Genomic DNA, 50,949 nt, shown 5'->3' on the forward strand with positions numbered 1-50,949 from the left:
TGGTTACCTTTGCTGGCCATCAGTTTGGTCATTGCTACCGAGAGGGGAACATGGTGGCGGATTCGCTCACAACGTTTGGGGTGGAGTGTGGCTTTCGTTCTATTTTCACTTCAGCGTCTCAGTTGCCCCTGCGCTCCAGGGGGCTCTTATCTTTGGACGTGCAGAATTTCTATAGTTTTCGTTTTTCTCTTAGGATGTAGGGATCTGGTTGGTTCCTTGGCGTTGTGCTCTGGTTTTGATGAATAAAAAGGTTTGTTTTCTTTAAAATATATATATATATATATATTTATTTATTTATTGATAAAAATGTACATTAAATGTGGGCATGGTAGTAGATTGGTAAACTAACTACCCTCTTGCAAAGGGAACAAGTTCATAATCTAGGACGATCACAAAAAAAAAAAAAAAGACCTTATCTTATAGAATAGAGGGAATAACTATTTATTGCTTTAGTATTATAATAACTCCCTGCGTTCCACTTTAATAGTTATACTTTCTATTTTTATCCGTTTTAAATTGTAATCCACTTTCTAACTGATGAATATAATTAACTTTTAACTTCTTTAGAATACCTTTATATAATGTACTTTGTTATCAGTGAGTCTAATCTATCTTATTCAATAATTACTCTAATTCATGCCTTAAATAGTACAACTTTCATTAATATTATTGTTGTAATTAATATAAAAATATAATGATTGATCATACTCCTAATATTAACGTAAGGACATTAATAAAGTTACTCTTTCAATAATTGTTTTAGTATTATAACTATTTTGCAATCTTTGTAGATATTATTGAAAATGAACAGCACGTATTATAAATCATTTACTGCTTTAGTGTCTGGATTTGCCTCGAATTCGTTTCTATGCGGTGTAAAAATGTCCATTACCTGGGAATGCAACTTGGCCGACAGTTGGCAAAAGTTCCCTCCCCAGGGTAGGGACCTGAGGTTGCAACAAGAAAAGAACAAGTCTGGTCCCAGAGTGAATGGAAGATACAATCATGAAGATAAAATATTTCTTGATACATTTTCAATATTTTTTAATTATATATATATATATATTTTATATATTAAATCAGGCAAGTTGCCCAACTGGAGCCAGCAGGGATACCTCCTTGGAATAATGATAAAATATGATAGAAGCAAACACCAGAATATGTCTTTCATGTTGCATCCGTCTCGCTAGTATAGGCTAACTTCTAGTTTTCTATATAGACTAAAAATTGTAAGCTAACTTATAATTAGTGCAATCATTTTTGCTTACTAATTTCCTCATATTTCCTTTGGCTAATACTAGTTTTGGTGTTGTATTGAATCTATTGATTACTCCCCTACCGCCTAAAGTCTCCACCAGTAGAAGAAGAAGCTGCAACAAGGAAAGAAGAAAGAGTCTCGCCCACAATATTTGACTAAGTTTAGTCAAGGTACAAATCCGAAGGGGTAAAATATGCTGAGGAGTGTTATTTTGATGGTAAATTATTTCAGATAATATTTCACTTGTATTATAAACATATCTTTTAATTTATTTTTTTATATTTTTAATCATCTTTTTATTTCATATATATCAAATCACAAAAATTATTATAATTATTATTTTAAATAATATTTCAAATAATACTCTATAATCATAAAACTTTCTTATTATTTGAAAACCCCTATAGAACCTCATTGTGTTTTGGACTAATTTAAAAAATATTTTATCTTCGTTTTTCAATCACTTTCTTGATACATTTTTCAATCATTTTTTGATTTTACATATATTAAATCATAATAGTGTACAGTATATGTTTTATAAAAAAAATTCAAAAAAGTTAGACCAACACCTGGCAATCAACCAATGGGTTTATGCAGTCAGGAAGAAATAATCGTGCAAGGAAAAAGAAGAACAGAAAATGCACCTCTTTAGATTCTCGTTAGTCTCCCAAATTTTGGACATATGAAAAATTTTGGCTGTAGACTTTTTTTTTTTTGTGGGATTTGTTAAAGAAGGACATTCCAAAATATTCGTTTTAAACTGATCCAAAATGATTGAATTTCTGAAACGTTTGATCGATTTAGTGAAGTAAATAGATTCCGAAAGGTAGGAACTAGGATCTGTCAGGTGAGTTTTGTGTGGATTTTTAACAAATGTTACCTTAATATGTCTAGAGTTTTAGGTGCCCTCAAACTTCTAATTGAGTTGGCATTGGCAAGGATAATGATGGTATTGATGAAAAAATAGTTCAAGATATTAATATAATATGAGCAGTTTTGACTGTAGTGTTTGCATTCTGGTAAAAATTATTTACAGTTTTTGTAGGTATCGAAAATGAACAGCAAGTATTACGAAACATTTACTGCTTTAGCATCTAGACTTGGAAACGCACTTCGGCCGAAAGTAGACAAAAGCTGACTCCTTTAGGCCCCAGGAAAGGGCCCCTATTGTATCCACAAGGCCAGGAAAATTAGGAGTCTTGCCGACAACATTTGACCATTTTCATATCATGAGAAAGTTGTAAACCTTGAACTAATGTTTTATTCAAGATACAAATTTGATCTCAGAGTGAATAGAAGATACAATAATGGAGATATCCTGCAGCAGTAGCCGTAGTTGCTTCGAGCTCGCTCTAGACTATCTTCGCTGCTTGCATGATACCACCAAAGGGTGCGGGTATCGTATCTCGAAGCTGGAGATGGGGGTGAGACTATTACAAAGCTTTGATCTGTATCTGACAAAGTGTAGGAGGCGGAGGAGGAACCATGAAACCTGTTTGGACCAAGATGAGGAGGAGAAGGATGTTACGTCTTCCAGAATTCAAGATCTGATTATCAGGAGAATGCAAAATCTTGAATTTGCTTGCAGCGGATCGCCTGATTCGACTCGCATTGCAAGTGAGCTCACCATGTTTCTGAAAGCAATCAAGTTGTTTTTCGAAACAGATATCAACGAATCATGCATCAACTATCTGCTGGACTGTTATTGGCTGCGAGATCCAGAGCTAGTTATTGATTTCATCGATTCTGTTTCCGAGAATCTGAAGGAAATTAACAATTTCAATTTCAAACGCCTTGACGAGCAGCTAATGTTCTTGAAGAGTTTCATTCGCTTTGCTATGCTTCGCGGTGTCGAGGGTCAGCAATTGATAGATCTCTTGATTCATACTGAAGTGGCGTCTATCAACGCATTACGCCTGGCTTCTATATGGTTGTCTGAGGGTATCAGATATAATGATCCTGAAGCAAAAGTTCAAATTTCACGGCTAATAAGTGAGAAGATTAATCCCACTGAGCCCCAAGTCCTAGAAACTTACATCCATGTCTTGACTGCTTCAAAGTTATCAATATCATCAGACACTTCAGCTCTGGAGAAGAGTAAGCAAACAGTAGCTGACTTTATGGATCGTCTCGTTCAGAATACTGCGGAGCTACTACAACCTTGTACCAGTACTCCAGTCCCGATTATGAATCAAATGCTCAAAATTGTTCAGGGGCTAAGATTCCTGACAATCCTTCTTGGTGATCAGGAGAAGTTCAAAGAGCTATGGCATGAAATGAAGAATATTATTGGAGTTGTGGCCTGTGATGCAGCGGTTGTAATTTTCTCTCTTTCTGTGAATCAAATCGAAGAAGGCTTGGCCAAGGAAACCGATCTTGCTCTTTTTCATTTGCTCAAAGTGCTCAAGCTTATCAGGGCAGAATTTACACAGGTCTATCCACTAACATCAGTATCGGGATTTGGTTTTCCTAGGACCAATGAATTGGGCTCTATTGATTTTTTCCTAACAAATCTGAAGGAACTGGCAAGGCATGATGAAATTAATGATTCAATCGCTTCCCCAGTGGATAAAATCCAGACAATCCAGAAAGATTTTGAATTTTTAAGATCTTTCTTGGAGAAAATCAAGGAGCAGCGCAATCAGAACGAAAAACTTCAAGTTTTCTGGAGTCATGTTATGGAGATTGCATATAAAGCAGAGTTTGTGATTGACTCGACACTTGTTGGTGATAGACGTGAATATTGTTTGGATGATGTTGCCAGAGACATCAATGTTCTGAAGATTGAGGCTCAAGAGATCTATGATAGCATAAGCTATGTTGGTGAAACCACCAAGGGAGTTACCAAGACTTTCACTCGCGTGCCGTCACAAGTTACTGTCGCCACGTACAATGAAGATCTGGTGCCTCTCGACGACGAGGTGAAAACTATCACTGATAGTCTTACAAGAGGAGGATCAAGGCAGTTGGATGTTGTTTCCATCGTGGGTATGCCTGGGATTGGTAAGACCACATTAGCCAATATAGTTTACAATTCTCCATCAGTAATGTTGCATTTCAATCTTCGTGCTTGGTGCACTGTTTCTCAAGCATATGGTATGCACAACATGTTAGTTCAGCTATTGGGTAGTATTGATTCTGAGAAACTTGAACAATATGAAAAGATGGATGAAAATGATTTGGCTGTAAAGCTAAAACAAGTTTTGTTGAGAAATAAGTATCTCTTGGTTTTGGATGATTTGTGGGACACTAAGGCTTGGTATTTGTTGGAGAGATCATTGCTCAATGATGCCAATGGAAGCAGGATTCTCATCACGAGCAGATTGCAGAATTTGTCTCTGCAATTCGAACCTCATAGCAGGGTTCACCATCTCCGCCGGCTTACCGACGAAGAGAGTTGGAATTTGCTGCAAAAAAAGCTATTTGGCAAAGAAGGTTGTCCTCCAAGACTAAGTGGAGTTGCATCTCAAATAGCAAAATCTTGTAGGGGCTTACCTCTCACAATTGTCCTTGTTGCTGGAATTCTTGCTAGTACTGCAAAGGACTGCTGGGAAGAAGTTGCAAAGAGTCTAACTTCCAGTATTGTCCTTGATGAAGAATACTGCATGAAGACGCTTGAGTTGAGTTACAATCATTTACCGGATGATTTGAAGCCATGCCTTCTTTACTTTGGTGCATTTCAAGAAGATAAAAATGTTCCTGTCCGAAAGTTGTTATGGCTCTGGATCTCTGAAGGCTTCATGCGGAAGACTGAAGAAAAGAGCTTAAAGGATGTGGCAGATGACTATTTGAAGGATCTGGTTGATAGAAGTTTAGTCATGGTTTCCGAACAAAGAACTATGGGTGGTGCCAAAGCCTGCCGACTTCACGATTTGGTACATGAGTTTTGTGTGAAAAAAGCCAAAGAAGAAAACTTTCTACATGTTTTGCATAGTCAGAATGGTCCTTTTGTTCTTACTAGCCCAAGCAACCTCCACCGAGTTTGTAATCCAATGAATGGGGAGTTAATGCTAGAATTTTCCAATGTACGCAGTTTGTTATTGTTTAAGGGGGATGATTTGGGGTTTTGGTTACCTGAACTTCTAAGAGTGTTGGATTTGGGGGAATTGGAGTTTGTTGCACATTTTCCAATGGAAGTATTTTCGCTTGCTCACTTGAGATACTTGGCTCTTCGTACTAGAAAAGTAAATTTCATCCCAGCTGCAATAGCTAACCTCTCAAGGTTACAAACTTTTCTGCTACGAGGAAACAAAGCTGATTGTTTGTTACCCAATACTATCTGGAACATTAAGACATTGAGGCATCTATGGACTCCAGATTCCACTTTGGGTTTTATTTTTCCTGTTGAAAATCTTGAAGTATCCCCAGGTTTAGATCATTTAGACAGTTTAAGCCTTGCCATTGATCCCTCCTCTCAAAGCTTGCAAAAGATACTGACAAAGTTACCAAACATCCGCAGGCTAAGATGTACGATGACGGAATCAAGAGAAGAACCTACGGGAACTGGCGATGGGATTTTCGTGTTTGACTGTTTGAGTCAACTAGAATCACTTACTCTGTGTTTCTGTCATGGATATAGATTTAAATTCCCATTGAATTTGAAGAAGTTGACACTCCTAGCGACTGATCCGCCATGGAGTGAAATCTCAACAATTGGAAAGTTGCCCAAGCTTGAAGTGCTTAAATTACTCTCTTATTATTACAGCTCCCCTGGCGAAGAATGGGAAATGAAAGAAGAGGAGTTCCCTAAGCTCCGAGTCTTGAAATTGTCACACTTGCGGGACTTTCGCAGGTGGACTGCATCTTCTGATAATTTTCCCCGTCTTGAGAAATTGGTTGTGCACGATTGTGAGAATTTGGAAGAGGTGCCTTCCTGTTTAGGGGAATGTCTGACTCTTGAAATGATTGAGGTGAAACGATGTCGCCAGTCTGTTGTAAGTTCAGTGAAGCAAATTCAACAAGAACAGATAGATATGGGAAATGAAGTGCTAAAGATCTTAATCGAAAAGTGTGTTGATACTTGATGCACGGAATTCCGGAAAAGAAGAAGAAGCCTTTTTTTTTTTTTTTTTTTTTTGCATTTACCTTTTCTAAAGCTAACATCTTTACTAATCAAAGTATATTTTTAGGCAAAACGACTTTGTACATTCCAACTTATCTTTTTTCTTTCATGATTTTTTTCAACCATGTTTTGGTGAAAATAATTACATTTTTATATTCCATTTTATGTTTTGGTGAATATTACGGAAGCAACTTTTAGAAGATTACATAAAATAGGGACACTCACTAGTGTGATTATTGTTGTTTCTCAGATATAATTGTCTATGTTGATATTTGAAAAAGGGTAAAAAGAACGAGTGATATTAAAGAAAAAAACAGGCGCAACTTTTTCAAAATTCATATAAAGTGCAAATTCCAATACGCTGATTGAATACCGGTCGACATAATGCAAAGAAGAAATAAAAAAAAATCACTTTACATCCTGAATGCATCATTACCACTTAAAGTTCAGTAGAACCATGAGCATCTTGGCATCCATGTGCATGAACTTTACTTGTGATGAGGCTTTCACATCTGATATTAACTTTGGCAACTTGATCTTCTTTGTGCACTTCCTTTGCTGGAGGGGGTTTCTGGAGAATTAAGCAATTACGGAAATAGGGAGAATCAATAAAACCAATGTAATGGGGATGAAAACTACAACTTAATGCTTGAATCTAATCCCTACTGACTGTTTTTAGGTCTAGTTATACAGATTGATAAAACCATATAATGCAATCAAAATTTTTGGATTAAAGAAAAAATAAAGATAGAAAAGATGAAAAATGGTATTGATTAATTTTTTTAATTTGTCGATGTGTCTTGATTGCTAAACTGAAAGCATTATATGGACAGAAATTGGAAACGAATGGAATTTTAAGGGGGAACGGGTCACTTGGTTAGTAAGATATATTAAGGATAGTAATTAATACAAATTCAATAACTTAAAAAGAGTTAACTACTTGGTTGGTCTAGTAGTCTGGGGAGAACTTTTAAAATCTCTTCAAAAAAATAAAAAGAAATCGAAGTAGTTGTGGTTGTAATCACAGAAAACAAATTGATCCACTAGAGGGCGGGATTGGTTGGGTGGTACAGGGGAAAGTAATGTAAGTCATAGATCTTGAGTTCGAGACCTCTCACTTACCAAAAAAAAAAAAAAAAAAACCACTGATGATATATTCAATTAAAACTATCTTAACAACTTCTAATTGATTGGTTAGCATGATATTCTTAAAAAGCCAACCTTGAATTACGACTATAATTTAAGGTTAATATAGTAAATTCACAATAAAGGTTAAAAAAGTCATTTTACACAAACTCCTACACTACACTACTGTTATACAAGGTGCAAATGAAAACTAAAGAAACAGGCAATGAGGCAAACGTTAGAAGTTAGAACGTGACAACTCGAGGGACCAAATTAGCAATTGTACTTTAACCCCTAAGAAATTAACCCAGAGCGAGAATGTGACATAGTAAAACCATATTTTTACTGTTAACTTTACCATTTACCTTTTTGTTCATATGTTTACATAAACCCTAAACCTTAAACCTCTCTTCTCAAACTCCATTGCCTAATTTCGGGTAAGTTGCCTTTCTATATCTTGATTTACTTACCTTTTATGCAGATTTGTGGCTCACCTTCGTCAATTTTTTTTCTTTTGTCTTTTTGGGGTATTTTTTTAGGCAAAAATTTAAAATCTTATTGTGGGTATAATAGAATTGGAGGGAGAAAAGTTGAATTTTTTTGCTAAAATTGATGACAAAAGTTGGTTTGTCTAGGATTTGCCTTTAGCTGAACAAAACATTAGCTTTGCTTATGGTGGGAAATCTATCGATTTTGTTGGCTCTTTTCTTGGGATGTGCTTTTTTCGATTTTAGGGTTCTTAAGTCTTGGGAAAAATAAAGATGCAAGTTCATTTATTTTCTCGTTAGTTTTATTGTATTTCGTGAGGCTTTAAATTTTTGTATTGACCCACTATTTATCTTTGAAAAAGAAAACATATTTTAATTATGTGTAACTTTTAATATTCAATCAAACAGTACATGAATTATATTTTTATGATTTGTATGAATCATATTATTTATGGGTACTCATCGACGACGATGATGAGTTTTTATGTATTAATCCTAAAGTAGTAATTCTATTGTTATTGCAAGAATTGGATAAAATATTGTACTTAGTGTTATTATTTTTTTAAGTTCATAACTTTGCCAATTACCTTTAATAGATTGCATGCTCTATTATTTAACTTTATCGTTAATAATTCTTTTAAAAACAATTAATGCACAAAATTTGCTCCCCAACCCAAGTCCAAACAAACTCCGCTACGGATAAGAATCGTACAAATGTTATATCTTTAATGGGTCGAGTTTGGGCCATAAAATAAGATTCTTCCCTTGTATTGGCTGTAGGCCCGTCAAAGCCCAACTAGGACCAAATTAATGGTAAATGAGCCGGGCTAGGCCACAATAAACGGCACCTGACGGACTTAGGATTACATGTGGTAAGGTGAAATTATAAATGGTAGTTGAGTAAAGATATCATGAAACGATTTACAACCTTAATTTTTTTTATTTTTAATTTTTACGGAACAAGAAAAGAAAGGTCATTTTCAATCGAGAATAAGTGAAGTATCACTGTTGATACTCTTAAAAAAAAGAAAAAAAAGAGTCATCTTCAATCAAAGCAATAATAATTACTTCTATCTTGTGCACAATATTATGAAATTGATTATCAAAGAAAAGGGAAGGGATAAGGAAAAATAGAGGTGCTGCAACAGAAATTTGGCATGTTATTTCTTGTATTCTCATATTTTTTTAGTCAAGTATATAAGTACATTATTGAATGGGAAAAAAAAGTTGACATAACAGAAATTTGGTAGGTTGTTTCTTGTTATTCTCATATTGTTTTAGTCAAGTATATAAGTACATTATTAGAAGAAAGGACAAATTGGGCAAGATGTTCGGAAAACTTTAGAGTTTTTTTTTTTTTAAATTGTTGGCAATCCCGTTACAGGGTTGGGATGCAAATCCATTATTTTATTAATAGCAAAATAATTTTACAAAGCTCGAGGGGTGCCAAATCTGACCTCAGAATAACAAATAAAATAATAAATAAGAAGTACTACTCTCTTACAATTTGTGAGCATACATGTGGATCTACCCTTCAGTCTAAATGTAGGGATGACCTAATAATAGAAGCAAGTTGTTGTATAAAATTGAATTGAACATCTGATTGAAGGAAGCTGTTATAAATGATAAACTTTAGAGGCTTGAAGTTGGATTACTAATTCAAGTATTTAAGTACGTTATTGAAAGAAGGTACATTGCGAACGTAATTCAAATGCTACTATGGCATTGCTATTCAAATAGTCCCAAAAAAAAAAAAGATAATTGCTTAGATGTTGGTATTAACAAAATTATTTTTAGATATTTAGAATCCAGATTTACCCAAAGTTGATGAATACATAATGGTAAGTCACTCGATGCAAACAGATTAAAGTTACTTCCATGATGCTTATCAAATTCACCAAAATTAGTTACTGTTATCAGCATCACTAATTATTTTGTAGTATTAGCAAGTCCAATTCAAACTTTGCGGGACACCCCTAAAAAAAAAATCCAATTCAAACCTTAGAGAATGATTAATTAATGAAAATCCTAATTTAAACCAAAAGATGGGGGTTGTATTGAAAATCTAAAATTATAACAAAGAACAAAAATTTAAGATTAAAAAACTACAACTACCAAAAATTCCGATTCAAGATGAAATCTGTTCTTCAATTCGTCAACTAGTCATAGACACCAAAATCACTATTTTGCATCAACAAATTGGCCAAAAATTACTTACGGATGAAGTAAATCATAATCTTCCTTGTGTTCATTAATTGAAACCCAACGCCTGAATTAAATTCTTGTTATCAATCCTAATCAAATTGATAGTATCACTAAGTCAGGAAGAAGCTGAAGTTGAATGACAATTTGACCAGTTAAATCATTTGATTCATGCTAGTATATTAAAACAAACAAAACTGAAAAGAGCTTAAAAAGCAGGGATGCATGCAGGATTCTAGTTTAAGGGGGACGCACAGTCAAGTAGGGAACCCAAAAAAAATCATGAAAAATGAAAGTTCAATAGACGATGATTAACAAAAAAAAAAATTAATTAAAAGAAATGTGTATAAAGCACTATACTTCTCTCAATATATGTGATCAATGATGGGCAAGAAATTCATCATTGATCTTAATGTTTAATTAGTTATAATTAACTTATAACTGGAGAAAGTGTAAGGGAGAAAAAATTGGACTGGCCTTTAAAAACGGTGGATATTTGAAATGAGTTGAAAAAGTTAAAATTCTTGCCATGATTGAATTTTCATTTATTTGTCATTTTTTGTTTCTATTTGTATAATTTTTTCTAACATTAACTAATAAAAAGAAACTAAGAGTTTGTTTGTTTTAGAAAACTTACATAAAAAGGTAATGTTTCTTAAGGTAAATATTTGATAGGTATCGTGTATTAACAATAAAGTCTTGATAAGGGTATAGTATATGGAAACTAGATTTGGTTTATTACAGGACACTTTAAACATACATAATGAAACTAGAGTTAATCTTTTGTCGGACACTTTTAAAAAAGAAATCAAAGGAAATAACCTGACAAGTCATCATGTCGACACCAATAACAACCCCAAATTTGTGTTTACAGCAATGAAATTCCTGAGCAAGAAGGAAATTCCGTGGTGTCTGCTGATCTTGTCTCTAGCCTTTTTTTTCCTATTTCACTTACACTCTATTCACACACCAATGTATCTTGGCTTTTTGACTCCTTTTTTCCCCTAGGTTTGAAAATGGGAGATTAAAAAGTACTTCTTGTTTCTTTATTTCGTTATTGCATTTACGATTGGTGACTTATTTTAGTATTACGTTTGAATTGGTGACTTATGGCGTTTGCCTCATTTTAAAAAAGGCACATTGAAATTGGTTTCAGGTACACGGTACTATAGTGGAAATAGGAATGTGTGAATATCCAACCTCTGCATTGTATTTTTGCTATAAAAAAGAATCATTTTTCCTTCATTGATTAGCTATATGCACTTTAATAAATAGTAATGTGCAATTCAATGAAAATTAATGTGTACTTCGAGGAACACAAGGATGAAATGAAAAATTGTTAAAAGGTATTGATGTGAGGAAAATGAGACCTCACAGCATTCAAAATTTTAATGCAACACACATCTAATTGGCTTACTCGACTTTACTTTGGAGCCAAATAAACATTTCTTCGCATGCATGCATGTGTGTATGCATGGGTACATTTTGTACAAGTACTCTTCATACAGTTTTTTATTAATTTGTATTAGTTATTAAAAAAATTTTCATAAATGGTGTCATAGAGAAGATAGTATGTGACAAATTGAATTTGTCCAAACTTATTTATTAAAAGAGAATTATATTTCCTTCATTTATTAGTAATCAAGGGTGAAATAAAGAAATTACTAAAAGGTTTTCATGTAAAGACAATGAGATATTGCGATATTACAATTTTTTTAATAGCACAACTAATTGACAAACACGACTTCAATTTGAGGCCAAAAACAATTTTCCTATACAAATGTGGTACTTTACGTACAAGTTAGGGTACTTTTTATCAAAGCATAAATACTTTTTTATAGTTGTTAATTAATTTATATTGGTGATTAAATAATTTGAGGCCAACTAATAGAGAAATAGAGAAATCACTAAAAGCTTTTTATGTAAGGATGATGAAACTTCACATCGTTGCAATTTTTTCTTGTAGCACAACCAATTGAATAACTCAACTTCAATTTGAGGCCAAATAAACACTTTTCCTATACAAAGTGAGGTATTTTACGTACAAGTTAGGGTCCTTTTTTATATAAGTACTTTTCTCTCTATTGTTAATTTTTAACTAATGATCAAATAAAATTCAAGTTCATGGCTGATTATTAGCTCCTAACTATATATTTTTCAAATAATAAATTTGCAAGAAACAAAGCTCATAATGATTAAGCTCATGTAAGTTTGTTGGCATGAAAAATCACGCACAACGGAAGCAATTTTACTACATATGAAATATATAGAAAGAGGAGGAGAATAAATACACAACTACAACTCAATAATTTATTAACCTAATAGTCAACAATAACAATACCAAATCGAAACTTTTTGCTCAAGACAACTCACAAATCTGAGGTTTTTTCTCAAATCTACTCTCAAGACTCAATTCATCTATTTAAAACTATACTTTCTCAACTCTTTTCAAGAAAACAATGCTGCATGCTTCGCAATTTATAGAGGCATCCTACCGACTCAAATTTTCAAAGGAAAAGGAAACTTGCTAAACTAATTACTACCAGGACTAGTATTACTAAGGTTTAACCGACTAGGACATGCAAAAGGAAATCAACTAGGACTCCAACCGACTAAAAACAAATAGAAAAATTCCTTGAAGATATTTAGTCTGCTAACACCAATCAAGATTGGAACTTCGAAGCAATCCTATGCGGGTTTAACTTCGAAGTAATTTGGTAATATAATTAAGTTTGGTTTAATTTTCTTCAAAGTTGCTATTATAAATCGGATCATAAGTAGCAGTAAGAGGAATGTTGTCGACATTCCCATGCAAGTTGAAGTAGCTTACTCTATTTTTCATTGAAGTACACATTTATGTTCATTAGAGTGCACATATTGTCCAATTTTGGCCATATTGAAATATGCTTCCCTGCCGCTCAGAATTTGCACATCTTCAACAAAATTCAGCCCTTATCAAAAAATCAAGAAAAAAAAATTGCTATAACTAGAACTTGCTTATGAAAGCAACCCACACCAATTAAAAGATTACAACTACTGATATTTGAATGAGAACAAATTCCTAGGTAAAAGAAACAGAATTTCCTGTGTTTGTCTGGAAAGCAGTCTTGAGTTCTGCTAGAACTTAAGTTTCCATTTAGGAAAGTTCAAAAATTGGATAATTTTGTACAACAATTATTGACCTCTTTAATTCCCTTGTAAGTACTTCTAGTGTATCACCAATTTTTCCAGAAATGGACGACAGGGTTGTGATATCAAACTTGGGCAATAGATAATTGTCAATTTGGTGAGAGATAATAAGTATTGACTGATTTTCTCCCTTATCTAGTTCTTGGGAAAATCAAGGCCTTGTTTGCTTTGTAATTTTTCATAAAAAATACTTTTATTTTTTGTGAATATATTTTCCAATCATTTTTTTATATTACATATATCAAATCGACACAATATATATTTTTTTTATAAAAATTCCAAAAATAGCAATGCAAATGAACCTTAGATTTTTAAGGAATGTAAGATGGAAGAGTTGATGGTGGTGGTAGGTTAAAGGCTGGTCACTGAGGGAAATGGAGATGGAATCCACAATTAGATAGAAGTTCAGCGAGTTTTTGCACCTGGACATTTTGGTAATTTAAGCCAAATCTTATTACATTTAATATTGGTTGAATAGTTGCACTCCATTTTTGAATCTCATACCCACTTTATGAACTTTTGAAAAGCTGAGTATTGATTCTTCCGGCTTCCATATCCGAAATTCTTCCAAATATTTAAGATGATGGGCAACATTTTTTTAAGGGGTGTTTTATTTCTTCAGTTTTTATGTTTTCAGCTGGAAAATTCAATGTTGGGATAGAATCTTATATTTAGTCACGTTGTTTTTTCATAAAATTTTTTTATAATAATTATTAGTTTACTAAGCAAGCTCTTGTTGCAAAGATGATTTTAGCAATTCAGCCTTGATGATCTCTTGTTGCAAAGATGATTTTAGCTAATTCAGCCTTGATGATGGCTTTTATGCTATCTAACTGTCATAGTTTTTTCTGCCCTCCACTGTTAGTTTAAAAGGATAAGCAATTCCTTTTGACAAGAGAATTACACTTAACAGTTTATTTTATTGCTAAGTTGGCAGGATTTGTCTGGTGAGTTCATGTTTAATTTTTTAAGAAATGTTACGTGAATAATCGTAGTCGCAATGGGTACATTTTATCGGAGTTATATGTCTTGATTTTTAGGTGTTCTTAAACTCCTAGTTAAGTTGGTGTTCACAAGGATAACAATGGTATTCATGAAAAAATACTTTAAAATAGTAGTGTAAGCAAGTTTGAATATGGTGTTTACATGTTAAATTTTATGGACCATTGAGGCCTTGATAATGAATCCCTTGAAGACCGATGCAAGGTAATATGCTATGTGTCTTTATTAAAAATGAAAGTTCAAAAATAGACATGAAACAATCCACAATAGAGTTCATGTATTGCAGTTGGAGAAATCTTTAAAAGTAATGTTTTTATATACTGTCAATATATACACGTGCAATATTTTTTTTATGTGCTATCAATGTTCAACATGGACAGATGTACAAACTTTTGTTTCTGTGAGTACGATAATAAGTAGTGCCTCTTCAAACAAAAAATAATAATAAAAGGACAAAGGCTTCAAATTCTTTTCTAGTTTAAGTGTTCTTCGAATTTAAAAAATAAAAAACGCGAAACGTCCAACCATACGTCTATGTACATTGGACTCGTCCTTTTGTACCTAAATTAATTCCATCCTATTGTCCTTAAAAGGAAATTCAAATGAAATAGGTGGTTAGAATTTCATTTGGGTAAGTAGCAAAACAAATTTTTACTTTATATCTACTAGTGGTATCTTATCATTTTTGCATTATTTTAATAATCTTATAGTCTTTATTTTAATAAACTGATCTTCTACATTGTCCTCTTTGTTATTGCCTTGTGAGCTACTTGCACTCTTATTTGGAGAAAATATTTTAATACTGAACATGTATACATTAACAAACGTATAAACAAAAATATTCTCTTTTTCATTTCCCACTTTTTCTCTACTTCATTTATCTAGTAAATCTCATGCTCCTAATTTTTTATTAAAAAAATCTCGTTATGTAAAGCAGACATCAGACTATTCTTTCCTATGGCATCCACCACTGTCACGAAATCATTTGAAGTATGCTAATGTTTGTACTTAACAGCCAGTCCTACATGCACCATGGATCAGTTGGTTATACGGACAGGATGCATTGAACACCAAAAGAAATATATAGGGTTCACATGTGAGCAGTTCTGACAAAAAAAAAAAAAAAAATTCAGGCTATTAATGTGAGCAGTTTTGACCATAGGGTTCACATTCTGATAAAATTATAACTATTTACTGCTTTGGTACTATAGTAATATTTTACAATTTTTGTAGACGTAGGTATCTCGAAATGCACTTTGGCCGGAAAAGAAACAAGAAGACAAGATAAGAGTCTTGCAAGTTGTAGCCAAAAAAAAAAAAAGAAAAAAGAAAAAAGGTTTCGCTGACAATGTTTCGCTATCTTCAGATAATCAGAAAGTTGTAAACCTTGAACTTTATTCAAGGTACAAATTTGATCTTAGAGTGAATAGAAGGTACAATAATGGAGATATCCTCCAGTAGTAGCATTAGTTGCTTTGATTCCGCTCTAGAATATCTGGACTGGTTCAGTGCGACATTCCGATGTCTGGACTGTGATGATATCACTGACCTGGTGGAGCTCGGAGTGAGAGTATTACAAAGCTTTGATCTGTATCTGACAAAGTGTAGGAGGAGGAGGAGGAACCTTGAAACCTGTTTGGAACAAGATGAGGAAGAGAAGGATGTTACTTCTTTCAGAATTCAAAACCTGATTATCGGAAGAATGCAAGATCTTGAATTTGCTTGCAGCGAACACTTGATTCATTCTCGTTTAGATGGTTTGACTCAGATCCGAAGTGAGCTCACCAGATTCCAGGTAGCAATCAAATTGTTTTTCGAGACATATATCAAGGAATCGTGCATCAACTCTCTGTTGGAGTATTACTGGCTGAGAGATCCGGAACTAGTTATTGATTTCGTTGATTCGGTCTCAAAGACTCTGGCGGAACTTCCCATATACTGTTTCAAACACCTTGTAAATAAGCTAATGTTCATGAAGAGTTTCATTCGCTTTGCCATGCTTCGCGGCATCAAGGGTCAGCAATTGATAGATCTCTTGATTCACGCTGAAGTGGTGGCTATCAATGCATTACGCCTGGCCTCTATATGGTGCTTGGACAGTGACAGACATAATGGAGATGTACAGAAGGAAATGAGACTTCAAATTTCTCGACTAATACGTGAGAAGATTAATCCTGGTGATCCCCCGGTCCGAGAAACTTACATCCATGTCTTGACTGCTGCAAAGTTATCAAGATCATCAGATATTTCAGATCTGGAGAAGAATAAGCATCTAGTAGCTGACTTTATGGATCGTCTCGTTCACAATATTAAGGAGCTGCTGAAATCCTGTACCAATATTCTTGTTCCGATTATGAATCAAATGCTAAAACTCCTTGAGGGGCTAAGATTCCTGACAATCCTTCTCAAGCATCAGGAGAAGTTCAAAGAGCTGTGCCATGAAATGAAGAATCTTATTGGAGTTGTGGCCTGTGATGCAGTGGTTGTAATTTTCTCTCTTTCTGTGAATCAAATCGAAGAAGGCTTGGCCAAGGAAACCGATCTTGCTCTTTTTCATTTGCTTAAAGTGATTAAGTTTATTAGGGCAGAAGTTACCGATCCAGTAACATCATTTTCGCCATTTGGTTTTCCTAGGACCAATGAGATGGGCTCTATGGATTTTCTCCTTGAAAATCTGAAAGAACTAGAAATTTGTAATGAGGCTGATGATTCAATTGCATTCCCGAAAGATCAAATCCACACAGTCCTCGAAGATCTCGTATTCTTAAGATCTTTCCTTGTCAAGATAGCAGACCAGCGCAACTGGAATGGAAAACTCCAAGCTCTTTGGAGTCGTGTTATGGAGGTTGCACATAGGGCAGAGTTTGTCATTGACTCTATTGTGGTTGGTGATAAACATGAATATTTGGAAAGAGTTGCCAGAGATATCCAGCTTTTGAGGACTGAGGCCTTTGAAACCTATGATAGCACGAAGCATGACTGTGGAGCTCAGAGAACTAACCAAAAATCTTTCCGCATTGAGTCAAAATGTAGCACCCCAGTGTTGAATGAAGCTCTAGTGGGTCTTGATGATGAGGTAAAGACAATTATTCATAGTCTTACCAGGGGTTCAAAGCTGTTGGATTTTGTTTCAATTGTGGGTATGGCTGGACTTGGTAAGACAACATTGGCCAATAGAGTTTACAATGATCCATTAATTTTGAGCTACTTTCATATCCGTGCTCAGTGTATTGTTTCTCAAGTGTATAGCATGCACAGTTTGTTAGTTCAGCTTTTATGTAGTATTTCTTCTAGAAGTCCGGATGAATATCTTGAGATTGGTGAAAATGATTTGGCTCACAAGCTATACAAACTTTTAAAAGGAAATAGGTATCTCATTTTTTTGGATGATGTGTGGGAGATTAAGGCATGGAATTTGGTGAAAAGTTCATTGCCCAATGATGCTAATGGAAGTAGGATTCTCGTCACCAGCAGAATTCAATTGCAATTCAAACCTGATAGCAAGGCTTACCATCTCCGCCACCTTACTGACAATGAGAGTTGGAAATTGCTGTAGAAAAAGCTATTTGGCAAAGAAGGTTTTCCTCCAACACTAGGTAAAGTTGGATCTCAAATAGCAAAATTATGTAGGGGCTTACCTCTCACAGTTGTTCTCGTTGCTGGAATTCTTGCTAATACTGTAGAAGACTGCTGGGAAGAAGTTGCAAAGAGTCTAACTTCCAGTATTGTCCTTCATGATGAATACTGTATGAAGACGCTTGAGCTGAGTTACAATCATTTACCGGATGATTTGAAGCCATGCCTTCTTTACTTTGGTGCATTTCAAGAAGACGAAAATGTTCCCGTCCGAAGGTTGTTATGGCTCTGGATCTCTGAAGGATTCGTGCGAAAGACTGAGGGAAAGAGATTAGAGGATGCAGCAGATGACTACTTGAGGGATCTGGTTGATAGAAGTTTAGTTATGGTTTCCAAACAAAGAAGTACGGGTGGTGCCAAAGCCTGCCGACTTCATGATTTGGTACACGAGTTTTGTGTGAAAAAAGCCAAAGAAGAAAACCTTCTACATATTTTGCATAGTCAGAGTGGACGTTTTATTCTTACCGGCCCAAGCAACCCCCTCCGAGTTTGTGATCAAAATACCAAGAATTTGATGATTTGGGAGTTAATGCTAGAATTTCCGAATGTACGGAGTTTGTTATTGTTTAAGGAGGATGATTTGGGGTTTTGGTTACTTAAACTTCTAAGAGTGTTGGATTTGAGGAAATTGGTGTTTCATGTATATTTTCCAATGGAAGTACTTTTGCTTGTTCACTTGAGATACTTGGCTCTTTGTACTAGAGGAGTAAATTTCATCCCAGCTGCAATAGCTAACCTCTCAAGGTTACAAACTTTTCTGCTACGAGGAAACAACGCTGATTGTTTCTTACCCAAGACAATCTGGAACATTAAGACATTGAGGCATCTATGGACTACAAATTCCGCTATTGGTTTTATGTTTCCTGTTGAAAATCTTGAAGTATCCCCAGGTTTAGATCGTTTAGTCGCTTTAAGCCTTGCCATTGATCCCTCCTCTCAAAGCTTGCAAAAGACACTGGCAAAGTTACCAAGCATCCGCAGGCTAAGATGTAACATGAGGAAATCAAGAGAAGAAACTACAAGAATTGGCAACGAGATTCTCGGGTTTGACTGTTTGAGTCAACTAGAATCACTTACTCTGCGTCATTTTTGCGGATTTGGATTTAAATTCCCATTGAATTTGAAGAAGTTGACTCTCTCCTATCATAAGCAGCCATGGTGTGAAATTTCCACAATTGGAAAGTTGCCCAATCTTGAAGTGCTTAAATTACTCGATCACTCCTTCTATGGAGAAGAATGGGAAATGAACGAAGGGGAGTTCCTTAACCTCCGAGTCTTGAAATTGTCAAGGTTGCGGGACTTTCACAGCTGGACTGCATCTTCTGATAATTTTTCCCGTCTTGAGAAATTGGTTGTCGACTGGTGTCCAAACTTGGAAGATGTGCCTTCTTGTTTAGGAGAATGTCTGACTCTTGAAATGATTGACGTGAAATGGTGTGGTGAGTCTGTTGCAAGTTCAGTGAAGCAAATTCAACAAGAACAGATAGATACAGGAAATGAAGTTCTAAAGATCTCAATTGAACCTTGTGGTGATGCGCGGAGTTCCAGCGAAGAAGAAGAAGAAGAATCAAGTCCCCTAGAAACAGAGTCAATCCCCTCACAAGGAGTCTAATTCAAGTTTCTTGAAAGCAATTTCTGGAGCTTCCCCATCTTTCTGTTTTGACATGATGCCGCTAGCTATAACTTTGTGACTGCAATGGCAAGCATGCACAATAATGCATTAGTCAATCCAACATTATCTATCACAATCTCTTTCTAAGATGTCTCCATGTTCTTTTCTGGTTTGATAATGTTTAACGGAGTTTATCTTTTTAAAATCTCAATTCGTGAAATTTTCTTTAATTCTGCTACAGATTTATATGATGATTATAGCTAGCTAAGCACAAATTTATATGCATGATACACTTTTCTCTTCCTACTTCGTATTTTTAACTTGCTTCTGTTGTGGTGCTGGATTTCTTACTGGTTTCGCTCCTTTTTCCTTTTTTTCCCCCAAACGCTGCTGCTATTTAATTGCTTGCCATATTATTATTAATTTTATTATTATTATTATTATTATCATCATCATCATCATCATCATCATCATCATCATCATTGTTTATAATAGAACATGCAGTTGTACCATTATGTTGTTTTCTCCTTTCTCCTGAATAACAAGTTGCTACAAAAACTACGCTTGCAAAATTCTTTATGAATTGTGGTACTTTTGAGAGGTATTTTATGTATTATTTTTAATAAGAACCTTTTATGCATAAATAAATCATGGAATTTGTGTGTGTTATGAGTTAACGCAGAAATTAAGTATCCTAAGTTTAAATCCCATGTTGATTTTTTTTACCGACAATATTTTTTTCTCAAGGTTACTGTTTTTTATTATAATAATGATATTGTTATAATAGAATATGTAATTGTGCTATTACGTAGTTTCCTCCTTTTTCTTGAATAATAGTTTGCCAAAGAAATTGCGCCTGCCAAAATTCTATATTATTACGTGGTACTTTTCTTTTGTGGATAGAATGCTTCCTTCCGTTTTGCATTTTTGTGTTCTCCTTATATTATACCATATTTGTGGTGGTGCTGCATCTCTTATCGATCTTGCTCTTTTTTTCTCCTCCTTTTTCTTTTTTTTTTTCCCAAAACTCTGCTGCTATTAAATTCCTTACCATATTATTACAATTTTATTATTATATTACCATTATTATATTATGATTATTACTGTTATTTACCTTTCATAGGTAGTAATAATAGTTGCACTGCTACTAGAGTTCTTACCCTTTTTGTATAAATGTAAGTCATAAATGATGATATAATTGTGGTACTACTGGAATGCGTATTAGTTTTGAAAATGTTTTCTTTTTTTTTGTATGAATTATGATATTCGCCTGTATCTTATAAATTAGATACAGACAGGATCTTGTTTTCCCCTTGCTGGACGAGGTTGTTATTTTTCCTTTTGTTTTATACCTTTTCCTTTTTTTTATAACAATTGCTTTTTCTATTTTTTGTAGGGGTGTCAGTCTTTCTTCTTCTTTTTTTTTGTTATTTGAATTCTATTGCTTATGTAATAATAATCATAAAAGATATCCTTTTTTTAGCAAGGAATGTTTTGTGCACGTTTATTCTTTTTTTTGTGTGATAAAATATACAATTCTATCACTATATTTTTTTACTTTTTTTTTAATAATAGATTAAGAAAAAATTCATCCTGGATTTTTTACTACTTGTTTTGCTGTATCTTTGTCATGATTATTTGTTTAAATTGTAATTTTTATGAGTTTTTTTATAATAAAATATATAATTGTATTACTCAGTTGTTTTCTTTCTATTTTTAATAATAAATTAGAGAACTACTATCTTGGATCATTGAGTACTATTATTTTAGTTAGTTATGGCATAATTTCCTCATGCATATGAAAATTACTCTAATAGTGAATCAATTACTCTCATACCTACTCTCGTGGTTATGCAATTAGATACAAATTAATTACCTCTATGAAATTACCTAAAATGAATCACTAAAACCACAAAGATGCACCCCTACTTTCGTGAGTGTACTCTCTAGGTTTAACACCTCTTGAACTAATGTTAAATCCCAATTTTCATTTAAGAAACAACACCTTTAGATAATCACAAATAATGATACCAAGTTAATCATGATTTGAGGAGCAAAAGAGCTAAATAACTTGCTCAAATTAAAAGCATCAAATAACCAAGAAATTAACACAATACAATCATAGAAAGTTAAACCAAACTTAAGGCATAAACTTTAGAAACGCATAATAAATATAAAATCCAGAGCTTGCATATTAACTAAACTTAGAATCAATTACAAAAGATAAAGAGTTGGAAAGATAGAGTAACTCTTGTCACATGAGCTCTCTTCTTGTCTTCTTCTTTCTCCAACTTCTTCTTCATTCAGCTAACACACAAGAAAGGATGAACTAGCTAAAACTACACTATTCTACACTACCTAAACTAAAGGGCTAAAAACTATCTAAGAACTACATTTTGTGGTGTTTCTTCACCCCCTCTCCAAGCTCTCTTGATTCTTGCAACTCTATGGCTATTTATAGATGAATTTAGTTAAAAAATGAGGCTTCAAACATCACTTTTATAGCTGCAAAATAGTTGTCACATGTCTATCAATAACTATGAATTATTGGGGGAGAAAACAAGTTGTGCAATTGGAGAGCCGTAATTTCTGACTAGAATCCGGCCAAATATCTGTCTAAAATTGGCTGGATTTCTCCCCTGTTTTGCTTCTCAATTTCTATTCAACCTTTAATGTTGTTCCAAATTTGCATCAATTTTAACTGAACTTTTCTTAGAATTAACTCTTGACCAAAACATAATACTTGTATTCCTTTGAGTTAGCTTTCCAATACATCAAGAATCACTTCATTTGGATTTGTGTAGGCTACAAATGACTGAAATGCCCTTAATTGTTCAATGCCTTGTTTTAGTTTCGACCATAGAAGTTGGCTACTATAATTTGGTTTTTTCACCTAGAAAACGTTTAAATTGGATTTCAATGTCTTCATAGGAATTGTAGATCTATCTCTTATATTCAAAATGGTTCAAAAATCATCTCAATCTGATCATTGTAGCTCAAGTTATAGCCAAAATACGAAAATGTGTCAAAGCAGTCAACTTTCCTTTTTCATCCAAATGAAGTCTATTTCCAACTCCTATAAAAAAATTATGGACAAACTATAAGTAAAAAGGGAAATAAACCTCATTTAAACACTTAAGAGCATTTTAAACTAATTATAGCCAAAATAATTCATTTTCTTCTTATAGCATTACGAAAGTGATTGAAAATATCATAAAATGTCATTTTAATATAGCTCAAAATAGTCAATTATCATTTATGCATGGTATTTTATGTATTAGTTTGTTTATTTCGTCCACAAACTAAGTGGGGGATTGTTGGAATAGTTTGTGAATGAAATAGAAATGAAACTTGTTACAACAAAGAATTTGGAAACTTAAGAGTCTTGTTGGAAGTCAAAAGTTTCTGAAATTTTTGGCATTTTCTATCCATTAAAGGGGTTTAATGGTACCTTTCAATGTTCATGAATGTCCATAAACATGTAAAATAGTGGTTGAATAACTTGTGATCTTTGAGTTGTTTTTTCAATATAAAATGACAAGTCTCCACCATAGAAACTAACTAGAATCTTGATCATCTCTTTGTAGAGCAAACTTGACATTTGCCATCAAGTTTCTCAAAAATTTTGTTGTATCCTAGATGTAATTTGCCATAATCCTGTAGCAAGTACTTTGTGTAGTGGGAGGCAAATAACACATTAAGGACAGTGTCAAACACATCTCAAGGTCATCATTTTCATCCCCCTTTTTAAGTGAAATTTGTGTAATACAAATTTCTGCACTTTTCTTGGTGCTTGAGTATCAGTTACACCAACAATCCCAAATGGAGGTCTAGATCTCTAGTTACAGTCAATGTTCTAAAGCTGCATCAAATTGCCAATTTTGGTCAAATAGACCCTTTGATACTCTGAAATCTGCCAAATCATAAAACATAACATAAATCTTTTTATTAAGCTTTTAATTTAAACGAAAGACTAAGTGTTGTAGAAATAAAATATATAAACTTGTCACTTTATCATTCTATTTTTTGTATAATATACTTAGCCAAAACGTTGTCTTCCTTATATTCATCAAGGAAAATATATTGGGAGAATTTGGAATATGGACACCAGAAGAATCAATTTTCCTAAGCAGGGTATAACTTTCAACAAATTCCTGAAGAGGGAATAAGTTACTATTCAATAATTATTATTATAATTAAGTTCAAATCAAATTTATCAAAATCTCAAAGTCTGTTAAAACAGACAACACTCAAACAGCTTAACAAGAGGGACGGATGCAGGATTCTAGTTTAAGGAGGCGAACAGTCAAGCAAGGAACAAAAAAAAGTCATGAGAAATGAAGTGCACTAAGTTAAAATGAAAGTTCAATAAACGATAATTAACAACTAAGTATTTTAACAATAAAAAACAATGTGTAAAGTAAATTATGAATGTTGGACTCTTGACAGGTGCCGAACCTGTGCAATAATAATAAATAAAACCTAACTACCACTAAAAGCAGTCAATAATCAATTCTAAGTACTGGAGCAGAGACTCTAGGTGTGCAATGGGTTACTTGATTCACCCTGTTCCCGAAGAGTTTGCTTAATCCGATATACTTGAATTAATTATTTAACTGAATTCACTAACTAGTAGACAGTGGTAAGCAGGGTCGTCTTTTCAGGGACTAGCGAGAAATTTGTTTCTTTTCAAGTCAAGATTAATGGGGGGTTTTGGAATTAAATGCCAATTAAACAAATTTAATGCAGAAAATAATTAATTAAAAGAAATAATTAAGAGAAACTCTAGCCAAGGGTACACTTCAGAAATGGTTCATGCACTGATCATCGATTCACAGATAATTCCAACACTTATTAATAGATTGGTTATAGTTGTCATGCACGCGATAAACAATCAACCTTTCCTTAATTTCTCGATAGTTAAGGTACGACTGTTAACTATTTTTCTAACCCAAAAACAACCCTAGGTACGACCGTAGGATTTAATTTCTAGATTGCATTAATAATTAGAAAGACTCAATCCTAACTAATAAACACGCTACGAGAGTTTATTTAAATTAGATCATATGTTCCCCTGACATAAACCCAATTACGCCAGTTGCTACTGAGATAGAGATAACGAACAATTACGGATTCAATTATCCCTATTTAGCAAAATAGCCTATATGAACAATTAATTATTGCGCACTAATCAATCATTCACAAGGGCTATAACGATTAGAAGTAGGAAGCATATAAATACCAATAAATAAAGAAAATAATTAAAAACGGTTTAGATCTCACAGTGATTGCTGAACCAATTCGTCAGTTGCCCCCTTGACTAGAATTGAGAAGCTAGTTCTCCATTAATGGAGAACCAGCCGTGCCAAAGTAAAAATAATCGCCCCTGCTTTTCTAATGTTTTCTCCCTTTTAAAAGTCGGCTCAGGAGGAAAAGTCCCCAACCTACGTACCTTCCAATCGTTTTTCAAAGTAAAAACAAAGTCAAAGACAAGCCTTCACGAAGTCTCCTAATCCTCTACGTTTTTTAGCCACTCAAAGGGATGAAGGAAATCCCTTTCCTTTTAGGCTAGGCCCACCAGAGAGAACAAACAGATCCCCATCCGGATTCCTCTCCTTCAAAATTGGTACCCGAGTACCAATTTTTCTAAACAATAGGAGTCCTATTATAGATAGCTTTCTTCAGCTTTTGAAATGGCCCCACTGCTTTTCCACATTGTAGTCCGCTGCTTCATTCAGTTTTGGAAGCTTTCACGTGTGCAAATTATCCTGAGAATCCATCCTTGAAAGCTGGAGTTAGGCGTGGGCACGCCAAACTATCAGGGAGTCTGCTGGAATGACGATTTTCAGTACTTTTTCTTCACCACTTCCTGTAATTAATCCCGAACACAAAACCTGAGTAGAATCCACCCAACTAGTGCAATATTTAGTCAAACAATTATGCAATAATATCAAAATATCCCACTAAAATGCACCCTATCAATCTCCCCCACACCTAAACGATGCTTGTCCTCAAGCATGAGAACATAAATCAAGTAATTAAATTCAAATAATAATATTACTCAAATCTTCTATTGCCAAGATATAATTAAAACATATGTCAAGTATTAGTGACAATTTTCAAGAAATATCTCTCCAATTAGCTTTGAAGATTAAGGACTCCTTCAATTTATGACTAACTAATCTAAGAATATAAAATATTCAACCAACATCTATAAGCAAATGGTTCGACTAGTAAGCAAAATCTCAACATTAGAATTCATGGATCAGTGGGCTAACAATTCATTTAAACACTTTCACATTTTTCACTATTAGCACTTTTTTCTAAAATATTCCCACACTTGATTGATTTTTTTTTCGGGAGAATGCTTAGTTTTTAGCCATTCAAGCGTTTTAACGCGAACTCCGACATTGGCCACATGAAGAAGCCCGGTTACTCAGCCATTATCGCTTAAAAATCACATACTCATAGTTATCGTCGCTTTTTGACGCGAAAGTCGACACTTATGGTGAAGACTTCCGGTTACTAAGCAACGATACTAGCGAAGTATAGCCGAATACTATTCATAAATAAGCATCAAATTAAAATTAAAAATCACACAAGCCCGCTTCATTTTTTAAACATGGAGAACTAAGATTAATAGCTAAACCAATTTGCACAAAAAATGCTAGACAAATATTTACAATACTTAGAAAAGTTAACCAACAAGTGCAAAAGTCACAAAATCTCAAATATTCACCAGAGAGATACCTTTGAATTTAACCATGTCATACTTAACACTTTAGAGTGTAAAATCTCAGCAGTAATAGAAAAATTTGAAACATCTAACCATCATTTATCAGAAACAGTCACAAATACGCACAAGATAGGTAAAAATTGGATAAAATTCGACTGAATCAATAAAAAAAATCCAACAAAAATACCTACACTGGCACTTTTTCAATAAAATACCAATGTACTACTCCCCCCACACCTAAACCTTACATTGTCCTCAATGTAAGCAATAAAGAATAAAATTCAAAGCAAAAAGGGACAACGAAACTTCCCTGATCATCAAAATGGGGGTTGTGACATAGCTGTAGGTGAGAGGCACAAGACATGTAAAGCTTGATGGCAAAACTGATGAAGATGAAGGCTATGATCGGCAGCTAAGCATGTCGAGTGGCTCACGATGGATAAAGGAGAATTACGCACGATAAGTAGCGATAATCAGGAACCGACGACCCGCGTTGAACAACACAACGGTGGCAGTGGAATTTGAGGTCCTTTGGTTGCGGTCTTGTGGCTGGAAAAGAAAAGAAAGGAATAAAAAGGAAAGGGAGAGAAGAAGAAAAGAGAGAAAGAAAGAAGAATCATGGGGTTTTTTTTTTCTTTTTAGGGTTAATTCCACTTTGTCCCCCCAAACTTTGGACAATTATCCACTTAAGTCCCTAAATTTTAAAATGGGACACTTAAGTCCCTAAACTTATAAATACCTCCCACTTAAGTCCCTGAACTTATAAAATGGGACACTTAAATTCCTAAACCCTTATAAAATGGGACACTTCGACCACCAACGGCATTCAGGATTTGTTAACAATTTTCCTTAAGTGGGAGGTATTTATAAGTTTAGGGACTTAAGTGTCCCATTTTGAAATTTAGGGACTTAAGTGGGTAATTGTCCAAAGTTTAGGGGGACAAAGTGGAATTAACCCTTTTTTTAAAGAAAGGAACCCCTGTGTTAGGCGTGGGTACGCCTAACTGCCTTCGAGTCTTCTGACCAACCGTCCGAAATGGAGATCCTTAAACGTGACCACCTGGCGTGGGCACGCCTAACTACTAGAGAGTTTTCTGACCAATTTTCGGAAATTGAGTTCCTTAGGCGTGACCACCTGGCATGGGCACGCCTAACTACTATAGAATCTTCTGACCGCAGATAAAAATTGCTTTCCTTAAGCGTGACCATCTGGCGTGGGCACGCCTAACTGCTGGGTAGTCTTCTGTCCGCCAATTTAAAACTTCCTTCTTCAGGCATGACCACCTAGCGTGGGCACGTCTAACTGCCAGTTCCCTGCCACAAAAGCAACAAATCAGTAAATGCAACTAACACTTAACAAAAACTCCAAAAACATAAATAAAAAAAAAACAAAATAAAGGCCTTGGGTTGCCTCCCAAACAGCGCCTTTCTTTAATGTTTTTGGCTAGACATTGCCATATTTATTCACGGAGGATAAAATCGTATAACTCGTTTCAATGTTTCATCTTCTATGTAATCCTGATAGCCCTCGTAAATAGAATAATCCTTGAGCACACGAGCTACGATCCTCGATGGACTAGTAGATAGCGCCAAACAAACAAGTAATGACCTTAAGTCTTTACTCACTCCTCTATCACAAGCACTTACTGGTTCGAGATATTTTGCCATTGTGACTCTTAACTTATTCCTGTCATGAAACTCAAAATTTTCTAGTATAATAAAATCAATCTCACTAACAGGAATTAACGAATAAGAGTTAGAAGAATATTGATTAAGGAATGGAGGAGATATCACCGTATTTGGAGATGGTTCACTGGATTCATTCACTTGAACAATTTGATATTGGGGTCCCATTTTGCGCACTTCAACTTTCTTTTCAACTGCATCTTCAGATCCTTCTTCTTGAGATTCTCGCAGTACCATGTCATTTGTCAGGATAATTGCACTCTCATCTTCCTCATGGTCGATAATAGTCTGTAAGGGCAATTTTCACTCATTCGAGAAGTCAATTGCGTTATCCTAAATGTCAATTGATCCATTTTATCTGCCAGATTACGCATTCTCGCTTGTGTCTCCTAATGAAAATCTATTGTCGCCTGATGAAAATTCATTGTCTCTTGTTGAAGTTGATGTGTCTCCTGTTGAATTTGATATGTGTTAGTAGCTATTAATTCAACTATTTCTTCAAGAGACATACCTGACATGAATGACGGTTCTTGAGACTCTAACTGTTGAAAATCTATTGGCCTTTGTTCATAATTAAAATTAGAATCATCCCACCATCCTTGCTCATACCTGTTTGAATAAGGGTCATACCACGTTTAATATTGAGATGAAAAATCTCCAAAAGTATCGATTGGAGTACTTAGACCATCTTGAAATGCAGGGCATATGTCGGTTGAATAATTTGAGGCAAAATAAGTTCCACAATTTGCAACAACCCATTGATCATTAGAAAAAATATGAGTCTCATAACCCCTTGTAGAAATCAAATCCAGTCTATCACCAAAATACGTAATGTAAGCAGCCATAAACTATATATAAAAAAAATAAGAGAAAAATAAAAAATGAAAATGAGATGAACTCAAAAAGAAACAAATTAATCAGGCACCAGTCCCCGACAACGGTGCCAAAAATTGACAGGTGCCGAATCTGTACAATAATAATAAATAAAACCTAACTACCACTAAAAGCAGTCAATAATCAATTCTAAGTACTGGAGCACGAACTCTAGGTGTGCAATGGGTTACTTGATTCACCCTGTTCCTGAAGAGTTTGCTTAATCCGATATACTTGAATTAATTATTTAACTGAATTCACTAACTAGTAGACAGTGGTAAACAGGGTCGTCTCCTCAGGGACTAGCGAGAAATTTGTTTCTTTTCAAGTCAAGATTAATGGGGGGTTTTGGGATTAAATGCCAATTAAACAAATTTAATGCAGAAAATAATTAATTAAAAGAAATAATTAAGAGAAACTCTAGCCAAGGGTACACTTTAGAAATGGTTCATGCACTGATCATCGATTCACAGATAATTCCAACATTTATTAATAGATTGGTTATAGTTGTTATGCACGCGATAAACAACCAACATTTTCTTAATTTCTCGATAGTTAAGGTACGATCTTAACTATTTCTCTAACCCAAAAACAACCCTAGGTACGACCGTAGGATTTAATTTTTAGATTGCATTAATAATTAGAAAGACCCAATCCTAACTAATAAACATGTTATGAGGGTTTATTTAAATTAGATCATATGTTCCCCTGACATAAATCCAATTACGCCAGTTGCTACTGAGATAGAGATAACGAACAATTACGGATTCAATTATCCCTATTTAGCAAAATAGCCTATATGAACAATTAATTATTGCGCACTAATCAATCATACACAAGGGCTATAACGATTAGAAGTAGGAAACATATAAATACCAATAAATAAAGAAAATAATTAAAAACGGTTTAGATCTCACAGTGATTGCTGAACCAATTCGTCAGTTGCCCCCTTGACTAGAATTGAGAAGATAGTTCTCCATTAATGGAGAACCAGCCGTGCCAAAGTAAAAATAATCGCCCCTGCTTTTCTAATGTTTTCTCCCTTTTAAAAGTCGGCTCAGGAGAAAAAGTCCCCAACCTACATACCTTCCAATCGTTTTTCAAAGTAAAAACAAAGTCAAAGACAAGCCTTCACGAAGTCTCCTAATCCTCTACGTTTTTTAGCCACTCAAAGGGATGAAGGAAATCCCTTTCCTTTTAGGCTAGGCCCACCAGAGAGAACAAACAGATCCCCATCCGGATTCCTCTCCTTCAAAATTGGTACCCGAGTACCAATTTTCCTAAACAATAGGAGTCCTATTATAGATAGCTTTCTTCAGCTTTTGAAATGGCCTCACTGCTTTTCCACATTGTAGTCCGCTGCTTCATTCAGTTTTGGAAGCTTTCACGTGTGCAAATTATCCCGAGAATCTATCCTTGAAAGCTGGAGTTAGGCGTGGGCACGCCAAACTATCAGGGAGTCTGCTGGAATGACGATTTTCAGTACTTTTTCTTCACCATTTCCTGTAATTAATCCCGAACACAAAACCTGAGTAGAATCCACCCAACTAGTGCAATATTTAGTGAAACAATTATGCAATAATATCAAAATATCCCACTAAAATGCACCCTATCAACTCTCCACCACTGTCTTATGAATACAAGGCATTTGAAACTGTGGTCATCGATTTTTTCATTTGGTCAAATGCAACTATTACTCGATGTAGGTGTTAAATCAAAGTTTTATGTTATTTAATAATTTCCTAAATTGTTTGGTAATAGCCTTTGTCGTTAGATGATGATTAGTGGTTTAAATCGAAATTGTATTCGGTTCCTTTACCAACTTGGAACTTGTGTCGAGCTATTTAGGGAACTAGCTAGTTTATAAATACAACTACTAGTAGTACTGATTTGTGTGCGTCCGGAACGGGAAGAAATAACGAATTAGAGAATTTGCCTCCCGATACTTTCCCTAGTTTCGTTCGTTTCTTCCTCGTGCCGTTCCAGTTGTTTATATTTTCCGCTGCCAAGATTATTGATTGTTTAATTCGTTCGTACTAGTTATCCTGTGAGTAAATTTTCTACACACGAACTCTACGTCTCTCAGTGTATGTCATTAATGATGGGCAAGAAAATCATCTTGAAATCATCATCAATCTTATTGTGTAATTAGTTATGAATTAACTTATAACAGGAGCAATTACAAGGGAGAAAACACTAGTAGATTTGCCTTTAGAAATGGTGGATGTTTGAAATGAGTTCAACGAATTTGGAAAAGTTAAAATTCTAGCCATGACTGAATTTTCTTGTATTTGTCATTTTTTTCTATTTGAATAATGTTTTCCTAACAATAACTAATATAAAGAAACAAAAAGTTGTTTTTCTAAGGAAACTTACATTTAAAAAAATTAATGTTTCTTAAGGTAAATATTTAATAGTTATCATATATTAACAATATAGTCTTAATAATGGTATAATATATGGAAACTAGAGTTAATCTTTTGTCGGACGCTTCATAAAGAGAAATCAAAGGAATTAAACCGACAACCAACATATTTGGATGCCTCTACCGGCCCCTTCGTCCGTTGTTGTTAACAAGTCTTCATATCAACACCAATAACAACCCCAAATTTGTATTTATGACAATGAAATTCCTCAACAAGAAGGAAAGAAACTTTCATGTCCAAAAACTTCAAAGATATGATACCTTGGGGCATCCAATTCAACAAGTTTCACTATAACAATTATCCTGATTCCATGGTGTCTGCTGCTCTCGTCTCTTGCCATTTTTCCTTATGTCAATCACACTCCAGTCATGCACTAATGTATCTTGGCTTTTTTACTCCTTTTTCCCCTAAGTTTGTTTCTTTATTCCACTATTGCTTTTACGATTAGTGACTTATTTAAGTATTACGTTTGAACTCGTGACTTATGGTGTTTGCCTCAGTTTAGGTTGGCATATTGAATTTGGGATCAGGTACATGACTACGTGGTGCTATAGTGGAGATGGGAGTTGATGAATATATCCAACCTCTTCACTGTATTTGTTATAAAAAAGAATCATTTTTCCTTCATTGATTAGCGACGTGCACTTCAATAAATAGTAATATGCACTTCAATGAAAATTAATGTGTACACAAGTGTGAAATGAAAAATTGTTAAAAGGTTTTGATGCGAGGAAAATCGGGTTTGTTTGGATTGTAAGTTATTTGAGATATTTTTACAGTAGCACTTTTTGTGATATGATGTATGTGAGATGAAAAGGTAATTGGGAAAGTAAAAAGGTGTATTGGAAATTGTAATGATGATGTAAGCAAATATATTTGGGGAAATAAAGATCAATCCAAACAAACCTGATATTTCCCATCATTCAAAATTTTGATGCAGCACATCTAATTGAATAACTAGACTTCAATTTGAAGCCAAACAAACATTTCTTCTACACAAAGCAAGCTACTTTACACACACATACACATATGGGTACTTTCTGTACAAGTACTCTTCAGATAGTTTTTAATTAATTTGTACCAGTTATTAAATAAATTTTCATATACGGTGTCATAGAGAAGATATTATATGACAAATTGTACTTGTCCCACCTTATATATTAAAAGAGAATTATTTTTTTCCTTCATTGATTAGTCATGTGCACTTTGATAAACCCAAGTAAGGACAATGATATATCGCAATAGTACAATTTTTTTAATGTAGCACAACTAATTGAATAACTCTACTTCAATTTGAGGCTAAATAAACATTTTTCCAATACAGATTGTGGTTTTCTGCATACAAGTTCGCGTACTTTATATCCAAGTACAAATAAAAAGTACTTTTTTTACCGTCGTTAATTAATGTATACAGGTGATTAAATAAAATTTCTTAGATGGTATCATAATAAAGCTAGTAATTGACGAATTGAATTTATTCAACCTCTAAGATACATAAGGGAGGGTTGGATTGGGTAAAGGAGAATAATTTTTTGTTCGTTGATTAGCAATGTGGACTGTAGTCAATATTGATATGCACTTTAATGTCTGTTAATATGCACTTTTGATAAACACAAGGGTAAAATAGAGAAATCACTAAAAGGTTTTCATGTGAGGGCAATGAAACATCAAATTATTGGATTTTTTTTGATGTAGTGTAACCAATTGGATAACCCAACTTCAATTCAAGGTGAAATAAACACTTTTCTTATACAGAATGAGGTACTTTACATACAAGTTAGGGTCCTGTTTTATGCAAGTATTTTTCTTACAATTGTTAATTATGTAAATTAATGATCAAATAAAATTCAAGTGGATGGCTGAATATTAGCTCCTATTTATACAATTTAGAAATAACAAATTTGCAAGATACAAATCTCATAATAATCACTAACTGATTTTTAAAATTTATTCTGCCAGTCACAAGGGAGGGTTGGATTGGGTAAAGGAGAATAATTTTTTCTTCGTTGATTAGCAATGTGGACTATAGTCAATATTGATATGCACTTTAATGTTTCTCAATATGCACTTTTGATAAACGCAAGGGTAAAATAGAGAAATCACTAAAAGGTTTTTATGCGAGGACAATGAAACATCAAATTATTGGAATTTTTTTTGATGTATTGTAACCAATTGAATAACTTGACTTCAATTTAAGGCCAAATAAACATTTTTCCTATACAGAATGAGACACTTTACATACAAGTTAGGGTCCTTTTTATACAAGTACTTTTCTTATAATTGTTAATTATGTAAATTAATGATCAAATAAAATTCAAGTGGATGGCTGAATATTAGATCCTAATTATACATTTTTGAAATAACAAAATTGCAAGAAACAAATCTCATAATAATCACTAACTGATTTTTTAAATATATTATGCCAATCACAGTGGATTTGAGATCAAAGAAGCATTTTAGGTTTACAAAATTTGTATTTCACATACAAATTAGAGTTTTTTTTTATTATTTTTGTAACAGTAGTGAATCAATTTAAGTTCATATTAATCTTAGTTAACTTGTCTAGCTTATGCTGCTTACTAATGTTGAATTCAAGATTGAACAAATTTTTTTCTTAATACAAAACCAATACTTTACATATACAACTTAGGTATTCATTTTTTTGATATAAATAATTTTATTAACAGATTGTTGGAAATTATCCAATACAATTTGATTTACATTAATGTTTTGATGGTAGGTTAAACATGCACTACAAAATATAGACATACAATTTAACAGATATAATGAATCTGAAAAATTGTATATAGATCTGAAAAGTATAAGAAATTTCAAATTTGTCTTCTAATAAATAAATTGTTGCAACTTTCTTCTATGCATATTGCAATAACAACTCAGGTAATCATTAACAATTAAGTGATTAGTGTCTAATTTTGGATTCGAATTTGGGTAACGTTTGTGCACATTTATATTCATTGGAGTGCACATTCATATTCTTCTTCTTTTTTTTTTGTCGAAACGTTAGAATCATTTCATTCATTGTAACGAGAAATTATAAGTGCAAGCAAAGGCTCGAAAGGTCTGTACATCTAGTGCTCAATAGCACTGAGGAAAAATCCATTCCTCATCCACAATAATGCCTAAGGCATGAAAACTTAAACTTTTGCTTCTTTCTATACTTTCTTCACTAACCAAGCAAAACAAGCACATGCGAAACAGCTTCTGTATGTTAAGTATGTCTTCTATGAAGGTAGCTAAACTGCTGTTGGAGGGGCTTCTGATCTTGATATGTCTCATCAATTCTTGGTTTTGAGAGTGAATCGTGATCCTACTCCATTTCTGCTCTAAAGCTTTACACAAAACAACTTGATGGCCACTGCTTCATTTATGGTTTTATCTCCCAAGTTTCTCTCTTTGAGTGCCCATTCTGCCATCAGAGTATTTGGATGCCTCCTAACTGTAACTCCAATCCCCAGCGAGACCTGACCGTACTGACTCTTTGTTGCCACCTCCAGAACAATTGCACCTTCTTCTTCAAGCCCCTGATGATGTTCTACATTGTTGGAAGTTGTTTCTCCTGTGCTTAACCTGATCTTAGTGTTCATGCTTTCCTCTTGTTCCAACTAGTCCTTATGAGCTTTAATAATTGTCCTAGCTAGTGAGCAGCTGCTTTTGTTTTCAAATTCCTTTTTGTTTCGTTCTTTCCACACTTGCCATAAAATTCTTGCAGTCAGTCCAATATGCTCCATCCCACTTGGCCTTTTTCTTGCCTCTGAAACTCTGATCCACCAACGTTTGAAATTTCCTTGTTGGTCTACAGCACCATCCCATTGTATTGGTGCAGCCTTCTATACCTCCTGTGTGTGTTGACAGTTCAAAAGTAAATGTTCCACTGTTTCCTGCTCTTCCCCACAGATTCTACACACTGGATCTCCCAATCTTGTCTTCCTCACTGGTAGTTCACCAGTTATGCATTTCCAAATGAAAATTTTTATCTTATGTTTGATGTTGAGCTTCCATAAGGTATTCCACATTTGCCTAGCTTGCTGGCTTCCTTCTGTGATACTTGGACTTGCTGCCTCTGCTTGTTCCTTCTCAGCATCTGTGCTCTCTTTCATAAGGAGTTTATAGCCTGAGTTGACCGTGTATATCCCCCCTGCATTGTGTTGCCAATAGTAGCTGTCCTCTCTCCCAGTCAAACTTAAGGGGATCTTTAAGATCTTCTCAGCATCCCTTTGATTGAAATACTTAAAGATGATGTTTCTATTCCATCTTTGATGACTGATTAACTCATGCACCATCTTCAAGTCACTACTTTGAGGTCTAAGGGAGGTTGGCTTACCAGAACTAGATCCAGGAATCCATCTATGATCCCAGATGCTTGTACTTCTCTCGTTGCCAATCTTTCTAATCATCCCTTTGTCAATTAAGCATCTGGCTCCTAGTAATCCTTGCCATATCCAGGATGCATTCTTGTGTGTCTTGCATGTTAAGATAGAGTCCTTAGGGAAGTATCTAGCTTTCAGCACTTTGCTAATCAGGAGGTTTGGTTTGGTGATTATTCTCCAAATCTGCTTACCCAGCAAAGCTTTATTATAAGCTGCTGTGTCCTTGAAACCCAGACCTCCTGCATTCCTCTTCATTGACATTTTCCTCCAAGATACCCAATGCAATTTGTTTTTGCCATTTGTTTCTCCCCACCAGTAATTGGCCATCAGTGAGCTAATGTCTTTACACAGCTTCCTTGGCAGTTTGAAAACAACATGGCATAAGTAGGCATTGCCATTGATACTGCCTTGAGCATCACTTCCTTGCCTACAGTACTTAGCAACTTATTCCTCCAATCCTGAAGCTTTCTCCTTATGTTTTCCTTGATGAACCCAAAGATCTGATCCTTTGTCCTAGAGATCACCATAGTCAGTCCCAGATATTTGCCTTGTTTCATCTCTACCATTCCTCCCAGAGAGCTGCACACTTCTTTTCTTTGCTCCATAGACATATTCTTACTAAAAAAGACAGAAGACTTATCCAGGTTGATCAACTGTCCTAAAGCCTTTTCATATGTTTTGAGAATCTTCATGATTTCAGTAGTCTGCTGCTTGTTAGCTTTACAAAAAATGAGGGAGTCGTCTGCAAAGAAAGGTGTGTGATGATAGGTCCTTGCCTACTGATCCTCAAACCTTTTATGTCATTCCTCTCTTCAACTTTCCTCAACAAGTTGGAGAAACCTTCTGATCAGATTAAGAATAAGTAAGGAGATAATGGGTCTCCCTGTCTTATTTCCCTTTCTGGAGTTACAAATCCTTTAGTTTCCCCATTGCAATTGAAAGAGTAGGTTACTGTTTTCAAGCAGTTAATAATCCAGTTAATCCATTTTACACAAAAGCCCATCTTCAGCATCATTGCCTGCAAAAAATGCCACTCCACTCTATCATAGGCTTTGGCCATGTCTAACTTGATTGCCATGTAACCTTTTTTTCCTTGCCTTTTATTTTTGAGGTAATGCATGTACTCATGGCTTAAGATTACATTATCTAAGATTTGTTTGTCTGGGATGAAAGTAGATTGGATGCTACTAATGCACTTTCCCAGAACTAGTTTCAGTCTATTGGCCAAAACTTTGGAAATGGTTTTGTAGATCACACTGCACAGGCTGATGGGTCTAAAATTTTTCAAACAAGTTGGATTCAAGATTTTGGGGTTTAGAAAAATAATAGTATGATTAATAGATTTAAGCATGAAGCCTGAACTAAAGAAAGATTGAATTGCTGGAATCAAATCCCCTTTGATAATGCTCTAGAACCTTTGAAAAAATAAGGGGGACATGCCATCCTGGCCTGGAGCTTTATCAGGCTACATGGAAAAGAGAGCTGATTTGATTTCTTCTTCCTCAACTGGTTTAGTTAGATTGGTGTTCATTTCCTGAGTAATTGAGTAGGGAATACCCTCTAGGATCTCAGACATATCATTCCTCCCTCCACTTGTAAACAACTCTCTAAAGAAGTCAGAGATTTCTGATATTACTTCCTCCTCACTTTCAGTCCATGAACCATTCTCCCTTTGCAATTTCCTGATTCTATTCTTAGTTCTTCTCCCCTTAACATAGGCATGGAAGTACTTTGTGTTTTTATCTCCTTCTCTTAGCCAGTCAAGCCTTGCTTTTTGGCACCAGAATTTATCTTCTTCCTTATAGGCTTCCTTAAGCTAGTTCTTGAGCTCAGTCGTAGTCTCTTTCTTATTAGCAGCATTTGAGCCTCTCACAGCCTCTAGTTCCTTCCCTAGCTCCACAATCTTTCTTTTAGAATTTACTTGGAAGGTGTTTCTCCATTTCAGTAGCTCTATTCTACGGTTTCTGATCTTTTTGGTAACTTTGAACATACATGAGCCAGGCTCTTCCCTCTGCCAAGCTTGCTCCACTACCTGTTGAACCCTTTCCTTTTGCAACCATATTTTATCAAAATAGAACCTTTTTTTTTCCTTTTCTCCTTCCCTGGATCAGTGTCTAAGAACAGTATGCTATGATCAGAAGCATAAGTGTCCATGTGTTGACATCTTGCTTTTTCACATGTCTAAACCCATTCATAGCTGGCCAAGCATCTATCTAATCTCTGCCTTTTCTCATTCATCCTCCCAATGGTTACTCCAAGTCCATGGGTGACCCTCAAAGCTTATAGCTATCAAGTTATTCTGATCTATAAAGTTCTTAAACTCCATTAAGCTTCTCTCCACTCTGAGAGTTCCTCCCCATTTTTCTTCATTAGACACTATGTCGTTGAAATCTCCTGCAATCATGAATCTGTCACCCCACAATCTATTTTTACCTCTCAAGACTCTCCATTGCTCCTTCCTAATCTGAGCATTACAGCTCGCATAAACCCCTATAAACCACCAGTCACATTGCTTATCAGTATCCTCTATTCTGACTTCAATAATGAAGGCTGTTAGGTTAACTTCCAGAACTTGTGTTTTCTCTTTCCAAAAAATAGCCTTACCTCTGGCCTTGTGCATAGCTTCCACCACTGCACTGTTGTCAAAATGTAAACCTCTAGCAATCCTATCAAGCACCTGTTTTCTATTCTTTGTCTCACTCAAGAAAATCAGGCTTGGAGAGAGGAGGTTATTCACCCTCAAATGGGAAACTGTCAAGGGGCTCCCCACTCCTTGACAATTCCACACCAAGGCTCTCATTTCCTTTGGGGGGCCCCATTAGGGAAGGACCCACCTCCACCTCAGTCATTCCTGCCATACCAGTTAACTCAAGTGGCTTAGTTTTTTTGCCTACTGACTCTTGTTGGTGTACTTCCTCCATATCCTCATCAAAAAACAGCATCTTCCTTTTCCCATTACCTATAAGATTAGTTTCCTGTTCATTCCTCTCTTTCAGAGGCCTTCTTGTTTTGATTGGTGACTTCAGCTTCTTGTATGACCTTTTAACTTGCTTTTTAATGGCTCCCTGCACCTTATCATTACTATGGGGCTCCTCCTGCAATACTGCCTCCAGTACTGGTATCTCTTGAATCTATTTTCTTGCTCCAGCCATCTTGAACTCATATCTCTGTCCTCCTCCATTTCCTCCACTTCTATTAGAGTCAGATTCTCCTCAACTTTGTCCTGTACTATCAGAGAGAGGTCCTGCTTTTCCTTAGTCAAGGGCTGGAAGTCATCTCTGAGAGCTCGTTCCATACCACTAGTTCCCACCTTATTTGAAGGGCCACTTTGATCTTTTCCTACCCTTATATCCTCCTGCTATTTCATTAAATCCTGATTGCTTCTAGATCCTAGACCTGTGGTCCTCAGTGTCTCCAGGAGTTTCTCTCCAGAATGCATCCTATTCCTTTCCTTCTCAACCATTTCCCCATTCTGAAACTTCTAATACCTCTTATCTTTCACCATTTCCTCTCTCACTATTCTATCCTTAGTTCGACTTCTGGTACTTCCTGCTCTCAACCAAGGGCCATGTTGGTGCTCTAGTAGGCTTCCTGAAGTAGTTCTTTGCTCTTTACACGTATGTTCCCCATGCCTTACTATTCCGCAGCTATAACAGAAATATGGGCATCTTTTATACTTAAAAGCTACCCATTTGAGTGACTCTGCTACGTGCACCAATGTTCCTCTGAGAAGGGGTTTAGACAAATCTACAAGAGCTAGCATTTTCAAATGTCTGCCCTCTTTTCCCCCTGCCTGAGGGACAATGACCTCTTTAACTTCTTTAAAAACTGCTCCTATCTTTCTCCCTACCTCCTTGGAGAGCCAATGCACTGGCAGATTCCAAATTTGTACCCACAGAGGTGCAAGCTCCATAGTTATCTTCTATCCCTTCTGACCATCTGTTCAGCACTAGGATTTGATTATCCATTATCCAAGGGCCTCCTATCACTATTCTTTCTTTCTCTTCTAAGTTGGGGATATTGAATTGGAACAAGTTCGGTCCCAGCTCCATTACTGTCAGATTCCTGGGGTAGCTCCATGCTCATGCTGCAGTCACAAAGTTCTTCACCCCCGTAAAGTTTGCAATTTTCTCTCCTATTATTCTTCCTATCAGACTTCCTTCACAATCTCTCACCCTACTATTAAGATCCTCAAGCTCCAGCTTAGCTCCAGATATCTCATTCCCCTCCAGTGAGAATTATCGTAACAACTCAGTCAGATCTCCCTCCATTGATGTACCAAAGATGCTAACGGGTATTCCCTCTACGTACTTAGGAAATTATGCCTTTTCACCTTCCAATTAGGTTAAAGACTAAGACACGAAACAAAGAGAAACAAAAAATACGAAAACAGAAGACAAAGACACTACTGGACAAAAACTACCTTACTAAAAGGAAACCAGGAAAACAGCAAGGTCAAGAGTGACTACACAACAAGAATCCAAAGAGCATAGAAAAAACAAAGACACGGCCAGACATGTACTACCTCAGTAAAGGGAGCAAGGAAAAGTAAAGGTGAATCAAGATTTACCTGGCTTTCAGCTTACCATAAAGTGTTGTTTTTAAGTTGTCTGTTGTTCCCTCTGGAGAGACCTCCTTAAATAACCCTGAGTGCGGTAGTTGAGCTGCTTTAAACTAGCATTTGGTGCAGATCAGATTGGTAGTGGTGATGTTTGTGAAATTTTTGTGCAAAAGTGCGGGTTAGTGCCTAGTGGGAAATTTTGAAAAAGTTTGAAACATTGATGAACTCCCACCAAAAGGGAGGTGAGCTCTTATACCAAGAGAGAGCTTCCTCTACACAATGAGACGATTTCCTTTGAAATTGTTTGGGTTAATTTGCTGTTTTTGCCTTATAAGTCATTTACTCACATTCATATTCACAAAGTTAGGTTACTTTTTATCCAAGTACAAGTACTTTTCTTACAATCGTTAATTAATATATACTAGTGATTAAATAAATTTTCTTAGATGGTATCATAATAAAGATAGTGATTGACGAATTGAATTTATTCAACCTCTAAGATACATGGGGAGGGTTGGATTGGATTGTAAGGGGGAGGGATTGTACGTAGGAGGTTTTGGGTTCAAGACCTCTTACTTACCCAAAAAAATCCTCTAGGATACATATTGGAAAAGAATAATTTTTTCTGAGTTGATTAGCAATGTGGACTATAGTCAATATTGATATGCACTTTAATGTTTCTCAATATGCACTTTTGATAAACGCAAGGGTAAAATAGAGAAATCACTAAAAGGTTTTTATGCGAGGACAATGAAACATCAAATTATTGGAATTTTTTTTGATGTATTGTAACCAATTGAATAACTTGACTTCAATTTAAGGCCAAATAAACATTTTTCCTATACAGAATGAGACACTTTACATACAAGTTAGGGTCCTTTTTATACAAGTACTTTTCTTATAATTGTTAATTATGTAAATTAATGATCAAATAAAATTCAAGTGGATGGCTGAATATTAGCTCCTAATTATACATTTTTGAAATAACAAAATTGCAAGAAACAAATCTCATAATAATCACTAACTGATTTTTTAAATATATTATGCCAATCACAGTGGATTTGAGATCAAAGAAGCATTTTAGGTTTACAAAATTTGTATTTCACATACAAATTAGAGTATTTTTTTTTATTTTTGTTACAGTAGTGAATCAATTTAAGATAATATTAATTTTTGGTTGACTGTTCAAGTGGTGCTTACTAATGTTGAATTCAAGATTGAACAAATATTTTCTTAATACAAAACCAATACTTTGTGTATACAACTTAAAAAATCATTTTTTTGACAAAAATAATTTTACTAACAGATTGTTGAAAATCGTCCAACACGATTTGATTTACATTAGTGTCTTAATGCTAGGTTAAACATACACTACACATTACAGATATACAATTTAACAGATATAATGAACTTGAAAAATTGTAAATAGATCTGAAAAATATAAGAAATTTTAAAATTGTTTTCTAATAGATAAATCGTTGCAATTTTCTTCTATGCATATTGCAATAACAACTTAGGCAATCATTAATAATTAAGTGATTAGTGTCTAATTTTGGATTCGAATTTGGGCAACTCTTGTGCACATTTATATTCACTGGAGTGCGCATTCATATTCACAAAATTGCGCTTATGTAGTTGCAATTATAAATCGGATGGTAAGAAGCAATAAAGAGAAATGTCATCGACATTCTAAAGCAAGTTATAGTAGCTTACCCTTTTTTTTATTTATTGAAGTGCACATTTATGTTCATTAGAGCGCGCACACACATATGAACAAATTATCTAATTTAGGCGATATTGAAATATGTTTCTCTGCTGGTCAGAATTTGCACATCTTCAACAAACTTCAACCCTTATCAAAATTCAAGAAAAAATTACTATAATCCGAATAAGAACTGGAACTTGCTTATGAAAATCAATCACACCAATTAAAAGATTACAACTACTGATATTTGAATGAGAACAAAATCCTAGGTAAGAGAAACAGAATTTCCTCTCTTTTGTCCGGAAAGCAGTCTTGAGTTCTGCTAGAACTAAAAGTTTGCATTCAGGAAAGTCCAAATATTGGATAACTTTGTACAGCAATTATTGACCTCTAAAATTCCCCTGCAAATGCTTCTAGTGCATCTATTACATGCAGAGAGAAATGAAGCAAAAGTAGTACAACTAGCAGGAGCAGCAGTGTACCTAATGAAGCAGCTGCTTCTTCAGACTGAGCAATGGAAACAATTACCGCAGAAGAAGTTCTTCTCTTCATCATCATCTTCGTCATCGTCTTCTGGTCTGAAATAAATTAATTAGTGGGATTTTTCAGGCAAATACTGAAGTTTGGTTGTTGAATTTTATTTTCAAAGCTAACTTCAAGCAATTGCACTTTTATTTTTTTCTCAATTTCGACGTCGTCACGGTGTCGGATAGGAAAGCCCAATCAAAAGCCTGGCATGGCCCACACTTCTATTTTTGAAGGGATATTTTGTAAATGGTGTAATTATCGGACTCGACATTACTAAATCATATAGTTGGTTATGAACGAAGATATTGTAGTTATTATTGCTGACGGGTTTTTACTTTAAGTGCAAGTTTAATTCCGAATTTACACCCGTTGGACTGCAAGTATACAGGTCGCAATTGTAGTACGAGATGTGTATCGGGTCGATCCCACGAGGAGCAATTTAAAACAATTATTAGATACTAATTTACTCTATTATTTAGACTCACAATTAATTTGAGCAGAAACTTCAGATTTTAATTCAACTACAAAAATTCTTAAATAGATAAATGCAATTTCACAATAGGAGTAGAATTCACTAAATATTAAGATCTAGGGATGTAGATTCCACTTATGACACAAAAGATCTAAAATGAATTAATTCAACACTTGTTACTGCTCTTGTTTAACCAAGGATTCATTTCCAGAAATACCAAAATCACATTCTCATGATAATAATGGGTTAAAACAGATTAGTTTGTCCTAATCTCTTGGTAAATACTAAATCTGTTCTTATTCACACATGAAATGCAGATTTCATCCACTTGAATGTATTTCTATTCTCATGAATATACAACTCAAGTTCTACTTGTGTCATTCCATTATTTTTATCATTTCTTAATGAATAAAAACAACTATAAACCTGCTATTGGTGATCAAGCAACAACAAGTAATCAAGCATACACAAGTAGACAAGTTAATACAACATATAATAAGAATGAATAACAATCAATTCATATCATTTGGCCATAAGTTTCATCTACTCCCTAGATAAAGAAAATTAGCTACTCATGAATGATAAAACACTCATAACTTCATTAATGTAAATCATCATGAATTACAAATACAAACAGAGTAAAGAAAGTCTTAGCCAAGATATGGTGAAGCCTTCCAAAAATCTCCTTTGTCTTGAACTTAGATGATTACAAGATGAAATCCCAATTGCCCCTTGCAAGTCCTAGGTAGAGAGAATATGTTCTTCTGCAAGAAGCTAAGCTACGAATGGATGTCCAGACCACTCCCTATATCTCTGCATAAAAAAACACTCAAAGGCTTATTTTTCCAAGTCAAATTTCAACTTTTGATTCCCCAAATCTAACTTTGTTATAATTGTCAATAACCAATGTTTTTGACTTGAAAATAAGCCACCTTTCTTGCCCTTTTGTCTTCTGAAGCATGTGCACCGAATTCCCTTGCATCTTATAGCTGGAAAGTGGTATGAACACAAGAGAATTGGCTGAGTCAAATTGCAGAATTTCGGCTATAAAACGCGCCTACACAAAACGCGTCAAAAACTCGCGTTTTATCTACTCGCGTTTTCACTCTGACCTTATTTCAACTGCGATTTTCTCATTGATAAAGGCCAAACTAGCTTTTGTGCAAAACATAAAAGTTGTAGCCCTTTGAGTTAGCTTTCCAATGCTTCAAGAATCATCCAAATCGGAGCTTTGTAGCCTGAGATATAATCGAAATACTGTCACCTGTTCAAACCTCTGTTTTAACTTCCGACCACAGAATGCAGCTTCTGTATTCCAACGTTTTGCCCATGAAGATGGCAGAAATGGATTCCGATGTCTTCATACGAATTGTAGGTCTCTTTCTTAGCTTTAAAATGGTATATAGATCACCTCAATCCGATAAGTGTAGCTCCAGATATGGTCAAAATACTGAAGAGTGTCAAAACTGACTTGTATTGCATTTCCTCACTTGAACGTTTTTCACTTCATTCTTCTTGTTGCCACTTGAATTCATCACCAAATCTCTATTTTTTACCTCATTTGACATCCTTTGGTGATTGAATCATCATTCCTGCATAAAAATGAAGTTTTTACCATTAAAATCAATAGAAATGCAATATTATCCACTTTTACCAAAAATATATAATTTTACCAAAAACCTCTTTATTTTATTTATAAAACTAAATAATCAACTCAAAATTAACTAATAAAATGCACTTAAAAATACGTAAAATAAACTCTTATCAAATACCCCCACACTTGAATCATTGCTTGTCCTCAAGCAATATAAAATTCTAACCATCAATGATCCAAAAAAATTGAAAATAAACATATGTAGTATTTCAACTCCATTTCCTTGAATCAAGGTAAATAACCCTTATGTGATCTTTCCATTAAGTTCAAGTACTCATAATATCAAGCAAAGAAGAGCCAAGTATACCATAATTTTACCAATTCAACTCAACTTCTTATTTTTATCCAATTTCGCAAGCAAGCAACTCCTATAGTCAATAAAGATGCTAACTAATCTCATGATCAACTTCTTATTTTTCTTAAAGAGGGATTTAATTTACTTTTTATTTATTTATTTATTATTATTATTATTATTTTTATATATTTTAAGGGTTAAATATTACTTAAGTTGTGAAAAATGCCTTTTGACACGAAGATCAACATTTTTAGATGCAGATCCCCGGTTACTCAACATTTCACATACTCAAGTTGCTTTGCATACTCTTAATTGAAGTACCTTTTTACGCGAATGTCGACATTTGTAGATGTCAACCCCCGGTTACTCGGTATGAGAATCATTGGAGTAGAATAACCCCTTTTTTTTTTCAATATATATATATATAATAAAATTCCCTCTAAGAGTAATCATGAGAAGAGTATAACACTTATTAACCATATTAATTTCTTATCTTATAAAATTAGATAAAAAGAAGAATTTTCATCAAATATACAAAATGTAGGCATAATTTTCTCCACTTTACTAGATATACTTTCCTATAGATGTAAAAATTATAATCACATAAAAATCATTTCCAAATTTCATGAGAAAAGAAGTATCAAAACCGCATATATTTATTTTAAAAGGATAAGTGACAACATTTTATTTATTTATTATAGTTAATAACATATATGTGTATAAGGTTTTGAAAAAATTTTGACAGAGTCTCCCCTTAAAAGTGGACTAAAACTCCCTGCCAGCAACCACAAGAAACATAATTTAAGCACAAGAATTATATCAAAAATAACTAAAATCACAAGTACCACACATATTTCTCCCCCCCACACTTAAATTACACATTGTCCTCAATGTGTAGGGAAGGAAATAAACAAAAGTAGAAAAGAAAAGAAAGAAATACTCCCCAAGTCAATGGTTGAGATCCTTATCAGCCACTAATCACGAACCACTGTCAAAATACAAGTACCTACCACATAGAAAACAGAAAAATAAAATGAAGTTAAACATCTTAAGTTCCACAAGTTAAGATAATTAGGCAAGCAAGTTCATCAACTAAAGATAGCTTCTGCAGTGTACCAAGTCAGTCATCCCCCTCGGCATCATCGTCATCCTCTGCATCACGATTGGGCGGTGGATGAATGCCCAAATGATCTTCAATTCGGCTTAGACGATTCCTAACGTCAGCGAACTGGAATTCAAAGTCCTCCATATGGTCAAAAAGTCGCTGCCAATTAGTTTGTGGTGGAGGAGGAGGTGGTGCTGCAGTAGAAGGTCCAGCTTCATCCCGATCATGTCTAGCCTTTTGTCTCTGCTCCTGAACAGGGCGTGGAATGTCTCCCGTGCCAATACCAAGGCGGCGAAGAGTAGTGATAGTCATCTCAGCACGTGGTGGAACATACTCCCGCCGCATGCCTTCCAAGGGAACCTCAAAACGGGGGAAGATGAAAGTCAGTAGACGAGGAAATGAAAGTTTGAAGGAAGTTGTCTTACGCCTCGCCGTAGACCTAATGTGGCTGATGATGATGTTAGGCAATGAAATCCGAGCATATGGAGATGTCCGGTTATGGAACATGTAATCCAAGAAGTAGATATCGCTCTTGCGGACCTCCGTGTGCCCCGTCTTCTTTGGGATGACATTGTGAGCCATCATGTAAATGATAAGACGATGACGAGGTTCGAATACATTCGCCAATATAGTCTCCTTTCTGGTAGAGCGAAAAGGTTGGTACTCGAGACCAAACCTAGCCATGGCCAATGAGGGATCCCACCTCCTATTCGGGGGAACAAACTCCTTCTTCAAGTCTACTGGACGTCCGTCATCCATACACCCCAAAATAGCAGCCAAATCTTGCCGTGAAAAGGTGATTCGTCTTCCACGCACCCAGGACTCAACTATTTCTCCACTATGGCGCGCCTTACTTTCAATGTTGGCGTAAAACTCGCGCACCAAGTCTGGGTAGTAATGGTTTGGAAGGGTGAGAATCGGAGCCCATCCTAGCTGAGCAAAAGCCTCTGAGATGTTGTACATCATCTCAACTGGTGGACTGACGTGCATCTCAAACAAAAACTCCAAATTAGCACGCGCCTCATGCCACTCCTGATTCCTGCGAGTATTGAACCTAGCACTGTCAAATACCGATTTTTCCGCTCCACGGGAGGTGCCCTCACCAGGTCGACGGTTAATTGGTGGAGGAGAAGGTGAATTCTCCTCTTCAGTCACCTCCATCTCTTCATTAACCTCCCTCTCCTCACTACTAGAGGATGAAAGTACCGCTCTTCTTCCCCTTGGCATAGTACCTAAAAAATCTTTCAATTATCCACATGTACTACAACTCATTATTTGGCAACAAAAGTTCAGCATTAATCCAAATAACCTCAAATACAATTGCTCAAGTTCTAATCATTCAATGATCGTACAAGACATATTTTCTGCCTAAAGTTGCCCAAAATCACCAAATTACACAAGATATGTATCAATTATAATTTAATTAGTGAAAATAGGAACAATTATGATTATAACTATTTAGAATTAACAATAATAATATGCTTTTAGCTATAATCATGTTTAGGCAAAAATTAAACTAATTAACTCACCAAATTACTCACTATACACAATGCACATGCTTAAACATCATCAACTAACCATTTTTAACCATAATTTAACATCACCAATGGCTCAAAAACATCCTAAATCCATTTTCCAATTTCCTCCAAATATAGCAATTGTGAATTTTGAAAGCAATAATGACCAACAACTTGCTACATTTAAACATGTAAACATACTTAAACAATCTTAATAAGCATGAATAAATTCAAAAATGGTCAAATACATCATCAAATTTTCGACATTAAAAGATGTCAGAGAGCTCAGGATAAAAAAATATGACTTTCTAAAATCAAAAGATTTGATGAAGAAACTTACCTCAATCACGTAGAAGGATGTTTGGTGATGCTAAAAATGTCAAAAGCCTTATGAAACAACCTCCAATTGACCTCCAATTGAAGAAATTAGAGTTTAAGAACCCTAACCTTCAATCCCTCAAAAACCTGATTTTAGGTGTTTTTCTTGGATTTTAATCGGTTAAAAAGGGTATATGAAGCTCAAAAGGTGTTGGGGTGATGATTTCTAGCAAGATTATGGAGTAAAAATAAAGATTTGTGAGTTGGGTAGAAGAGAAGAAGAAAAGAGCGCCTGAAAAATTAAGAAGAGAGGAAAAAAATGAAGCTGAAATCGCGTTTCTGAAGGCTATATTCAGACACATAAAACGCGACTAAAAACGCGCCTTCAACTCGCGTTTTTAAAGTCGCGTTTCCTACACAAATCTTGCAGGACTGAAAACGCGGTTACGTATGAAAACGCGACTTAAAGTCGCGTTTATCTGTGTCGCGTTTTCCAGTTTTGCTCAGGCGAGAAAACGCGACTTCCTCCAAAACGCGACTTCAAGTCGCGTTTTAAAGGCGCGTTTTCTGTTCTGTAGGCGCAGAATTGAAAACGCGATTCTGAGAAACGCGACTTTTAGTCGCGTTTTATTGGAAAACGCGTTTTCTGCCTCGATTTTTAGCAGAATTTCAACTTTTGAAAAATTACAAAAGGTACCCCAATGACTCAAAATGCATCATAGATCATTTGTTTGCCAATTTTAATGACTGGAACAAATGTAAAACATTAAAAACATGCATTTTACCCCTTTATAATGAATCAAAAACACCTTTAACGCAAATCGAGGGATTGAGTTGCTTGATCAAAGTTTGCCCTTTTCACCTCAAATGGTCATTCTTGCTTCCATTTGCCAACCCTATAACACAAAAACAACAAATTAACTAAAACACTTATTTAAGTCTAAAAATCACAAAAAATTAACACAAATAACATAAACATTGGGTTACCTCCCAATTAGCGCTTTTGTTTATAGTCGTTGGCTCGACTGAAAGAGTTGAATCACTTTAGAGCATTAGGGAGCGATTTTCTCCCCATGGGTCGAAACTCCCGAGCCAATCTACCATGTGGTGAACCATGCATTGATCTTCATAGTCCAATTTCCTCAAATACCAAGGAGGAATATTAGACTTGTCATAGAGAGGCTCAACTTCACCTTGGAGTGGATTTTGCTTGTCTTTTCTGAATTGGCTCAAATTTTCACCATTTTCTTCATGGAATGGCGAATTTATTAAGCCAACTTCCATCCTTATCTTCTCCTCCTTTGTTCCTACACCATGAAAGTTAGTACCAAGGACATTTATAAATTTAACTTCTTCGGTCCTTTCTTGGTTAACCTTTTCATCATATGGCATATTAGAAACAAGAGCAGTAGGCTCTATACTCCCTTCTTTATTATCCAAATTGAATTCCAATTCCTCACCATTAACCCGTAATATAAGCTTACCTTTTTCTACATCAATTATAGTTCGTGCAGTGGCTAAAAACGGTCGTCCTAGAATAATTGGCATTCTCACATCTTCTTCAATATCTAAGACAACAAAATCCACATGTATTATAGATTGTCTTACCTTTATGAGCACATTTTCCAAAATACCCATGGGACGTGTGATTGACCGATCCGCCAATTGCAATGTAATATTGGTAGCTTTTAGCTCTTGAAGTCCCAATCTCCGGGCAACCGATAACGGCATAAGTGACACACTTGCACCTAAATCACATAAAGCATTAGAAAAATGCAATTGACCAATAGTGCAAGGAATAGAAAAACTTCCCGGATCTTTCAATTTAGGAGGGAGTTTATTCTTAATCAATGCATTACACTCTTCCGTTAATGCTATCATCTCATTATCTACAATTTTCCTCTTCTTTGACATGATGTCTTTCAAGAAACGTGCATAAGAGGGAATCTGTGTTATAGCATCAATGAAAGGAATGTTAATGTGCAATTGTTTAAACATTTTGAAGAACTTTTCAAACTCCCGATCCTGTCCATCTTTCTTCAACCTGTGAGGAAAAGGTATCACATTAGAATTTAATTTGGGATGAAGTGCATCAATATCAATGATAACATGATCATTTTGACTTTCTTGCTCCCCTTCAATTGCTTGCTTCTTGTCTTTTTCACCACCTGAATTTTCAAAATCGAATCTCTCAACCGTTTTACCGCTTCTAAGAATGATTGCATTGACATGCTCTCTCGGATTCACTTCGGTTTTACTTGGTAATTCACCAAGGTTTCTATTGTTGATCACATTGGCAATTTGACCAATTTGAACCTCCAAGTTTCTGTACATCCCAGCTAATTGGTCCAACCGCCCCTCAACTCGCTCGAATCTATCCGAAGTCACCTTAGCAAGTTTTTCCATTGCGATCTCCCAACTTGGTTTAGTTTCAGCCTGTGGTTGCCTTGGTTGAAATCCCGGCGGATTGGTTGGCCTTTGTTGATTGTCTTGATCTTTCCATCCAAAGTTTGGATGATTTCTCCACCCCGGATTGTAAGTATTCGAGTAGGGATTATTTGGAGCATTTCGGTTGTAATTATTGACAAATTGTACCTGCTCAGAATCAACACACTCATTAATATCATGTTCACCTCCACAGAAAGAGCAACAAGCTACGTGTGCATTAGATGAACTTGGACCAACTCCACCTTGTCTACTTAGCAATTTCATCACATTATTCATTTGAGCACTCAGCATATTGAGAGTGTCCATTTCTATCATACCTGCGTGACGTCTCGTATTACCTCTTTCATTGGCCCATTGGTAGTTATTTGCGGCCATTTCTTCTATCAAATTCTGAGCTTCTTGGGGTGATTTACCCATTAAAGCTCCACATGCGGCTGCATCAATAATAGTTTTAGTGGAGAAAGATAAACCATTATAAAAGGTTTGTATAATCAGCCATTCGGGTAGTCCATGGTGTGGACATTTCCGTAACAAATCTCTAAACCTTTCCCATGCTTCATATAATGATTCTCCCTCCAATTGACTAAAACTAGTGATATCCATTCTAAGCTTAGCAGTCTTTCCTGGTGGAAAATACTTATTTAAGAATGCTCTTGATAAATC

At 35.0% G+C, this 50,949-nt stretch overlaps 5 protein-coding genes and 1 non-coding gene across 6 annotated transcripts; 3 read left to right on the forward strand and 3 right to left on the reverse strand.

The window, feature by feature from the left end:
• Positions 1-2,565: 2,565 nt before the first annotated feature.
• LOC113702219 (putative late blight resistance protein homolog R1A-3) lies at positions 2,566-6,282 on the forward strand. The gene has a single exon (XM_072060091.1). The coding sequence runs from the start codon at positions 2,566-2,568 to the stop codon at positions 6,280-6,282; it is 3,717 nt and encodes a 1,238-aa protein (XP_071916192.1).
• A 9,485-nt stretch (positions 6,283-15,767) lies between these two features.
• Positions 15,768-19,574, forward strand: LOC113700730 (putative late blight resistance protein homolog R1A-3). Its single transcript, XM_072060092.1, has 2 exons — positions 15,768-17,878; positions 17,957-19,574. The coding sequence occupies exons 1-2, from the start codon at positions 15,768-15,770 to the stop codon at positions 19,572-19,574; spliced, it is 3,729 nt and encodes a 1,242-aa protein (XP_071916193.1).
• A 16,435-nt stretch (positions 19,575-36,009) lies between these two features.
• Positions 36,010-36,375, reverse strand: LOC113700731 (uncharacterized). Its single transcript, XM_027221187.1, has one exon. It carries the CDS (start codon positions 36,373-36,375, stop codon positions 36,010-36,012), a length of 366 nt encoding a protein of 121 aa, XP_027076988.1.
• Positions 36,376-37,913: 1,538 nt separating this feature from the next.
• Positions 37,914-38,483, reverse strand: LOC140011303 (uncharacterized). The gene has a single exon (XM_072060093.1). It carries the CDS (start codon positions 38,481-38,483, stop codon positions 37,914-37,916), a length of 570 nt encoding a protein of 189 aa, XP_071916194.1.
• Positions 38,484-48,701: 10,218 nt separating this feature from the next.
• On the reverse strand, positions 48,702-50,633 carry LOC140011304 (uncharacterized). Its single transcript, XM_072060094.1, has 3 exons — positions 50,604-50,633; positions 49,213-50,433; positions 48,702-48,734 (listed from the first exon to the last, which is right to left on the reverse strand). Exons 1-3 carry the CDS (start codon positions 50,631-50,633, stop codon positions 48,702-48,704), a joined length of 1,284 nt encoding a protein of 427 aa, XP_071916195.1.
• Positions 50,634-50,791: 158 nt separating this feature from the next.
• Positions 50,792-50,898, forward strand: LOC113719542 (small nucleolar RNA R71). The gene has a single exon (XR_003454915.2). It is a non-coding gene; the product is annotated as a small nucleolar RNA R71 (small nucleolar RNA).
• Positions 50,899-50,949: the final 51 nt, after the last annotated feature.

This window comes from Coffea arabica, chromosome 7e (genome assembly GCF_036785885.1).
Source record: "Coffea arabica cultivar ET-39 chromosome 7e, Coffea Arabica ET-39 HiFi, whole genome shotgun sequence".
In the NCBI taxonomy this organism is placed as follows: domain Eukaryota; kingdom Viridiplantae; phylum Streptophyta; class Magnoliopsida; order Gentianales; family Rubiaceae; genus Coffea; species Coffea arabica.

What these genes read in the sequence shown, in the direction of transcription:
- LOC113702219 (XM_072060091.1), top strand. Translation starts at nt 2,566, where the DNA reads ATGGAGATATCCTGCAGCAGTAGCCGTAGTTGCTTCGAGCTCGCTCTA.
- LOC113700730 (XM_072060092.1), top strand. Translation starts at nt 15,768, where the DNA reads ATGGAGATATCCTCCAGTAGTAGCATTAGTTGCTTTGATTCCGCTCTA. An exon ending in AATGAGAGTTGGAAATTGCT is followed by an intron (nt 17,879 to 17,956) that starts GTAGAAAAAGCT and finishes AAAATTATGTAG; the next exon opens with GGGCTTACCTCTCACAGTTG.
- LOC113700731 (XM_027221187.1), bottom strand. Translation starts at nt 36,375, where the DNA reads ATGAAGATTCTCAAAACATATGAAAAGGCTTTAGGACAGTTGATCAAC.
- LOC140011303 (XM_072060093.1), bottom strand. Translation starts at nt 38,483, where the DNA reads ATGAGAGCCTTGGTGTGGAATTGTCAAGGAGTGGGGAGCCCCTTGACA.
- LOC140011304 (XM_072060094.1), bottom strand. Translation starts at nt 50,633, where the DNA reads ATGAAAGAGGTAATACGAGACGTCACGCAG. An exon ending in TAATACGAGACGTCACGCAG is followed by an intron (nt 50,434 to 50,603) that starts GTATGATAGAAA and finishes GATTCTGAGCAG; the next exon opens with GTACAATTTGTCAATAATTA. An exon ending in ATATGCCATATGATGAAAAG is followed by an intron (nt 48,735 to 49,212) that starts GTTAACCAAGAA and finishes TTTGTGTTATAG; the next exon opens with GGTTGGCAAATGGAAGCAAG.